The 72089-nt window shown below is 39.1% G+C and overlaps 1 protein-coding gene across 1 annotated transcript; it reads left to right on the top strand.

The window, feature by feature from the left end:
- Positions 1 to 27527: 27527 nt before the first annotated feature.
- On the top strand, positions 27528 to 29078 carry LOC128661746 (uncharacterized). The gene is made up of 3 exons (XM_053715966.1): positions 27528 to 28647; positions 28951 to 29025; positions 29070 to 29078. Exons 1-3 carry the CDS (start codon positions 27541 to 27543, stop codon positions 29076 to 29078), a joined length of 1191 nt encoding a protein of 396 aa, XP_053571941.1. The 5' UTR covers positions 27528 to 27540.
- The last annotated feature ends 43011 nt before the right edge of the window (positions 29079 to 72089 follow it).

Below are 72089 nucleotides of genomic sequence, written 5' to 3'. Positions count from 1 at the left end.
AATTGAGTTTAGAACAACTCTTTTGAATAAAACAGAGTCTGAGATTGAGGAGATTCAGAATATTTTAATTAAACATGAATCTAATACTGATTATACTAAACATATAAAAGAAGTACAAGAAAAATCAGATACATTCCAAAAGAAAATCATACACACCAAAATCAAAAAACTAGCTAGAGATGAGAAGGATTATCTGGAAGGTAAAGTATATGATTTTCAAAAGGGAACTTTAGAAAGTGAACACAATAGTGGCCCATTGGAAACTGATACACCCCAAGAAAAACCATGGGTAAAAGTTAATTATAAGAAACCCAGGGATAAAAAGAAAAATTTGAGTTTCAGAAACTCAAATAATACCCAATTCAATTCTAACCATAGAGAATATGTTCAACCCTCTACCTCCAACTGGGAAAGAGAGGATTTCAACAACAGTCCACATACATATAGATATAACCAGTATCAAAATAACAATCATCAACACTACAGGGAGGAAGAGACAGTATACAACAACCGTGGTTTTCAAAACCAGCACCATGGGAATAATTCTAGGGTTCAATCAAATGAAACCAATTATAACAACAGTTATCCAAGAGATGAAAACAGACAGATTAACAAATCTCAGGTTTTTCAGTACGAACAAAAACAGATGTACACCCCGCCACACCTCAGACATACACCAATCAGATTAAAACAATTAGAAAGGGCCCAAGAGGGGGAAAAAATAGCTACCACTACACCAAGAAAAAGATCATACGCCAACGTGGCAGCAGAGGGAGAGGCAAGACTTCCAAAAAAGAGAAACTTAAACGCATGAGTAAAAATATATATAATTTATCCAATCATGTTCTTTCCAACGAAGAAATTTGTGTTTTGAATAGGGGCTTATCGTTTTGTCCATCGAATCAACACAATTTATTTGACTTGTTTGTTGATTTGAACAAGTTTGTTCGCAAATTATCTTTGCAGCGTTATTTCTGTGAAAAGAAACTAAAAGATTCAGGCCATAGACCAATTTTAACTAATGACATGAGCGAACGTCCTTCCATGGACATTATATATTTTGATCCAGACACTCTTTATGCTGATTTATTTGAAGATTGTATACATTCAAATCTAACGCCCAAATCTAACTTTAACCCACCAAGTGCAGGTTTAAACATTGAACTATTTCAAAAACTAGTATTAGAAGATTTTGGGAAACTACCAAGAGCTAAATTCAAAGATTCCAATTTGAACATTTATGAAGTTAAGGCCCTATCTAGACTAGCTTCTAACAATAACATAATAATCAGAGAAGCGGATAAGGGTGGAGGAATTATCATACAGAATCGTGTAGACTACATAAGAGAAGCCGATAGGATCCTGTATGACAAACAGTATTATAAAATTCTTACTTTTAATCCCACGAACAAATTTCTGGCAAGTCTGGTCAAAATGGTTGACCGTGGCTGGTTAGAAGGTATTCTAACCAAAAAAGAAAGGGATTTTTTAATCCCTACTAATCCGAATTTGGCTTACTATTACCACCTCCCGAAGATCCACAAAAATTTGGTGGATCCTCCGGGGAGGCCCATCATTTCGGGCATTGGCAATCTCACATGTGGTCTATCCGAATATGTGGATCAATTCCTAAAAAAATCAGTAGTCACTCTAACTTCATATATTCAAGACACCCCAGATCTCATTTATAAGATATCCAAAATTAAGAAGGGAAATAGGAAACTTTTATGGCTTACCTGTGATGTCTCGGCTTTGTATTCAAATATAGCCCATGATTTGGGCATAAATGCCATTGAATACTACTTAAAACAAGACATGTATATGCCAGAGAAACAAAGGAAATTTCTTTTGGAATGTATCCTATTTGTCCTTAAGAACAATTATTTTGTATATCAAGAAAAATTCTTTTTGCAGATCAAGGGAACGGCCATGGGGACCAGATTCGCCCCGAGTTTTGCCAATTTGTTCATGGGCATGTTTGAAGACAGATATATATATTCCTCCGACTCGGTGGCGAATCTGGTCTTCTATGGCCGTTTCATTGATGACCTCCTGTTTATTTGGGAAGGTAGCACTATAGAAGCCCAAAATTTTGTTGAAAAATTAAACGATAACGATATGGGGCTGCAGTTTTCATCCAAAATGGATGAAACAAGTATAGACTTTTTGGATTTGATATTAGAATGGGACAATTTGGGCAACATCTCTACCAAAACGTTTTTCAAACCAGTGGATGCAAACAGCTATCTTAATTTTAAAAGCAACCACCACTTACCGTGGAAAAAGAATATACCATATAATCAGTTCTGCATGTTGCGCAGAAACTGCACTGATTTGAAAACTTTTGACATACAGGCTAACCTTTTAAAAGAAAGGTTTTTGGAAAAGAATTTTCCAAGTAGTCTAATTGAGACAAGCTTTTTTGAGGCCAGAAGGAAATGTAGAGAAGATTTTTTCTTTAAATACACAGGGGACAACAATGTGACCAATAAAAAAGATAAGTCCAAAAATCCCAGGGAGTCTAATAATACTGAGGTTAGATTTGTAACACAATTTAATAACAACCACAAAAAGATCAAAGGCATTTTAGATAAATATTGGTATATCCTAGAGAATGATCCATTTCTTACTAACATTTTGAGTAAACAACCAATATGTACTTACAGAAGAGCTCCCACCTTAAAAAATAAGCTGGCACCCAGCAAGGTAGTCATGAAAGTACATCAGCCCACAAACATAACAAATGGTTATACCCTTAAAAATAGGGACTCTACACTACTAGGAAAACCAGGTTTTTATAAATGCAATCGTGCACACTGTGGCCTATGTGCTTTTACAAATCCAAATAGAATGGAATTTAGTTCATTCATTACAAAAGAAAAATTTAACATTAATTCACATTTTACGTGTGACTCTTCCTTTGTTGTCTACCTCTTAGAATGTGTATGTGGGCTCCAATACGTGGGGAGGACCTCCAGGCCCCTAAAAAAGAGGTGGGGGGAACACAAAAGAAACATAGAAAATAACATTAAAAATCATAGTATTCCCAAACATGCTAGTCTTTGCCACTCTTCACCCACTGATTGTTTTTCTATATTCCCATTAGAACAGATTCTACCTAAGTGGGGCAGGAACAGGTTTTTACATTTGAGACAAAGGGAGACCTTTTGGATTTGGAAACTCAAAAGTCTGTCCCCTGGTGGTCTCAATGCCAATATCGATATGGCAGCTTTTAATTAGTTTTCTAATATTTTTTTAATATATTCTAACACATATTATGCTGATGGCATTTTTATGGTGATATCTATCACCATTGCCTTATGTGAAGATCAATATAGACACTTTTTTGGCGATAGATAGATATATCGTATTTTATGTTTGAGGCCATTATGGGTTGTGGTTTCAGCCACACTCATGAGATATGTGACGTTATAGGTGCATATTTGCATGTATAGCTAGATAATTTATTTGCAATAATGTTTTATTGGTAGGCTTTATTTTGCACTATTACCTCATGTGAAAATGAATACAAATACAACATGATTGGTGACGGATAGACATATCGTATTTCATGTGGGATGCCTTTTGGGCTATGGTTATAGTTTAACCCATGAGATATGAGATGTGTATAGGTGCATATGTGCATGTATAGCTAGATATTTCACTTGTATACAATTTATAAATATGCTTTATTAGTAGGATTTATATGCATTTTTTATTCATACAGTTTAACATTTTATTTGTGTGTACATCTTCGCATTTATTTATGTTCTGTATTAATATCCTTCAGTTTTGGTCTCTCATATGAGGCTAAAATATACAATAATATGTTGCTAATAATATATCAATATATCAGTTATATCCAGATTGATAGATATTCTAGTTTTACCTGCTGTATGTCTGTTTTTAATGTGCGCGATTGGTGTCATCACTAAGAGCTTTCCATTGATATAAATATATTTAATTTTATTATCTTATATTTACACAACTTATATAGACATAGACTTACTATATTCTTGTGTATTTCATATACCATTTATAAATTGGCTTTTTTTCCTGCATGATTTTGCATATGTGGTACTAGTGGCAGTTTTTTACTCTTGCTGCTCACATCATATAGAGGCTTGAACATTATCTCCTCTTACATTGGACAACTATAACCAATGGTAGCTCTTGTAGTGGTCACACCTCCACGCATGCGCTGTTCATTTTAGAAGACGCCGAAAACTCGGCAATAAAAGTTCGTGGTTTTAATCATTTTGTATATTGCACCTGAGGAAACGGTCAGGAAAGACCGAGAAACGTTGTGCTGCTATACTTTTAATAAAGTCTGTTTGTTTTTACTAGACTTTTGCCACGAATTATCATCCTTATTTTATCACATACTTTTATCAACATTTGGATTCATTTTGATACATTGTATCCACCAACACCAGTGGACGATCTGGCTCAGTGCTAGGCTTGTGGCTGGTCAATACATGCTGCTTGCCTGTCGCCGCTCCCACGCTCCAGAGCTGTTCTGACATCCATCAGTGTGAGTTAGCTGGGCGACTCCCAACAGTCCAGAAGGCATTTGTGACACTTCTCAAGTGTCATACAGCTTGTAAGTACGGTCTTACTTGTACATTTGGCGTGTTTGAATCATCTGATTGTGCACTATGGTGGCGCCTTCTTTTTTTATCTTTCACATCTGCAGATTATAACATCTTGGGACACCAACAAGGAATTTCGAAGAAGCAGCCTGCCATCTGTTCCAGACATTTGAATCTGGATTATGGACTAGACGAACTGTCCTATACCATATACCTACCATCTACCAGACTGGTCTGATTGGGACTTTTTTTGACTTTGCACACATTTTTTGCATTTTTTGCAGTTTTCACTTCTGTATATAGATATAGTGGTATTGTAATTTAGTATTGCACTATATGTTGTTATTTTCTCTTTTTACACAGAGATTTGGCGCACTGGTTTTTTCACATTTAAGTATTTCATCATCTATAGTGTTTTACAGTCTCAGCCCCTCTCACAGACTGCGCCTCTCTCACTCAGGGTCTGTTTCTCTAGAGCTCTCCTCTGTGGTGAGATTATCTCATGTAGACAAGTATTTCATCATCTATAGTGTTTTACTGTCTCAGCCCCTCTCACAGGCTCTGCCTCTCTCACTCAGGGTCTGTTTCTCTAGAGCTCTCCTCTGTAGTGAGATTATCTCATGTAGACGAGTATTTCATCATCTATAGTGTTTTACTGTCTCAGCCCCTCTCACAGGCTGTACCTCTCTCACTCAGGGTCTGTTTCTCTAGAGCTTTCTTCTGTGGTGAGATTATCTCATGTAGACAAGTATTTCATCAGCGTTCTATAGTGTTTTACTGTCTCAGTCCCTCTCACAGGCTCCGCCTCTCTCACTGAGGGTCTGTTTCTCTAGAGCTCTCCTCTGTGGTGAGATTATATCATGTAGACAAGTATTTCATCAGCGCTCTATAGTGTTTTACTGTCTCAGCCCCTCTCACAGGCTGTGCCTCTCTCACTCAGGGTCTGTTTCTCTAGAGCTCTCCTCTGTGGTGAGATTATCTCATGTAGACAAGTATTTCATCATCTATAGTGTTTTACTGTCTCAGCCCCTCTCACAGACTGTGTCTCTCTCACTCAGGGTCTGTTTCTCTAGAGCTCTCCTCTGTAGTGAGATTATCTCATGTAGACAAGTATTTCATCATCTATAGTGTTTTACTGTCTCAGTCCCTCTCACAGGCTCTGACTCTCTCACTCAGTGTCTGTTTCTCTAGAGCTCTCCTCTGTGGTGAGATTATCTCATGTAGACAAGTATTTCATCAGCGTTCTATAGTGTTTTACTGTCTCAGCCCCTCTCACAGGCTCTGCCTCTCTCACTCAGGGTCTGTTTCTCTAGAGCTCTCCTCTGTGGTGAGATTATCTCATGTAGACAAGTATTTCATCATCTATAGTGTTTTACTGTCTCAGCCCCTCTCACAGGCTCTGCCTCTCTCACTCAGGGTCTGTTTCTCTAGAGCTCTCCTCTGTAGTGAGATTATCTCATGTAGACAAGTATTTCATCATCTATAGTGTTTTACTGTCTCAGCCCCTCTCACAGGCTCCGCCTCTCTCACTGAGGGTCTGTTTCTCTAGAGCTCTCCTCTGTAGTGAGATTATCTCATGTAGACATTAGTATTTCATCATCTATAGTGTTTTACTGTCTCAGCCCCTCTCACAGGCTCTGCCTCTCTCACTCAGGGTCTGTTTCTCTAGAGCTCTCCTCTGTGGTGAGATTATCTCATGTAGACAAGTATTTCATCATCTATATTGTTTTACTGTCTCAGCCCCTCTCACAGGTGGCGCCCCCCTCACTCAGGGTCTGTTTCTCTAGAGCTCTCCTCAGTAGTGAGATTATCTCATGTAGACAAGTATTTCATCATCTATAGTGTTTTACTGTCTCAGCCCCTCTCACAGGCTCTGCCTCCCTTACTCAGGGTCTGTTTCTCTAGAGCGCTCCTCTGTGGTGAGATTATCTCATGTAGACAAGTATTTCATCATCTATAGTGTTTTACTGTCTCAGCCCCTCTCACAGGCTCTGCCTTTCTCACTCAGGGTCTGTTTCTCTAGAGCTCTCCTCTGTGGTGAGATTATCTCATGTAGACAAGTATTTCATCATCTATAGTGTTTTACTGTCTCAGCCCCTCTCACAGACTGCGCCTCTCTCACTCAGGGTCTGTTTCTCTAGAGCGCTCCTCTGTGGTGAGATTATCTCATGTAGACAAGTATTTCATCATCTATAGTGTTTTACTGTCTCAGCCCCTCTCACAGGCTCTGCCTTTCTCACTCAGGGTCTGTTTCTCTAGAGCTCTCCTCTGTGGTGAGATTATCTCATGTAGACAAGTATTTCATCATCTATAGTGTTTTACTGTCTCAGCCCCTCTCACAGGCTCTGCCTCCCTCACTCAGGGTCTGTTTCTCTAGAGCGCTCCTCTGTGGTGAGATTATCTCATGTAGACAAGTATTTCATCATCTATAGTTTTTTACTGTCTCAGCCCCTCTCACAGGCTGAGCCTCTCTCACTCAGGGTCTGTTTCTCTAGAGTTCTCCTCAGTAGTGAGATTATCTCATGTAGACAAGTATTTCAATAGCGTTCTATAGTGTTTTACTGTCTCAGCCCCTCTCACAGGCTCTGCCTCTCTCTCACTCAGGGTCTGTTTCTCTAGAGCTCTCCTCTGTGGTGAGATTATCTCATGTAGACAAGTATTTCATCATCTATAGTGTTTTACTGTCTCAGCCCCTCTCACAGGCTGCGCCTCTCTCACTCAGGGTCTGTTTCTCTAGAGCTCTCCTCTGTGGTGAGATTATCAAATGTAGACAAGTATTTCATCATCTATAGTGTTTTACTGTCTCAGCCCCTCTCACAGGCTCTGCCTCTCTCACTCAGGGTCTGTTTCTCTAGAGCTCTCCTCTGTAGTGAGATTATCTCATGTAGACAAGTATTTCATCATCTATAGTGTTTTACTGTCTCAGCCCCTCTCACAGGCCGTGCATCTCTCACTCAGGGTCTGTTTCTCTAGAGCTCTCCTCTGTGGTGAGATTATCTCATGTAGACAAGTATTTCATCAGCGTTCTATAGTGTTTTACTGTCTCAGCCCCTCTCACAGGCTCTGCCTCTCTCACTCAGGGTCTGTTTCTCTAGAGCTCTCCTCTGTGGTGAGATTATCTCATGTAGACAAGTATTTCATCATCTATAGTGTTTTACTGTCTAAGCCCCTCTCACAGGCTGCGCCTCTCTCACTCAGGGTCTGTTTCTCTAGAGCTCTCCTCTGTGGTGAGATTATCTCATGTAGACAAGTATTTCATCATCTATAGTGTTTTACTGTCTCAGCCCCTCTCACAGGCTCTGCCTCCCTCACTCAGGGTCTGTTTCTCTAGAGCGCTCCTCTGTGGTGAGATTATCTCATGTAGACAAGTATTTCATCATCTATAGTGTTTTACTGTCTCAGCCCCTCTCACAGGCTGAGCCTCTCTCACTCAGGGTCTGTTTCTCTAGAGTTCTCCTCAGTAGTGAGATTATCTCATGTAGACAAGTATTTCATCAGCGTTCTATAGTGTTTTACTGTCTCAGCCCCTCTCACAGGCTCTGCCTCTCTCTCACTCATGGTCTGTTTCTCTAGAGCTCTCCTCTGTGGTGAGATTATCTCATGTAGACAAGTATTTAATCAGCGTTCTATAGTGTTTTACTGTCTCAGCCCCTCTCACAGGCTCTGCCTCTCTCACTCAGGGTCTGTTTCTCTAGAGCTCTCCTCTGTGGTGAGATTATCTCATGTAGACAAGTATTTCATCATCTATAGTGTTTTACTGTCTCAGCCCCTCTCACAGGCTCTGCCTCTCTCACTCAGGGTCTGTTTCTCTAGAGCTCTCCTCTGTAGTGAGATTATCTCATGTAGACAAGTATTTCATCATCTATAGTGTTTTACTGTCTCAGCCCCTCTCACAGGCTCTGCCTCTCTCACTCAGGGTCTGTTTCTCTAGAGCTCTCCTCTGTGGTGAGATTATCTCATGTAGACAAGTATTTCATCATCTATAGTGTTTTACTGTCTCAGCCCCTCTCACAGGCTCTGCCTCTCTCACTCAGGGTCTGTTTCTCTAGAGCTCTCCTCTGTAGTGAGATTATCTCATGTAGACAAGTATTTCATCATCTATAGTGTTTTACTGTCTCAGCCCCTCTCACAGGCTCCGCCTCTCTCACTGAGGGTCTGTTTCTCTAGAGCTCTCCTCTGTGGTGAGATTATCTCATGTAGACAAGTATTTCATCATCTATATTGTTTTACTGTCTCAGCCCCTCTCACAGGTGGCGCCCCCCTCACTCAGGGTCTGTTTCTCTAGAGCTCTCCTCAGTAGTGAGATTATCTCATGTAGACAAGTATTTCATCATCTATAGTGTTTTACTGTCTCAGCCCCTCTCACAGGCTCTGCCTCCCTTACTCAGGGTCTGTTTCTCTAGAGCGCTCCTCTGTGGTGAGATTATCTCATGTAGACAAGTATTTCATCATCTATAGTGTTTTACTGTCTCAGCCCCTCTCACAGGCTCTGCCTTTCTCACTCAGGGTCTGTTTCTCTAGAGCTCTCCTCTGTGGTGAGATTATCTCATGTAGACAAGTATTTCATCATCTATAGTGTTTTACTGTCTCAGCCCCTCTCACAGACTGCGCCTCTCTCACTCAGGGTCTGTTTCTCTAGAGCGCTCCTCTGTGGTGAGATTATCTCATGTAGACAAGTATTTCATCATCTATAGTGTTTTACTGTCTCAGCCCCTCTCACAGGCTCTGCCTTTCTCACTCAGGGTCTGTTTCTCTAGAGCTCTCCTCTGTGGTGAGATTATCTCATGTAGACAAGTATTTCATCATCTATAGTGTTTTACTGTCTCAGCCCCTCTCACAGGCTCTGCCTCCCTCACTCAGGGTCTGTTTCTCTAGAGCGCTCCTCTGTGGTGAGATTATCTCATGTAGACAAGTATTTCATCATCTATAGTGTTTTACTGTCTCAGCCCCTCTCACAGGCTCTGCCTCCCTTACTCAGGGTCTGTTTCTCTAGAGCGCTCCTCTGTGGTGAGATTATCTCATGTAGACAAGTATTTCATCATCTATAGTGTTTTACTGTCTCAGCCCCTCTCACAGGCTCTGCCTTTCTCACTCAGGGTCTGTTTCTCTAGAGCTCTCCTCTGTGGTGAGATTATCTCATGTAGACAAGTATTTCATCATCTATAGTGTTTTACTGTCTCAGCCCCTCTCACAGACTGCGCCTCTCTCACTCAGGGTCTGTTTCTCTAGAGCGCTCCTCTGTGGTGAGATTATCTCATGTAGACAAGTATTTCATCAGCATCTATAGTGTTTTACTGTCTCAGCCCCTCTCACAGGCTCTGCCTTTCTCACTCAGGGTCTGTTTCTCTAGAGCTCTCCTCTGTGGTGAGATTATCTCATGTAGACAAGTATTTCATCATCTATAGTGTTTTACTGTCTCAGCCCCTCTCACAGGCTCTGCCTCCCTCACTCAGGGTCTGTTTCTCTAGAGCGCTCCTCTGTGGTGAGATTATCTCATGTAGACAAGTATTTCATCATCTATAGTGTTTTACTGTCTCAGCCCCTCTCACAGGCTGAGCCTCTCTCACTCAGGGTCTGTTTCTCTAGAGTTCTCCTCAGTAGTGAGATTATCTCATGTAGACAAGTATTTCATCAGCGTTCTATAGTGTTTTACTGTCTCAGCCCCTCTCACAGGCTCTGCCTCTCTCTCACTCAGGGTCTGTTTCTCTAGAGCTCTCCTCTGTGGTGAGATTATCTCATGTAGACAAGTATTTCATCATCTATAGTGTTTTACTGTCTCAGCCCCTCTCACAGGCTGCGCCTCTCTCACTCAGGGTCTGTTTCTCTAGAGCTCTCCTCTGTGGTGAGATTATCAAATGTAGACAAGTATTTCATCATCTATAGTGTTTTACTGTCTCAGCCCCTCTCACAGGCTCTGCCTCTCTCACTCAGGGTCTGTTTCTCTAGAGCTCTCCTCTGTAGTGAGATTATCTCATGTAGACAAGTATTTCATCATCTATAGTGTTTTACTGTCTCAGCCCCTCTCACAGGCCGTGCATCTCTCACTCAGGGTCTGTTTCTCTAGAGCTCTCCTCTGTGGTGAGATTATCTCATGTAGACAAGTATTTCATCAGCGTTCTATAGTGTTTTACTGTCTCAGCCCCTCTCACAGGCTCTGCCTCTCTCACTCAGGGTCTGTTTCTCTAGAGCTCTCCTCTGTGGTGAGATTATCTCATGTAGACAAGTATTTCATCATCTATAGTGTTTTACTGTCTAAGCCCCTCTCACAGGCTGCGCCTCTCTCACTCAGGGTCTGTTTCTCTAGAGCTCTCCTCTGTGGTGAGATTATCTCATGTAGACAAGTATTTCATCATCTATAGTGTTTTACTGTCTCAGCCCCTCTCACAGGCTCTGCCTCTCTCACTCAGGGTCTGTTTCTCTAGAGCTCTCCTCTGTAGTGAGATTATCTCATGTAGACATTAGTATTTCATCATCTATAGTGTTTTACTGTCTCAGTCCCTCTCACAGACTGAGCCTCTCTCACTCAGGGTCTGTTTCTCTAGAGCTCTCCTCTGTAGTGAGATTATCTCATGTAGATGAGTATTTCATCAGCGTTCTATAGTGTTTTACTGTCTCAGCCCCTCTCACAGGGCTCTGCCTCTCTCACTCAGGGTCTGTTTCTCTAGAGCTCTCCTCTGTGGTGAGATTATCTCATGTAGACAAGTATTTCATCAGCATCTATAGTGTTTTACTGTCTCAGCCCCTCTCACAGGCTCTGCCTCTCTCACTCAGGGTCTGTTTCTCTAGAGCTCTCCTCTGTGGTGAGATTATCTCATGTAGACAAGTATTTCATCATCTATAGTGTTTTACTGTCTCAGCCCCTCTCACAGACTGCGCCTCTCTCACTCAGGGTCTGTTTCTCTAGAACTCTCCTCTGTAGTGAGATTATCTCATGTAGACAAGTATTTCATCATCTATAGTGTTTTACTGTCTCAGCCCCACTCACAGGCTCTGCCTCTCTCACTCAGGGTCTGTTTCTCTAGAGCGCTCCTCTGTGGTGAGATTATCTCATGTAGACAAGTATTTCATCATCATCTATAGTGTTTTACTGTCTCAGCCCCTCTCACAGGCTCTGCCTCTCTCACTCAGGGTCTGTTTCTCTAGAGCTCTCCTCTGTGGTGAGATTATCTCATGTAGACAAGTATTTCATCATCTATAGTGTTTTACTGTCTCAGCCCCTCTCACAGGCTCTGCCTCTCTCACTCAGGGTCTGTTTCTCTAGAGCTCTCCTCTGTGGTGAGATTATCTCATGTAGACAAGTATTTCATCATCTATAGTGTTTTACTGTCTCAGCCCCTCTCACAGGGGGCGCCTCCCTCACTCAGGGTCTTTTTCTCTACAGCTCTCCTCTGTGGTGAGATTATCTCATGTAGACAAGTATTTAATCAGCGTTCTATAGTGTTTTACTGTCTCAGCCCCTCTCACAGGCTCTGCCTCTCTCACTCAGGGTCTGTTTCTCTAGAGCTCTCCTCAGTAGTGAGATTATCTCATGTAGACATTAGTATTTCATCATCTATAGTGTTTAACTGTCTCAGCCCCTCTCACAGGCTCCGCCTCTCTCACTGAGGGTCTGTTTCTCTAGAGCTCTCCTCTGTGGTGAGATTATCTCATGTAGACAAGTATTTCATCATCTATAGTGTTTTACTGTCTCAGCCCCTCTCACAGGCTGTGCCTCTCTCACTCAGGGTCTGTTTCTCTAGAGCTCTCCTCTGTGGTGAGATTATCTCATGTAGACAAGTATTTCATCATCTATAGTGTTTTACTGTCTCAGCCCCTCTCACAGGCCGTGCATCTCTCACTCAGGGTCTGTTTCTCTAGAGCTCTCCTCTGTGGTGAGATTATCTCATGTAGACAAGTATTTCATCATCTATAGTGTTTTACTGTCTCAGCCCCTCTCACAGGCTCTGCCTCTCTCACTCAGGGTCTGTTTCTCTAGAGCTCTCCTCTGTGGTGAGATTATCTCATGTAGACAAGTATTTCATCATCTATAGTGTTTTACTGTCTCAGCCCCTCTCACAGGCTCTGCCTCTCTCACTCAGGGTCTGTTTCTCTAGAGCTCTCCTCTGTGGTGAGATTATCTCATGTAGACAAGTATTTCATCATCTATAGTGTTTTACTGTCTGAGCCCCTCTCACAGGCTCTGCCTCTCTCACTCAGGGTCTGTTTCTCTAGAGCTCTCCTCTGTAGTGAGATTATCTCATGTAGACAAGTAGTTCATCATCTATAGTGTTTTACTGTCTCAGAACCTCTCACAGGCTCTGCCTCTCTCACTCAGGGTCTGTTTCTCTAGAGCTCTCCTCTGTAGTGAGATTATCTCATGTAGACAAGTATTTCATCATCTATAGTGTTTTACTGTCTCAGTCCCTCTCACAGACTGCGCCTCTCTCACTCAGGGTCTGTTTCTCTAGAGCTCTCCTCTGTGGTGAGAATATCTCATGTAGACAAGTATTTCATCATCTATAGTGTTTTACTGTCTCAGCCCCTCTCACAGACTGCACATCTCTCACTCAGGGTCTGTTTCTCTAGAGCTCTCCTGTGTGATTGGCTCTGCACAGGCAGGAGGCGGGGTTGCACTCAAGCCCATAGGAGCACTTGTGTGCAATGGTAAATGCGGACAGCGAATTGCTGCCCCCCAGAGGGGAAGCTGGGCGGACAGGGGCGAATATGTATGTCCCAGTCCGCCAGTGTTTGATAAATTGAGTCAAAAGCGTTCTTGCAAAATATTGGGGCACTGGGCAAAGTCACTTTTTGAATGGATCGAATGGATTAACATTTGAATTTTCTTAAAAAAACAAAAAAAAAACATGCACGACACAATGTTCTTCTGATCAATTAGCTATTAGAGATGTGCATGGACAAAAAAATGATTTCATATTAATTAGTCATCATGACAAAAATGTTACCTTATTTGATAAGGGAGTTCTGAATTTGTTTGTTAATTAAAATGAATTTGTCAGTTATTTCATAGCAGCAGAGGAGCAACTGTTCAGAAGTTTAAATTTAAATAAATGTAGTAGCTAGTGCTATTGCTACAAACCATCAGCAGCAGCTCAAATATATATAAATATATATATATATATATATATATATATATATATATATATATATTTATATATATTTGAATACAATAAATGGAAACATTTGCTGTTTTTTTTACATTTGTCTGCCAAACTGCACCATTGATATTCATCCCCAGTATATTTAAGACATTAATTAGTAGATATGTACATTTGTTTAACAATGAATGACGAATATGGCCGCCACCAGTGGCAATTTATTTCTTCTTGTGAGGTTATGATCTCAAACTGAAGATTAGTAGGTTCAGGAGTAACTTCAGAAGCTTATCTTCACAGAAAGGACAGTTGAAGACCTTCATGAAATAAAATTCCTTTAGAGGTGGTAAGAAAAACACTGTGGGGGACAAGCATAAGGCTATCCTACATATTAATGAATGACTAGTAAAAGTATAAGGCTATCCTACATATTAATGAATGACTAGTAAAAGTATAAGGCTATCCTACACATTAATGAATGCCTAGTAAAAGTATAAGGCTATCCTATGCACTAATTAATGCCTGATAAAAGTATAAGGCTATCCTACACATTAATGAATACCTAGTAAAAGTATAAGGCTATCCTACACACTAATTAATGCCTAGTAAAAGTATAAGGCTATCCTACACACTAATTAATGCCTAGTAAAAGTATAAGGCTATCCTACACACTAATTCATGCCTAGTAAAAGTATAAGGCAATCCTACACACTAATTAATGCCTAGTACAAGTATAATGCTATCTTATGCACTAATTAATGCCTAATAAAAGTATAAGGCTATCCTACACACTAATTAATGCCTAGTAAAAGTATAAGGCTATCATGCATTAATTAAAGCCTGGTAAAAGTATAAGGCTATCCTACACATTATTGAATGCATAGTAAAAGTATAAGGCTATCCTATGCACTAAATAATGCCTGGTAAAAGTATAAGGCTATCCTACACACAAATTAATGCTTGGTAAAAGTATAAGGCTATCCTACACATTAATGAATGCCTAGTTAAAGTATAAGGCTATCCTACACATTAATGAATGCCTGGTAAAAGTGTAAGGCTATCCTACACATTAATGAATGACTAGTAAAAGTATAAGGCTATCCTACACATTAATGAATGCCTGGTAAAAGTATAAGGCTATCCTACACATTAATGAATGACTAGTAAAAGTATACGGCTATTCTACACTTTAATTAATGCCTGTTAAAAGTATAAGGCTATCCTACACACTAATGAATGCCTAGTAAACATATAAGGCTATCCTATGCACTAATTAATGTCTGGTGAAAGTGTAAGTCTACCCATCATACTAATTAATGCCTGGTAAAAGTATAAGGCTATCCTACACATTAATGAATGCCTAGTAAAAGTATAAGGCTATCCTATGCACTAATTAATGTCTGGTAAAAGTATAAGGCTATCCTACACACTAATTAATGTCTGGTAAAAGTATTAGCCTATCCTAAACATTAATGAATGCCTAGTAAAAGGATAAGGCTATCCTACACACTAATTAAAGCCTAATAAAAGTATAAGGCTATCCTACACATTACTTAAAGGGACACTCAAGTCAAAATTAAACTTTCATTATTCAGATAGAGCATGTAATTTTAACCCCTTAACGACCGAGGACGTGCAGGGTACGTCCTCAGAAAAAAGGCAGTTAATGCCTGAGGACGTACCCTGCACGTCCTCGGTGTGGAAAGCAGCTGGAAGCGATCCTGCTCGCTTCCAGCTGCTTTCCGGTTATTGCAGTGATGCCTCGATATGGAGGCATCCTGCAATAACCTTAAATGGCCATCCGGTGCAGAGAGAGCCACTCTGTGGCCCTCTCTGCACCGGACATCGGTGGCCGGTAACGTTGGTGGGTGGGAGCTGACTTGGGAGGCGGGTGGGCGGCCATCGATGGGCCGGGTAATGTAGAGGGGGGCGGGATCGGGGGCGATGGGAACCGCTACACTACAGAAAAGTTTCAGTGTAAAGCTTTTTATTAAAAAAAAAAAACAACAGTCAAAGGTATCTAGGAGGGGGTGGGGGTTTGTTCTTTGGTGGGTAGGGGAGCTACACTACAGAAAATGGGGAAAAAATGAAAAAGCAACTGTTTTTTTTTATAAACTGGGTACTGGCAGACAGCTGCCAGTACCCAAGATGGCGGCCATTAAGGCAGAGGGGGAGGGTTAGACAGCTGTTTGGTGGGGGATCAGCCAGGTTGGGGGCTAAGGGGGGCTCCTACACAGCAGCATATGTAAATATGCTTTAAAAAAAAAAAAAAAAAAGCCTAAATATATATTTTATTTTAGTACTGGCAGAGTTGCTGCCAGTACTTAAGATGGCGGGGACAATTGTGGGGTGGGGGAGGGAAGGGAGCTGTTTGGGAGGGATCAGGGGGTCTGATGTGTCAGGTGGGAGGCTGATCTCTACACTAAAGCTAAAATTAACCCTGCAAGCTCCCTACAAACTTCCTAATTAACCCCTTCACTGCTAGCTATAATACACGTGTGATGCGCAGCGGCATTTAGCGGCCTTCTAAGTACCAAAAAGCAACGCCAAAGCCATATATGTCTGCTATTTCTGAACAAAGGGGATCCCAGAGAAGCATTTAGAACAATTTGTGCCATAATTGCACAAGCTGTTTGTAAATGATTTCAGTGAGAAACCTAAAATTGTGAAAAATGTAACTTTTTTTTTAATTTGATCGCAATTGGCGGTGAAATGGTGGCATGAAATATACCAAAATGGGCCTAGATCATTACTTGGGGTTGTCTACTACACTACACTAAAGCTAAAATTACCCCAAAAAGCTCCCTACATGCTCCCTAATTAACCCCTTTACTGCTGGGCATAATACACGTGTGGTGCACAGTGGCATTTAGCATCCTTCTAATTACCAAAAAGCAACACCAAAGCCATATATGTCTGCTATTTCTGAACAAAGGGGATCCCAAAGAAAAATTTACAATCATTTATGCCATAATTGCACAAGCTGTTTGTAAATAATTTCAGTGAGAAACCAAAAGTTTGTGAAAAAATTTGTGAAAAAGTGAACGATTTTTTGTATTTGATCGCATTTGGCGGTGAAATGGTGGCATGAAATATACCAAAATTGGCCTAGATCAATACTTTGGGATGTTTACTAAAAAAAAATATATACATGTCAATAGATATTCAGGGATTCCTGAAAGATATTAGTGTTCTAATGTAACTAGCGCTAATCTTGAAAAAAAAATGGTTTGGAAATAGCAAAGTGCTACTTGTATTTATGGCCCTATAACTTACAAAAAAAGCAAAGCACATGTAAACATTGGGTATTTCTAAACTCAGGACAAAATTTAGAAACTATTTAGCATGGGTGTTTTTTGGTGGTTGCAGATGTATAACAGATTTTGGGGGTCAAAGTTAGAAAAAGTGTGTTTTTTTCCATTTTTTTCTCATATTTTATAAATTTTTTTAAAGTAAATTATAAGATATGATGAAAATAATGGTATCTTTGGAAAGTCCATTTAATGGCGAGAAAAACGGTATATAATATATGTGGGTACAGTAAATGAGTAAGAGGAAAATTACAGCTAAACACAAACACCGCAAAAATGTAAAAATAGCCTTGGTCCCAAATGGACAGAAAATGGAAAAGTGCTGTGGTCATTAAGGGGTTAAACAAAAAGTGCACAGTCTTTTTATATTTAAACATTTTGAGTCACCAGCTCTTACGAGCATGTGCAAGAATTCACAGAGAATTTGTGATTGGCTGATGGCTGTCACATGGTACTTGTATGCATTTGTGATTGGCTGATGGCTGTCACATGGTACAGGGGGAGTGTAAATAGACATATCTTTTAAAATTGTCAGAAAAAAAATCTACTATTCATTTGAAGTTCAGACTAAGTGCTATTGCATTGTCTTGTTATCTTGCATTTGTTGATTATGCATATCTGCTGTGTTGACTGGTCCTTTAATGCCTGGTAAAAGTATAAGGCTATCCTACAAACTAATTAATTCCTGGTAAAAGTATAAGGCTATCCTACACACTAATTAATGCCTGGTAAAAGTATAATGCTATCCTACACACTAATTAATGCCTGGTAAAAGTATAAGGCTATCTTATGCACTAATTAATGCCTGGTAAAAGTATAAGGCTATCTTACACATTAATTAATGTCTGGTAAAAGTATAAGGCTATTCTACACATTAATTAATGTCTGGTAAAAGTATAAGTCTATCCTACACACTAATTAATGCCTGGTAAAAGTATAAGGCTATCCTACACACTAATTAATGCCTGATAAAAGTATAAGGCTATCCTAAGCACTAATTAATGTCTTGTAAAAGTATAAGGCTATCTTACAAACTAAATTATTGTCTGCTAAAAGTATAAGGCTAATCTACACATTAATTAATGCCTGGTAAAAGTATAAGGCTATCCTACACACTAATTAATGCCTGGTAAAAGTATAAGGCTATCTTATGCACTAATTAATGCCTGGTAAAAGTATAAGGCTATCTTACACATTAATTAATGTCTGGTAAAAGTATAAGGCTATTCTAAACATTAATTAATGTCTGGTAAAAGTATAAGGCTATCCTACACACTAATTAATGCCTGGTAAAAGTATAAGGCTATCCTACACACTAATTAATGCCTGGTAAAAGTATAAGGCTATCCTATGCACTAAATAATGCCTAGTAAAAGTATAAGGCTATTCTACGCACTAATTAATACCTAGTAAAAGTATAAGGCTATCCTACACATTAATTAATGGCTGTTAAAATTATAAGGCTATCCTATGCACTAATTAATGCCTGGTAAAAGTATAAGGCTATCTTACACACTAATTAATGTCTGGTAAAAGTATAAGGCTATCCTACACACTAATTAATGCCTGGTAAAAGTATAAGGCTATCCTACACACTAATTAATGCTTGGTAAAAGTATAAGGCTATCCTACACATTAATTAATGCCTGTTAAAATTATAAGGCTATCCTACACATTTCTTAATGCCTGGTAAAAGTATAAGGCTATCCTACGCACTAATTAATGCCTGGTAAAAGTATAAGGCTATCATGCATTAATTAATGCCTGGTAAAAGTATAAGGCTATACTACGCACTTATTAATGCCTGATAAAAGTATAAGGCTATCCTATGCACTTATTAATGCCTGATAAAAGTATAAGGCTTTCTTACGCACTAAATAATGTCTGGGAAAAGTATAAAGCTATCTTACACACTAATTAATGAATAGTAAAAGTATAAAGCTATCCTACGCACTAATTAATGCCTTGTAAAAGTATAAGGCTATCCTATGCACTAATTAATGCCTTGTAAAAGTATAAGACTCTCCTATGCACTAATTAATGCCTGGTAAAAGTATAAGGCTACCATGCATTAATTAACGCCTAGTAAAAGTATAAGGCTATCCTACACACTAATTAATGCCTGACAAAAGTATAAGGCTATCATGCAATAATTAATGCCTGGTAAAAGTATGTATCCTATGCAGTAATTAATGCCTAGTAAAAGTATAAGACTATCCTAAGCACTAATTAATGGGTACATGGGAGTACTGGTGATGTTGCTACAAAGGTTTTTAGTGACATCATAGAGGGGGCGGGATCACACACAGGCAGGTAAGGGAGATGCATGGGAGCGTGGCTGTTCAAACCCCTTGATCTTGGCTTCCTTACTAGTCACAGACCTTCAATACCCCTGCCACTCACAAACAGCAATTTGCATGACGACCTACACAGAAGAGGTTAATGCCTGGCCTAAGCATAACGCTATCTTACATATAATTTAATGTCCTGGATAAAAACAAGACTATCCTACATACTAATTAGTGCCTGGGATAAGCATAAAACTATCCTACATATAATTTAATGTCCTGGATAAAAACAAGACTATCCTACATATTAATTAATGCCTGGGATAAGCATAAGACTATCCTACATACTAATTAATGCCTGGGATAAGCATAAGACTATCCTACATACTAATTAATGCCTGGGATAAGCATAAGGCTATCCTACATACTTATTAATGCCTGGGATAAGCATAAGACTTTCCTACATACTAATTAATACATGGGATAAGCATAAGGCTATCCTACATACTAATTAATGCCTGGGATAAGCATAAGACTATCCTACATACTAATTAATGCCTGGGATAAGCATAAAGCTATCCTACATACTTATTAATGCCTGGGATAAGCATAAGGCTATCATACATACTAATTAATACCTGGTATAAGCATAAGGCTATCCTACATACTTATTAATTCCCGGGGTAAGCATAAGGCTATCATAGATACTAATTAATGCCTGGGATAAGCATAACGCTATCATACATACTAATTAATGCCTGGGATAAGCATAAGACTATCTCACATACTGTGATATACCTTTAAGGTATATCCCTGCTTTTAACCTGACACTATAAGAAGGGACCAATTACGTCATTTCCTTGCCTGATTATTGAAGTTAAGACTCAGTATCACAGCTGATGCCTGCTTCGTTTCTCTCAGGTCTCTAGAGATTAAGTTTTACCTTCTCTAAGTCTTTTCACAGATTTGAACTCTGGATTTCTATGGACACATTTCTCTAAAGCAAATACAAACTGAAACTACTCGTCTCACCTGAGAATCTGAATACTCTGCAATTATATCGGATATTCCTCATTTCACAGAACCCACAGCTGTCTTCAGACGCCGACACCGAAAACCGGAAGTGAGTCACACACTCTAACTTTCCTTCGGCACTCAGAACTCCGCTCCCCAAACAGTACAGGTAACTTTCTGCCTATGTAAAGTTAAGGATTTCTAACTCTGCTGAATTTTCTGAACTCCGCAACTCTACACTGTCACTCCGTTCAGAGTAAGCTCAAGAACCACATCACATGTCTGACAGTGGTATTTACTCAGACACTGCTAGCTAAGAGATCTGTGAACAACATTCCTTACACAAAGCGCCATACGCTCAGTGTCTGTCTTGCAAGCATTCCACATAACCTGTGGGGGTGATTGGAGTTTGTCTGTGTGTAAATATTTTAGAGTGTGTGTGAAGGTTAGTTCTGAAAGGAGATTGACTTTATTTCTGAAGCCTCTTTTTTCCATAATCTTTATTGCAAAGCATATTGGCTTATAACATATGAAATTGACTCACATTCAAAGTCTGCCTAAAAGTGAATTACTCTGTGAATCCTATAAGATCATTGACATTCACTTACTTCAACTACTGTGTAATAACTGCTCACTGTGTCTCACTCCTATACATAGCAGTAATTAAGGGGTCTGAACACAAAAGAGCAACATTTTCTCATATTTTCCAGAAACATTAGGGAGACTGCGTTACATAATAATCAGGCCAAAATTAAGATTCCTGTTTTGATTCCTATCTTAAAACATGGATCCAACTGAGATTAAAAACGAATTCTCTAATGTTTATCAGAAACTGGACTATCTTGCCCATGCATTACAAGAGGTGCAAACAGAAAACACTACCATTAAAAATCTCTTAAAGGAATGTGTTACTACCAAACAACATGAAATACCTGAACCCCAGGTACAAGCACCATTACCTTTTGCAGGTAAAAGGTCGGAATTTCGTGATTTTAAAAACGCCTGTAATCTATTATTCTCTCTCAGGCCACGTACCTATCACTCAGATAGAATCAAGGTGTGCACAACAATTTCTTATTTAGTGGGAGAACCACGGACGTGGGCAAATTGTTTCTTTGAAAATAACAACCCAATACTGGACTCTCTTTCAGAATTTTTCGCAGCAATGTCAAGTCTATATGAGGACACCAATAGCCAAATTCAAGCAGAAACAAAGTTACGCTCACTGAAGCAAGGGAAGAGGACGGTAGAAGAGTACACTACTGATTTCCAAATGTGGGCCACAGATTCCTTGTGGAATGAGATCAGCTTAAGGAATCAGTACCGCCTCGGACTCTCTGAGACACTAAAAGATGAACTGTCCAGATTGGAAATACCTGAATCCCTCTGTGGACTTATCAAACTAAGCACTACATTAGACAGGCGCCTTAGAGAACGAAAGGCAGAAAGAGGTACTTATGAAACCACTACTAGACGTCCTTACATCCCAACTACTTCTCAAGAAAAAAGTTCAACCTACTCCATACCAATGGAGATTGGAGCAATTAAAGGTCCTCTAAGTCAAGAAGAAAAAACACGAAGAAGACTATCTAACTTATGTCTTTATTGTGGCCATAACGAGCATTCTGTGGCCACATGCCCATTACTGGCAAAACAAAAGAAGGGTAAGATTTACCAATCTATCTCTTTATGTAATAATACTAAGATAACTCAACTTACACTTCCTCTCTCCTTGCAGTGGGATCAACTACATATCCAGAGTGATGCACTTATAGATTCCGGAGCTTCAGGCTTATATATTGATGTTTTGTTTGTACAACAAAATAAAATTCCCACATGTGTGTAAAAAGCAACCAGTTTTTGTAAAGTTAATAGATGGATCTATGATCCAACAGGGTCCCATCACACATCACACTATACCTCTACTTACAACCACAGTAGGGGGACACACTGAATATCTGACATATGATATCATACCAATTGAAAAACACAGTCTAATTCTGGGCTATACTTGGCTAACCACACATAATCCTAACATTAACTGGATAGAAAATACTCTACAGTTAGCTTCTGATTATTGCCTTAAAACTTGCTACCCACACTATACAATTGGCAACATCGCAAATGGGGTACCATTCGCATATTCGGATCTGCTTGATGTCTTTAACCTTAAGGAAGCTGAGTCACTACCACCACATCGACAGTTTGATTGCCCCATTGACATAATACCGGGTTCTCAAATCCCATATGGCAAAATCTATCCACTATCCCAAAAAGAGCTCACTCATTTACGAACCTATCTTGATGACAACCTTAAAAAAGGATTCATTTCCCATTCAACATCACCAGCAGCAGCTGGAATATTTTTCGTCAAAAATAAAGATCAGACACTAAGACCCATAATAGACTATAGAGCACTTAATGCAATTACCATAAAAAACAGGTATCCCTTACCACTGATTCCCGAATTACTAGAAAGATTGACAGATGCTACTATCTACAGCAAATTAGATTTGAAGGGTGCGTATAATTTAATTCGAATAAAAAAGGGTGACGAATGGAAAACAGCTTTCCGAACTCGTTACGGATTATTCCAGTATAACGTAATGCCATTTGGATTGAGCAACGCACCCGCTACATTTCAACATTTCATTAATGAAATTTTCCGGGATCTAACAGATATATGTGTCATCATTTATCTGGATGACATCCTAATATACTCAAAAAATCTTAAGGAACATGAGAAACATGTTAGATGGGTTCTAACTCGTCTAAGGGAACACAGGTTATTTGCAAAGTTGGAAAAGTGTAGTTTTCATGTCCAACAAATAAAATTTCTTGGCTATATTATCTCTCCAAACAAGATTCAGATGGACCCTGAAAAAATAAGAATAATCCAGGAATGGTCAAGACCAAGAACTGTTCGGGCCCTCCAGAGGTTTCTGGGTTTCTCGAATTTTTATAGAAAGTTCATCATGAACTTTTCTACACTAGTAAGACCACTGACTCAACTTACTAGGAAGGATAAAAAATTCACTTGGTCTAATGATGCACAAGAAGCTTTCGTTAATCTAAAGGTCTCATTCACTACAGCTCCGATTCTCACGTTGCCAGACTATCACTTGCAATTCATATTGGAGGTTGATGCCTCCAATACAGGAATTGGCGCAGTTCTGTCACAACGTAACAAAGAAACTCAAGATTTACATCCAATAGCATACTTTTCAAGAACATTACTCCCTGCTGAAACAAACTACAGCATTGGAGATAAAGAACTCTTAGCAATCAAAAGTTCGTTGGAACACTGGCGACATCTCCTTGAAGGTGCTAAAGAACCATTCCTCATACTTACAGATCACAAGAATCTCGAGTACTTAAAACGAAGTAAGACTTTATCAGCACGTCAAGTCAGGTGGTCTCTGTTCTTGGATAGGTTTGATTTCCAAATCACCTACAGACCAGGACACGCTAACACAAAAGCTGATGCTCTCTCCAGAATGAATGACATTACAAACACTACAGAAAGTTTAAACCCTATCATACCACAAGAAAAATTCATAGGGACTCTTACCAATTTGGAGATGGACATTTTAGAAGAACAAAAAAAAGAACATGACCCCCCAGTCAATTGTGTAACTGACTCCACATCAGGGTTATTATTCTATAACGACAGAATGTACATACCCAAAGCTTTGAGAAACTTTATTATGAAACACCACCATGACAACGCATTGTCTGGTCATAAAGGGGTGCAGAAAACTGCTGACTTAATCAAACGTCATTTCTGGTGGCCAAATATGCTACAAACAATAGAGCATTATGTCAACACCTGTGACATCTGCTCTAGGAACAAAAAACCCCATAATAAACCAATTGGTTATTTAACATCACTGCCGATCCCAGATATGCCTTGGTCCACCATTTCGATGGATTTCATAGTAGACTTACCAAATTCACGCCACTATACTACGATACTTGTAGTGGTCGACCATTTGACTAAACTGGGGCATTTCATACCTCTCAAAAGCCTCCCCACAGCTATGCTCACAGCAAAAGTATTTCTAGATAATATAGTCAAACTACATGGGTTACCTACTACTATTATCACAGACAGAGGTACGCAGTTCACCTCTGCTTTTTGGAGGTCTCTATGTAAACGACTGCGTATAGATAATCGATATTCAACCGCATATCATCCACAAAGTAATGGGTTAACAGAACGGTTGAACCAAACCCTGGAACAGTTCCTTCGCTGTTACCTTACACATCTCCAGGATGATTGGCTTGATTATCTACCATTAGCGGAGTTCTCCTATAATAACTCCATTTCTTCCTCTACGAAAATGTCCCCATTCTTTGCTACATACGGCTACCATCCAACTACACTCACCTTGACTCATACTACTGTTAACTGTCCCAGTGCCTCAGACTATGCATCCAGTTTACAAGACAGACTTCAGCTACTTAAAACACATCTGGAGGAAGCAAAACGCAGCCAGAAACATTACTATGATTTGCACCGCACACCAAGTCCGAATTATAAAATCGGAGACTTGGTTATGTTATCGACTAAATATTTGAAGTTACAAGTTCCCTGTAAAAAACTAGCCAATCAGTTCGTAGGACCCTTTCCGATTGAGACTATCATAAATTCAAACGCAGTTCGTTTGACCCTACCAAGAAATTTTGGCATACATCCAACTTTTCACGTGTCCCTTTTGAAGCCATATGTGGCTGAAACTCGGAATGCTTCTTCCCAGCCGCCTCCTCCGGTAGTTCTGCATGATCATCTTGAGTATGAGGTGGAACGAATACTTGACTCAAGATATCATTGAGGCCGTTTGCAATACTTGATTAAATGGAAAGGTTATGGTCCTGAAAATAACTCTTGGGAATCTCGTCTTGATGTGCATGCACCTGCACTGGTGGCTTCTTTTCATCGTCGCCATCCAGCCAAGCCACACTTCCTCCCTTCGGCGGGTCACCCTTAACGGGGGGGATATGTGATATACCTTTAAGGTATATCCCTGCTTTTAACCTGACACTATAAGAAGGGACCAATTACGTCATTTCCTTGCCTGATTATTGAAGTTAAGACTCAGTATCACAGCTGATGCCTGCTTCGTTTCTCTCAGGTCTCTAGAGATTAAGTTTTACCTTCTCTAAGTCTTTTCACAGATTTGAACTCTGGATTTCTATGGACACATTTCTCTAAAGCAAATACAAACTGAAACTACTCGTCTCACCTGAGAATCTGAATACTCTGCAATTATATCGGATATTCCTCATTTCACAGAACCCACAGCTGTCTTCAGACGCCGACACCGAAAACCGGAAGTGAGTCACACACTCTAACTTTCCTTCGGCACTCAGAACTCCGCTCCCCAAACAGTACAGGTAACTTTCTGCCTATGTAAAGTTAAGGATTTCTAACTCTGCTGAATTTTCTGAACTCCGCAACTCTACACTGTCACTCCGTTCAGAGTAAGCTCAAGAACCACATCACATGTCTGACAGTGGTATTTACTCAGACACTGCTAGCTAAGAGATCTGTGAACAACATTCCTTACACAAAGCGCCATACGCTCAGTGTCTGTCTTGCAAGCATTCCACATAACCTGTGGGGGTGATTGGAGTTTGTCTGTGTGTAAATATTTTAGAGTGTGTGTGAAGGTTAGTTCTGAAAGGAGATTGACTTTATTTCTGAAGCCTCTTTTTTCCATAATCTTTATTGCAAAGCATATTGGCTTATAACATATGAAATTGACTCACATTCAAAGTCTGCCTAAAAGTGAATTACTCTGTGAATCCTATAAGATCATTGACATTCACTTACTTCAACTACTGTGTAATAACTGCTCACTGTGTCTCACTCCTATACATAGCAGTAATTAAGGGGTCTGAACACAAAAGAGCAACATTTTCTCATATTTTCCAGAAACATTAGGGAGACTGCGTTACACATACTAACTAATGCCTGGGATAAGCATAAGGCTATCATACATACTAATTAATGCCTGGGATAAGCATAAGGCTATCATACATACTAATTAATGCCTGGGATAAGCATAAGGCTATCCTACATACTAATTAATGTCTGGGATAAGCATAAGGCTATCCTACATACTAATTAATGCCTGGGATAAGCATAAGGCTATCATACATACTAATTAATGCCTGGGATAAGCATAAAGCTATCCTACATACTAATTAATGCCTGGGATAAGCATAAGGCTATCCTACATACTTATTAATGCCTGGGATAAGCATAAGGCTATCCTACATACTAACTAATGCCTGGGATAAGCATAAGGCTCTCCTACATACGAATGCATGCCTGGGATAAGTATAACGCTATACTACATACTAAAGGGACACTGAACCTAATTTTTTCTTTTGTGATTCAGATAGAGCATGACATTTTAAGCAACTTTCTAATTTACTCCTATTATCACATTTTCTTCATTCTCTTGGTATCTTTATTTGAAATGCAAGAATGTAAGTTTAGATGCCGGCCCATTTTTGGTGAACAACCTGGGTTATCTTTGCTGATTGGTGGATACATTCAGCCACCAATACAAAAGTGCTGTCCCGAGGTCTGAACCTAAACAAAAAGCTTAGATGCCTTCTTTTTCAAATAAAGATAGCAAGAGAACAAAGAAAAATTGATAATAGGAGTAAATTAGAAAGTTGCTTAAAATTGCAGGCTCTATCTGAATCACATCCAAAACAAGAAGGCAGCACCCGGGAAAAAATCCAGCAGACTCAACAGACTCTCATATGATAAAAAGGCAAAAGTTTTATAAGGCATCCTCAAATCTGAGTACAAAAAATGGTCAAACATGTTTCGTAGATATTACATTTTATACCTCCTCAATGGCCACTGCTAAACAAATGACACCTCTCTTAATTTATAGTATGGAAAACTCCTCCCCCTGCATCATAAAGACACAGGTACTTTTGTCTCATACACCTGGTTAACATACCATACACCTGAGTGACATATAAGGGGGGGGGATCATTAATTGAATACTATAATGGAAGGGAACCCCTGGGAGTTCGAAGTAACGGGAAGGGGACTTGACCGTTGGAGGAATTAGGCCTTGGGTGTGATTGGTTATTTACTGTAGGGGGCGGGCTTAGCACGCGCTGTTACGCATTTAAAGAAAGAGCGGGAGAATCTGTCATCAGAATTATTATCAAACCTTTCTAGAAAGTGCTGTGCTCAGTTAGTAATTCTGCGATGTCGCATTTTGATGCGATTTTTGACCAACTTAAGTTGGAAGCTGCAAAAATGGGCCCTACCTGGCTCGAAGAAAAATTACGTCCATTGCTTAGCCCGGTCGTCGAACCCAGAGTGGATATCGTGGAGGTGGCTCCGAAAACATTGAGGCGTTCGAGGCCTCCAGTTCGTTCTGATGCTGAAGGGGGTAATAGCGGTCGGAGAAAATCCAGCCCCAGTCCGGGGTTAAAGGCGTCTGTGAGGAAGAAGTCAAGTTCGAGCTCCGGAAGTCGGCAGACCGGAGCGGAGTTTGCTGATAATGTGACGCAGTCCGGGAGCACTTGTTCCATTACGGAACAATTCACTGAGCCTGTAATGAAGGGTGATTCTTTGCCTAAGGGTAAGACGGCCAATTTAGGCCAGAAGTTAGTAATTAGAGGGAAAAAGCAAGCTAGTAAAAGTGACGGCCTGCCGAGGCCTATTTCTCTGTGTGAGGGTAATGAACAAGCGAGTATATGTAGTTTAGGTAGCGCCTTAATGAAAAAGAAAGGTGAGGGTTTGATTGTATCAGGGCCGATTGAAATACCTCAGGCAGTTTCAGAACAGTTACATAATGTTTCTAAGTCGGCTCATTTTTTAAGACCTTGCAATAATACGGAAAATCAGGCTTATCGGGTGTTAGACGAGAGGGTTGAAAGGCCTGAAGCCAGCGATAGTCATCATGATACCGAGGTTGATAACGGTGTGGTAGAATTAGATTTATATTTAGATTCTTCTGAGGAGGATTTTATTCCTCCTTCTCCCAATGTAGTTAACACTATTAGCCAGTTTAATACGTCAGTCAGGGTCACGGGTGATCCAGTTTTAAAGGGCGAGTTAAGAAATTTGAGGGATAGGAATGTTGAAGTAATTAAAAATTTACCTGTCACTAATGATGTTTTTCTTTTAGATGGGAATGAAACTGGGTCACGGCCTGAGAATTCCCAGGGTCTTTTAATGGTGGGAAATGACGGCCTAAGTGGGGAGGCTTATGGCCTTCAGGAATCTTGGACGGAAAATATCAGGCTGGATATTGAGGACGGCGTTCCAGGGGTGGAACGTTTTAATGCAAAGGGAGAAGAAACAAGGGTGAGTACGGCCAAAAATTTTAATTTTGGTCTTCAGGGCATGATGGGTCAGAGTATTAATAATACATGTCATAGCTCGGTTAACTCTGTTCAACGTCCAAACAGGTCTGGGATTGGGAGAATACAAGGTAGAGGTAGGCAACGCAAGAGGTATGGGGATTTAAGGGGAGAAGGGTTTGAGGTCCCATCAGCTAAGAAGGGTAAGGGTGTTTCAGTGGATAATAGGTTGGGTATGTCTACAGCTAGTAGGGGCATTGGAATTTGGGCACCTTCTGGGGGTTTGTCACATGTTTCTTTTTTACAGACGGAAAAAGGGCAGCAATTAATGAATAACACGGATCCCAGGGCTACTGGTTTCCAGAATACAGAGAAGATTACGGCTGCATCTCAAAGGATTCAGTCTGCAGTGCCTCAGGACCCGAGTACAGGTAATGAGGGATCCGGTGTTGTGAATCTGAATGTGGGGGTTGATACAGTTGGTGTGCATGCTGATCCCTTATCTATAACTGTTGTAGCAGGTTTAAGGGACTTGTTAGCCAAATTAGAAGGAACAAAAGTCACGGGGGGAGTCGCCAATTCATGGGTTCCCACAGAATTGGTTAACCAAAATAGGGTATTAGGGATTGGTGGTGAGGGAATAAAGGATGTAGGGTCAGTACCTCAATCTCAAATGGTCGGTTTATCTCAGCAAAAGGGGACTAATGTTGATAACAAAACGGATGGGGGTCCTGAGCTGAAGATTGCTGACACGGCTTTGGCCAGGTCTTGTTTGTGTTCTATTGGGCCTTTGGGCATGCATTTGACGGTAGAGTTAAGAGAAAAGATTTACAAGAGAGATTTTATTGAATTATTTTCCCTCCTTCCTCTTGATCAGTCTTTTGAGATACCTGAAGATTCAAAAAAGGATTCGGCCAAGAAGGAAGAGGAGGAAAGGAAAAGACGTTACAGAAAATTACCAAAAACATTTACTAACTGGTTCCAGGCTTTTGTTATTTATGCTAGTGTATTTGCTGTTAAGTTCCCGGATCAAGGAGCGGCCCTCTTTTGTTATTTAGATGAAATTTCAGCTGCTCAGAGAACATATGGTGGTATGGCTTGGTGGTATTATGATGAACAATTTAGACAACGTTTGTCGGTTAAGCCTGAGATGAAATGGGATGATCGTGATATGGGTCTATGGTTAAAAGTGATGACTCCGTTAAGGTCTTCGCAGCCCTTTCGAGGGAGTGCCGGCGGATCTCTTCAAAACGGTTCGTCGGCAACAGCCAAAAAAGGTTTCTGTTTTGCTTTCAATGAAAAGTTCTGTAAATGGGGAGCATCATGTAAATTCAGACACGAATGTTCTGGGTGTGGTGGATCCCACCCTTCCAGTAAGTGTTTCAAAAAGAACAAATTGGGAGGAACACAGGAGCTCCCTGAAAAAGGGACTAACTCCGGTGAGGCTAAGCGGGATGGAGCTGTGGCTCGTACTTTACGCTAAACAGAAAGGTTGTGGTGATAAGGCCTTGTTGTTGCTACATGGTTTTGAGTTTGGTTTCAGAATTCCATCTTCGGGAGGCGTTGTTCATTACAGGGGTAACCTTAAGTCTGCTAGGGAATGGCCTGAGGTTGTTAGGAGTAAGCTTGAGAAGGAGGTTTCTTTGGGTCGAATGGCAGGTCCTTTTAAAATATCTCCTATCCCCCATTTGCGTATTTCTCCTTTAGGAGTGGTTCCTAAGAAAGAGCCTGGTAAATTTCGTTTAATTCACCACTTATCATTTCCAAAAGGTGGATCTGTTAACGATGATATTCCGGATGAATTATCGTCTGTGTCTTATACATCATTTGACATGGCGGTTAAGTTGGTCAGAGAGGCTGGGCAATTCGCTTTAATGGCTAAAATAGATATTGAGGCGGCTTTTCAGTTACTTCCAGTTCATCCTTCTTCACATTATTTGCTGGGTTGTTGTTTTGAGGGTTTTTTCTATATTGACTTATGTCTCCCGATGGGTTGTTCTATTTCTTGTTCTCTGTTTGAATGTTTTAGTTCATTTTTGGAATGGGTTGTTAAATTCAGGTCTGGATTTTCTTCAGTAGTTCATTATCTGGATGATTTTCTTTTTGTTGGTCCCCATGATTCGGACGTTTGTTTGAAATTAAGGGATTGTTTTTATTCAATGGCATCTGATTTTGGGGTTCCTATTGCAATGGAAAAATCTGAGGGTCCAGTTACGGCCCTTAAATTTCTGGGTATTACAATAGATTCTGAAAGTATGGAATGTAGGCTGCCTCTGGAAAAGATTGTGGATTTGTCAGAAATGATTCAGCAATTTTTGGCGGTCCGTAAGGTGACTTTGAGAAAAATGCAATCCTTACTTGGAAAGTTGAATTTTGCTTGCAGAATCATTCCTATTGGTAGAGTTTTTTCTAGAAGAATGTCATTGGCTACGTCTGGTGTTAGTAAGCCTCATCATTTTGTAAGGATTAAAAAAGGTCACAAGGATGATTTGAAGGTTTGGTTGGAATTCCTTAAAAATTTTAATGGTGTTGCAATATTCATGGAAGCTAGGGTCTCTAATATTGATTTGGATTTGATAACTGATGCAGCTGGGGGTGTTGGTTTCGGGGCTTATTTTCAAGGGCATTGGTGCGCTGAAGTGTGGCCTCAAGAGTGGGTCAATTTAGGTTTAACCAAGAACCTAGTTTTCCTTGAGCTATTTCCTATTCTGGTGGCTCTGTTTGTGTGGGAAGTTGATTTGATGAATAAATCCATATTGTTTCATACAGATAATATGGGTGTTGTTTCTGCTATTAATTCTTTATCTGCATCATCATTACCAGTTTTGCGTTTATTAAGAGTGCTAGTCCTGAAATGTTTAAGTATGAATGTTTTCGTCAGGGCAAAACATATCCCTGGTAAGCTTAATTTGATAGCAGATTCTTTATCTCGTTCACAGTGGTCTCGCTTTCGAGAGTTGGCGCCTCAGGCGGACGTAGTTGGAGCGACGTTTCCCGTCCAACTTTGGAAGCTTGGGACGGAGGATTGGCTGAATTAATTAAGAAATCTTTGGCTCCAGGTACTTGGACGTCCTATGTATCAGTTTGGAAGGAATGGGAAATGTGGTTATGTCAATCTGAAATTAAAGAAGGGTATGATGATGTCACGGGTTGCTTATTGGAATGGATGTGGCATTGGGAAAATGTGGGTTTGTCACCATCTAATATGGAAAGAAGATTGGCGGCCCTTGCCTTTAGATTTCGCTTATTAGGTTTGTCTGATGTTACAAAGGTTTTTTTTGGGTCCGTCAGGTTCTTAAAGGCTTGAAGAAAAAGACAAAGGTTAGAGATAAGAGAAGACCTATTACATTTTCTTTACTTCAAAAAGTTTGGGTGGTATTAGCAGAGATTTGTGCATCAAGATTTGAATTAATATTATTTAGAACGGCCTTTGTATTGGCCTTTTTTGGGGCATTTAGAGTTTCGGAATTGGTAAGCCCTAGCAAAAAAGTGTCAGGTGGTTTACAAAAAGAAGATGTATTATGGAATGATAACAGAGTAGAAATATTACTGAGAAATAGTAAAACGGACATATATGGGAAAGGCAAGAACATAGTGCTATTCCCTAGCGGTGGTGAAATATGTCCATGTCAGGTAATGATGCTTTATGGGTCCATACGGCCTTTGCAGGATGGCCCCTTGTTGGTTCATTCAGACGGTTCCTTTTTATCACAATATCAATTTAGAGCCATTTTAAGAGGTTCAATTGTTTTATTGGGTCTTAATCCTTTAGAGTTTGGATCTCATTCTTTCCGGATTGGAGCGGCTACTGAAGCCGCTATGTTAGGTCTCAGAGAGGATATAGTTAAAAAGATTGGTAGATGGGGTTCAAGTCGTTATAAATCTTATGTTAGGCCTGATTTAAGGATATAAAAAAAAAAAAAAAAAAAAAAAACCTTGAATAGAATGTATGTTTTGGAATGTTGAGTTGTAATCATCCTGAACACTCCTTTTTTCTCTTATTTTAGGTGTAAAGATCGTATGGGTGATGGGGCATTCGTTTATATACTGGGCCAATGCTGAGGCCAGTAAGAAAATGGGCGGCCTTCAGCTTGGGTGTCCTGTGGATCAATGGGAGGTCAAATGGTTTGGGATTAGGGGGATGTGCTGGGAACTCTTTTTTCCGTTGTTTCTAGATTTTGGCAGAATGTTTCCTCGTCCTCAGGTTTTGATAGTGCATTTGGGGGGAAATGATTTAGGTATGATTCCTCAAAAGGAACTAGTTAGAAGAATCAAAAGAGATCTGGGCAACATAAAGGAACTTCATCCTGAAATCAAAATAATTTGGTCACAGATTACTCCTAGGTTGGTTTGGAGATCAGCGAGGGATTATGATAGGCTAGAAAAGAGTCGTAAAAAAAATTAACAAAATAATTAGCTCTTTTGTTAAGAGGTTGGGGGGAGGCGTAGTTTTCCACCCAGATTTTGAAGTAGATGGGGCTGAGGAATTTTATTTGAAAGATGGTGTTCATTTTAACCAATTTGGGCTGCAGCTATTTATTTTCGATATAAAAGAAGCTTTGGGAAAAATATTGGGTTTGGCGGGACTGGGCTGTTCGGTCAGTCCAGTCGGTGGCGGGGGTGCTAGTTCCCAGACAAATATGGTACGCAATATGGCCAAGTGATTTGGAGGATTTTAAGTAGTTGCCTCTCCATGGGGTGAGTGGACAACTGGTTTTATAGGGGCAAGGGGTTCCCTATTAAAGTTTAGGTGTACTTGGACGGACTCAACAGGGATATAGCTGAGTCCAGTTGTTGAATAACGGCCATCTTGTTTTTGTGGGTTTGGGAACTAGCACCGCTGTGGTTTATGTTTTATTTGTCAGTAATGTTATTTATGAACATCAGGTATGTTCTGTGGAAAAATGTTTGAAAAATGTTTGAAAATATTTATTACCCAATATTTAAATTGTGTTGTTAATAAAACGGCTGCGGCCAAATTTTATACCAAAGTAGTGTGTAACTCTTTTATTTATGTTATTATTTTAACTTATAATGGTTATAAGTTTAAGGCCGGGGATTGACGACTTTAAAGGTCAGGGAACCCCTGGGAGTTCGAAGTAACGGGAAGGGGACTTGACCGTTGGAGGAATTAGGCCTTGGGTGTGATTGGTTATTTACTGTAGGGGGCGGGCTTAGCACGCGCTGTTACGCATTTAAAGAAAGAGCGGGAGAATCTGTCATCAGAATTATTATCAAACCTTTCTAGAAAGTGCTCCCTCCCTCCCTCCCTAATCTTTGTTTTCCTTCCTTGTTCGTGTTTGTCGCAGCAAGGCGGGGGTGCTAGTTCCCAGACAAATATGGTACGCAATATGGCCAAGTGATTTGGAGGATTTTAAGTAGTTGCCTCTCCATGGGGTGAGTGGACAACTGGTTTTATAGGGGCAAGGGGTTCCCTATTAAAGTTTAGGTGTACTTGGACGGACTCAACAGGGATATAGCTGAGTCCAGTTGTTGAATAACGGCCATCTTGTTTTTGTGGGTTTGGGAACTAGCACCGCTGTGGTTTATGTTTTATTTGTCAGTAATGTTATTTATGAACATCAGGTATGTTCTGTGGAAAAATGTTTGAAAAATGTTTGAAAATATTTATTACCCAATATTTAAATTGTGTTGTTAATAAAACGGCTGCGGCCAAATTTTATACCAAAGTTGTGTGTAACTCTTTTATTTATGTTATTATTTTAACTTATAATGGTTATAAGTTTAAGGCCGGGGATTGACGACTTTAAAGGTCATGAATACATCTTCTTATTCCATATATTAAATACATAGATACAAAAACATAAATAGCTATCAGAAAATAAGCGATATATTCCTAAATGGGTTAATACTTAATAAATATGAATACTAATATATTACCCTAAAAAAATGCTGTTAGCAAATAATGACTATGTAAGAAAATAGGAATATTGTGATTAACATCCCACTCTTAATTCTATTATTAGGTACATAGTTGCAAGAACATGTAAAATTTCAATAAATTTAATATTATAAGGAACAATAAATTTCAAATGCAAAATCTTACTAAAAAGTAATTAAAGTTGTTATTATCACACCCAATAATTACTAAAAAAGGAAGAATCACGAAATAAAAAAATTGGGTTCAGTGTCCCTTAACTAATGTCTGGGATAAGCATAAGGCTATCCTACATACTAACTAATGCCTGGGATAAGCATAAGGCTATCCTACATACTAATGACTGCCTGGGATAAACATAAGGCTATCCTACATACTAATTAATGCCTGGGATAAGCCTAAGACTATCTTACATACTAACTAATGCCTGGGATAAACATAAGGCTATCCTATATACTAACTAATGCCTGGGATAAGCATAAGACTATCTTACATACTAATTAATGCCTGGGATAAGCATAAGACTATGCTACATACTAATTAATGCCTGGGATAAACATAAGACTATCCTACATACTAATTAATGCATGGGATAAGCATAAGACTATCCTACATACTAACTAATGTCTGGGATAAGCATAAGACTATCCTACATACTAATTAATGCCTGGGATAAACATAAGGCTATCCTACATACTAATTAATGCCTGGGATAAGCATAAGGCTATCCTACACACTAATTAATGCCTGTGATAAGCATAAGTCTATCCCACATATTAATTAATGCCTGGGATAAACATAAGGCTATCCTACATACTAACTAATACATGGGATAAACATAAGGCTATCCTACATACTAACTGATGCCTGGGATAAGCATAAGGCTATCCTACATACTAACTAATGCCTGGGATAAGCATAAGGCTATCCTACATACTAATTAATGCCTGGGATAAGCATAAGGCTATCCTACATACTAACTAATGCCTGGGATAAGCATAAGGCTATCCTACATACTAATTAATGCCTGGGATAAGCATAAGGCTATCCTACATACTAACTAATGCCTGGGATAAGCATAAGGCTATCCTACATACTAATTACTGCCTGGGACAAGCATAAGGCTATCCTACATACTAACTAATGCCTGGGATAAGCATAAGGCTATCCTACATACTAATTAATGCCTGGGATAAGCATAAGGCTATCCTACATACTAATTAATGCCTGGGATAAGCATAAGGCTATCCTACATACTAATTAATGCCTGGGATAAGCATAAGGCTATCCTACATACTAACTAATGCCTGGGATAAGCATAAGGCTATCCTACATACTAATTAATGCCTGGGATAAGCATAAGGCTATCCTACATACTAACTAATGCCTGGGATAAGCATAAGACTATCCTACATACTAATTCAAGTCTTGGATAATGATAAATCCTACATACTAATTAATGATTGGGATAAGCACAAGGCTGTCCTGTGTACTAATTAATGGCTGTGGTAAGCACAAGGCTATCCTACATATTAATCAATGGTTGTGATAAGCATAAGGCTATCCTACATCCTAATTAATGCCTGGGATAAGCTTAAAGGGACATAATACACTAGATTTGTTTTTGCATAAATGTTTTGTAGATGATCTATTTATATAGCCCATACAGTTTGTTTGTAAAAAAAATGTATAGTTTTGCTTATTTTTAAATAACATTGCGCTGATTTTCAGACTCCTAACCAAGCCCCAAAGTTTTAGGAGAATACTGATGTATACCTACTCTAGCTTGCTCCTGTTTGTGTAAATGGTCTTTTCATATGCAGGGGGAGGTGGGAGTGTTTGCTATTTCCCACTTGCAGTGGGTGTTCCATCTAACCTTTTTAACAGAGCTAAACTGGGAGCTTCTAAGTAAGTTTTTAAAAGTTTTTTTTTGTTGTTTTTTTTTCCAAAAAGCTTTATTAGGATATATTCAGATGCTACATATCTTTCAATGTTTTCCATAGTACATTCAGGGAGAAAAACACAACAACACAACAGTTCAAGTCGCACATGGGAGACAGTCCCTCTAGAGTTATCAGAGACGTAGTGATTTACACCCATCCAATATTACAGATAAAGTCCTAGAAAGTCATAATGCATTCTCAGTGCACTTTTATAATTAAAGTCCTGATAGTTCAAAGGTGCGCTATGCCTGTTACTCTTCTGCTATTACTGGCTCAGGTGTAGGTTATTAGGATCCAGGGGAAAAGTGAACAAAAGGCACACCAATTGTATTTTAAAACACATTTAAAAGATCACAGAGTACTAGCAAACCTATTGCCTGACATTGTATAGCTCTCACCAACAAATTAGCTCTAAGAGAATGTCCTACGTTGTTCTTTGTCTATGTGTTACCCACCGTTCTAGCATTATCTCATGTGTATCTACAGTGCCTTGTTGTGTGTGGTGATATCTTTCTAGATGTATCAGTGTGTCTACTTGTTTTTGCCATTCCACAAAGGTGGGTGTTATTCTGGATTTCCAATATTTTAGGATCAGTAGTTTGGCCCCATTCAGCATGATCATCAGCAATGCCTTTTCCGCCGTGCAAGCCAGCTTAGGCAGTGATAGGTATAACAATGTTTTTGGGCTGTTTTGGACAGATTTTCCCAGAACTAGCTCTATATGGCTAAGTACTTCGACCCAGTAGTTGTCCAGTCTGAGACAATCCCACCAGATGTGTGTTGGTGTGCCCGCTGCCCCACAATCTTTCCAGCATTTACCCGAGGCCTGCTTGTAGATCCGCAACCTGCTAGGGGTGAGATACCACCTCGCTAGACACTTGTAACTAGATTCTTGCACTCTCATGGAGACCAAGGCTGTTTTAGTCATTTGGAAGGCTATCTGCCAGTCCTCGTGTGCTATCTCAATATGCCATTCTTTTCCCCACGCCTTTGTGTAAGAGGGGAGTGCTTGTGTGTTGGCTATAAGGAGAAGTTTGTATAGCAAGGAGGTTGCGTGGGCTGTTGGTACGTTTTTTATGCATAGAGTCTCAAATGTAGTAAGTGCTCTGGTTAGGGAATGTCTATGTATATGCGTCGTGAGATAGTGATTTAGTTGTGTATGCGAGTACCAGTTCATTGCTATGTGGGGCATCTCTTCTACAATGTCTGGGAGAGTTTTGAGTTTGTGTCCATTAGTCAGTGACATGATGGTACAGTCCTTGAAGGGTGTGTCAAATGTTGTCCTATTTTCCGAGCGGTTCCATGGAAGTGCTGCATTTTGGTATATGGGTGTCAGTGGTGAAAGCTTGGTAGATATGTGCGTTGTAGTATTTGTTATCTTATCCCACACCGCGCAAAAGTCCGATAGCAAAGGGTACCTTGTCATCGCTGCGTGTCTGTTGTTCTCTAAGGTCCAAGCTCCTAGGCCTGCGTTCTTTGTGTCTAGTATGTCACAGTCCATACTAGACACATACTAGTGTCGTTAGAGCACCAGTCCAGTAGTCTGTTTAATGTGATCGCCTGTTTGTAAATTTGAATATTTGGGACCCCCAGGCCACCTTTGTCCCTGGGCAAGTATAATGTTTTCTTAGCTACTCTGGGTCTGACCCCTCCCCAAATATACTGTTCAATTAAGTTTTGCCATTTTTGTAGATAATTCCCTGGGAGTGGGATTGGTGTGGTTTGAAGCAAATAAAGCAGTCTGGGGATCACATTCATTTTCACGACGTTAATCCGCCCAACCCAGGAAATTAACTTGTTTTTCCAGCTGGACAGATCTGTTACCAGCGCCGTCTCTAGTCTTTTGTAATTTGCTTGGAAAACAATCTGAGGGTCCGGGGATACGTATATTCCTAGGTACCTCATCTTGTCCTTTTGTAGCCTCAATGGGCAGCTGCGTAGTGCTGTGTCTAATTCCTCTATGTCATGTGTGATGTTCAAGATTTCTGACTTTGTTACATTAAGGTGGAAATTAGAGAGTTGCCCGTATTCATTAAAGGTGTCTAGAGCTCTGGGAAGGGATGTCTCTATGTTGGTCAGTGTCAGCAGGACATCGTCCGCATATAAGGCCAACTTGTGTGTACATGATCTGGTCTGTATATCAGAGATCTGCATGTCTTCTCTGATCTTTTGTGCCAGCGCCTCTATTGATATAACAAAAAGGAGCGGCGAGACAGGGCACCCCTGTCTGGTTCCGTTTCTGATGGAGAATCCATCAGATAACAAGCCATTCACCTTCACTCTTGCAGTGGGGTTTTTGTATAGCGCAAATATTTGTCTTATGAAGGTCTCGCTAAATTTCATTTTGATCAGGACCGCTCTCAGAAAAGGCCAGTGCACCTGGTCGAACGCCTTTTCGGCGTCTGTCGAGACCAGTATTAGGGACGTACGTTGTTGTTGGGCATGTGTTACCAGTTGTAGCACCTTTAGCGTGTTGTCCCGTGCTTCCCTACCTGGTACAAACCCTACTTGGTCCAGGTGTATTAAGGCAGGGAGGAATTTATTAATTCTGTTAGCTAACACTTTAGCATAAATTTTTATGTCCACATTAAGGAGCGATATCGGGCGAAAGTTCTCTGGCCTATCTGGGGTTTTCCCCTGCTTGGGGAGGACAGTTATGTTAGCCTCCAGCATCTGGTCTGTAAACCCTCCTTCCTGTAGCAAAGAATTAAAAAGGGATGTTAGGGGGTGGAGTAAGTGGTGTGCATATGATTTGTAGCATTTTACTCCCAGCCCATCTGGACCTGGACTTTTTCCATTTGGCATGCTTTTAATAGCTGCCTTAACTTCTTCAGTTGTAATCGGCCTATCTAGGTATTCAGTCTCTTCTCGAGAGAGAGGGTGGGTAGGTGAATGTCTTCTAGGTATTTGTCTATGTCAGTTTGGGGGCTGTTGTTGTCAATGTTATAAAGTGTTTCATAGTATCGTCGGAATGTCTCTGCGTCTGTCAGTGTATAAATATGCGTGCTTAGTTGTTTACGCTTTAATGCTTTAGCAAGTGAGGGGCCTATTTTGTCACTCATTTCGAAGTATTTTTGCTGCAAAATTGATGCCTTTCTTTGATAATCTTTAATGAGGTGGTTGTTCAGCTCAGTCTTAACCGCATTTAGGGATTTTAATATTGTAGTGGAGGAAGTGTTCTTTTTTAATTCTGATTCCCAATATCTAATCTGAGACAATGAGGAATTTATGAACTGCCTATTTTGTTTGGTCTCCCTTGCCTTGAGTTTTATGAACTCTCCCCTTGCCACACATTTATGTGCTTCCCAGGTTGTAGAGGTGGGTAGGGCATCCAGTGGGTTCTCTCGGAAATAATGCTTCAAAGTTGTGTCAATTGCCAGCTTGTGTAGGGGTTTTTCTAGCGCATGTTCATCTAGTCTCCACATGTAGGGCCATGTGGGTATATCTGGCCAGTCCAATGTGCATTGGACTGGGTCGTGATCTGACCATGTAATTGGTAGTATGCTAGAACCGCTTATCAAGGAAAGGCCCAGCTGATCTGTGATGAGGTAGTCTATCCTAGTGTAAACACGGTGTGGGTGCGAATAAAAGGTATAGTCGCGGGTTTCTGGGTATATGGACCTCCACACATCGTGTAACCTTAATGAACGAAGCTGTGCATTGATAGCTTTGATTACCTTCTGCGGTATGCTTGTCGTTCCTGCCGAGGTGTCGTTAGTGGGATCTAGTGGGAGATTGAAATCTCCCAGCTACAAATAGTATGCCTCTGGTATGCTCCAGTAGTGACTGTGTAAGCTGTTTAAACACTATGTGTTGCCCTTGGTTTGGCAAATATACGTTAGCTATTGTGATGTACGAGTTATATAGAGTTCCCACCACCAACAGATATGAGCCATTGGGGTCCCTTAACACCTGAGTAGGCGGGAAGGGGATCGGGCTTTTAATGAAAATACCCACCCCGCCCTTCTTTGAGGTGCCTGATGCTAAGTAGTAAGTTCTGTATTTGTGGATGATGTACCTGGGTTCTCTCCCTTTTTTAAAATGTGTTTCTTGCATGCATATAATGTCCCCTCCAGTTTTGTGTAATTGCGTAAACGCGATAGACCTCTTTTCCGGGCTGTTGAGCCCCTTTGCATTTATGGTTATTAGTTTGAGGGAGCGTGGCTGCATATTCCCTATATATAGATGGGCTTTCTAAAGTGTGTGTGAAGTATGCGTCTTATGTGCTGTCTCTGTATGTTTTAGCCAGCGGGCCGAGGTTTAGGCGCTTCTCATCTGCACTATGATCCCAACTCCTCCTATATGGTTAATAAATGGCTGATCTCCAAACCTCTAAGTTTCTATGTGTTGACAAGAAAGAAAAAGAAGTAAACTGCAATCAACTGTTGTATGGAAAGAACTCAAACGCTCAAGTGGGTGTCAAATATGTGAAAACAGTGCTCTCAGTAGAGTTATGATAACAATACACAACAATAACAATCAAACAGGTATTTAGGGTAATATCCCCGCCATCAAACCCAGCATTAGAAATGCAATCTTATAAATTACATTATACGACCTGAAGCCATGTCTCATGGGCTGGAATCCAGCCTGGACTGTAAGGATATGCTGTCCATTGTCTGATGCGACACCTCCAGATCATCAGCAACAATCACCAAGGAGGGATGTTTAAAACTGTCTCGGTTAACCGAGGCCGCGGCAGAGGGCTTTGTCCTGTTCCTAAAGGGGAGCCGTAATGTAGAACCCTCCGTTGGCTGATCTCCAGTCCGGATGTGTATCTGCAGTGCCTCACAGAAGTGTTGAAGATCATCTTGATTCTTGTAGACTGCCGTAGTGTTGCCACTGGTTGCAATGATGCTAACCGGAAAGCCCCAGCGGTAGGGGATTTTCTTCTCTCAAAGTACTGTAGTTATATGGTTCAGCTCTCTCCTTTTCTGAAGCGTTGTGGGGCTTAGGTCTGTAAATATTTGTATGTGATTACCAGCATGTTTTAGGTCTTGTTTGTGTCTTGAATGCCTTAAGATGTCTTCCTTGTCTTTAAAGTGCAACAATTTCAGGATCACATCTCTGGGAGGTGCTTTTGGCGCTGGTTTGGCCCTTAAAGCCCTATGTGCCCTCTCTATTGCTATATCAGGTGCATTTTCATCACCCCTTACTGTGCGAAACAGTGCCTGAAGGCAGCCCTCCAGGGCTCCTGGCTGTATGGATTCTGGAATCCCACGCACTCTTAAATTGTTACGCCTGCCTCTATTGTCCAAATCTTCTACTTTCTCAAGTAGGTTGTATATGGTTTCTTCCTGGTCATAAACTAGATATATGGTTAATATCGCCGTGGGTAGTGTTGTGATTTTCCTCTAGGTTAGTTACCCTTTGTGAAACTTTTGTCAGGTCTCTTTTGAGATCTCCATACCATCCCTTCAGTTCAGAAAGCATCTCTTTGAGGTCCTCTTTAGTGCATAAGGGCTTGAGGTCTTCTCTTGTAATTTGTGGATTATTTGTAGTGGTAGAGTTTTCAGTCTACGGATTGGATTGCGTGTCTTCAGTGGGTGTATTGCTAATTGGGACACGTTGCGTTTGAGCAGGATTTGCTTCAGGGTGTTTCAGAAATTGCTGCATGGTTCTAGGATGTGAGTTGCAGTCTGGTTTATTAGATTTCCGCCCTGGCATAATTGTATAGTGTAGTGGGGATGACTGGGCAGTCGATTACACTTTTTTTAGTTGTGAATGGCAATGTTAATGCCTGCTGCAGGCTTGTGAGTGAAGTAGGGCTCCTGATGAGCAGCCTTATATGTTTGAGAGTTATTGTTCACATAGGGGTTGTGCCTGTGTAAGTATAGGGCTTTGTGGTGCCCTGCTGCTTTAATGGGATTATATACTGCCTTCTTCCTCTTTCTTTCTCCCCCTCCTGTGCTTGCTGGTCTGATGAGGTGCTTGCCACTTGATTAAGGAGTGGGAGAACTGTGTTCTACAATCAGTTGTCTATGCAGTAGGCAGGACTTAACTGTGCCAGGTAAATAGTAATGGCTATTATGTGCTTTAAGTCCCCCTTATCTCGCCCTGTGGATATGGGCTTATTTAATTCTGGCCCCTGCTGCTGCAAAGCTTATGGCTGAGGTGCTGTCTGCCTGTGTCACTCTGAGCGCTACTTATCTTTATGGTTGCACTGATTTTTCTTCCCGGTCTGTCTGCCGGATCCCCGTTGTTATCTGTTGGCCGTGACTAAGTTGTATTGCGGTGCATGCTGATGGTGCCTGCGTTCCGTTGAGGCCCCCACTGTAGTCCGGCCCTCTCTGGGCCCTGTGGCGCACTTGGTGTTGTGTGCGGATGCGGCGGGTGGTAAAGATGTTTGGGGCCGCTGCTTTATCTGCCCTGATTTAGGAGGTGGTCGCTGGTTCGTGGGGCATAACTTAAGGCTCAGGTCAGTGACAGCTGCTGGGTTTGACGAACTAGGGCCTAGGAGCTGTTCCCTTATGCGGCCATTTCTCTGAACGGCCAAGCTCCGCCCAGTTTTTAAACAGTTTTATACTGTTTTTTTAGATCAGTATCTGTGCATATTATTCTTTAGAGTAGTGTCTATTACATGCAGTTATATGAAAATTGGTGTATACTGTCCCTTTAAGGCTATCCTAGTTACGTATTAATGCCTGCTGTAATAGGCATACAGCTATCCTCCATACTAAAATGGAAAGAAGCACAAGGCTATCCCATGTACTAACTAGTGCCTGGGATAATCATAAGGGTATCCTATGTACTAATAAATGCCTGGAATAAGCATAAGGCTATCCTACATACGAATGAATGCTTTGGATAAGTATAAGGCTATCCTACATGCTAATTAATGCCTGCGATAAGTATAAGGCTATCCTGCACACTAATTAATGTCTGGAATAAGCACAAGGCTATCCTATGTACTAACTACAGACTAAATAATGACTGAGATAAACATAAGGCTATCCTGCACACTAATTAATATCTGGGATAAGCACAAGGCTATCCTACATACTAATTAATGTCTGGGATAAGCAAAAGGCTATATTGCAAACCAATTAATGTCTGGGAGAAGCACAAGGCGATCCTACATACTAATTAATGCCTGGGACAAGTATAAGGCTATCCTACATACTAATTAATGTCAGATAAGCACAAGGCTATCCTTCATATTAATGACTAGGATAAGCATAAGGCTATCCTGCACACTAATTAATGTCTGGGATAAGCACAAGGCTATCCTACATACTAATTAATGTTTGGGATAAATATAAGGCTATCCTGCACACAAATAATGCCTGAGATAAATATAAGGCTATCCTACATACAAATTAATGCCTGGGATAAACACAAGGCTATCATACATACTAATTAATGTCTGGGCTAAGCACAAGGCTTCCCTACATACTAATTTAAGCCTGGGATAAATATAAGGCTATTCTGCACACTAATTAATGCTTGTGATAAACACAAGGCTATCCTACGTACTAATTAATGCCTGGGATAAGTTTAAGGCTATCCTACATACTAATTAATGCCTAGGATAAGCATAAGGCTATCCTACATACTAATTACTGCCTGGGATAAGCATAAGGCTATCCTACATACTAATCAATGCCTGGGATAAGCACAAGGCTATCCCACATACTAATTAATGCCTAGGATAAGCATAAGACTATCCTACATGCTAATTACTGCCTGGGATAAGCATAAGGCTATCCTACATACTAATTAATGTCTAGGATAAGCATAAGGCTATTCTGCACACTAATTAATGCCTGCAATAAACACATGGCTATCCTGCACATAAATTAAAGCCTGCGATAAACACAAGGCTATCCTACATACTAATGAATGCCTGGGATAAGTATAAGGCTATCATACATACTAATTAATGCCTGGGATAAGTATAAAGTTATCCTAAATACAAATTAATGTCTGGGATAAGCACAAGGCTATCCTACATACTAATTAATGCCTAGGATAAGCATAAGGCTATCCTGCACACTAATTAATGTCTGGGATAAGCACAAGGCTATCCTGCATACTAAGTAATGTCTAGGATAAATATAAGGCTATCCTGCACACAAATTAATGCCTGAGATAAATACAAGGCTATCCTACATAATAATTAATGCCTGGGATAAACGCAAGGCTATCATACATAGTAATTAATGTCTGGGCTAAGCACAAGGCTTTCCTACATACTAATTAATGCCTGCAATAAATATAAGGCTATCCTGCTGTCAGGGTTTTTTCCCTGCCTTGTATGCCATGTGCTGCTGGCAGCCATTTTACTTACCTCTCTTGCTGACTGGTGTACATCATCCGTGTGAGACAGGATGCAGTCTCAGAATTGTGATGTCATCACTTATTATTTAAAGGGCCTCTGTTCAGTATGCTTTGCCCTTGCGTTGTCTCAGACCTGTTTGTGAGAGCTCCTGTGTATTACCTGGCTGTCTGTCGTCCCTCCTGGTTCCTGATCCCTGGCTTGTTCCTGATTCTGTTGTTCTCCTTGCTCCTGACTCGGCTCGTCTGACTATTCGCTTTGGCTCCTGACTTGGCTCGTCTGACTACCTGGTTTTGATTCCTGGCTTGTTATTTGACTTGTGGACTTTTTATTATTTTTTACTATTAATAAAGGTGTGATTATTTTTACACTTCTCGTCTCAGTCTGATTCCTGGCACCCTGACATTACACAAGGGCCATGAATCCTGATGGTTCTAATAATCCACCTTTACCTGCCATAATTAACAGGATGGATGAACAGGATCACCGCTTGGATCAATTTGCACTAGCCCTGCAAACCCTGCTGACTCGCACTGCACATTTGGACCAAAGTGTCCCGCAAGTTATGACTGCTCCTGTTTCCGCTGCTGCACCTAGTCCTACCAGGAGCATGTCCAGTTCTGCACCTCTAACTCAGCTATATGGAGGTGATCCTAATCAGTGCAGAGGGTTTTTGAACCAGGTGGGCATTTACTATGAGATGTTACCTCAGGCGTTTCCCTCTGACAGAGCTAAAGTGGGATTTCTCATCTCGTTACTCTCTGACACAGCTCTTGCCTGGGCTAATCCCTTGTGGGAGACTAATAAACCTGTGATTTCAAATTACCCTGAATTTGTGGCCTCCTTTCGAAGGGTATTTGATGTTCCGGCTCGCTCTTCCTCTGCTGCTAAATGACTCATGTCCATTCAGCAAGGTACAAGATCTGTTGCTCAGTATGCCATTAAGTTCCGTACGCTTGCCGCAGAGGTAGGTTGGAACAATGAAGCTTTTGTTGCCACCTTCTTTCATGGGCTCTCTGATGCGATTAAAGACGAAGTTGCTGCCAGAGATTTACCAGAAGATCTCGAGGCATTGGTGTCTTTTTTGATCCTAATTGACATCAGACTAAGTGAGAGGCCCTCTTTCAAGGAGCGCTTGCGGAAGCCTCCTGTTCCGTTGTCTCCTACGTGTTGGTTCCCACGCATGCCTCCCTCTCCTCCCATGCCTCCTGGTCCAGAGTTGCCAGGTACTGCTGAGCTGATGCAGTTGGGATTCACGCGTCTCTCCGTGGCGGAGAGGGCCTTTAGGAGGAGGGAGGGGCTCTGCCTCTATTGTGGGTTACAGGGCCATCATTTGAAGTCTTGTCCTACACGCCAGGAAACGCTCACACCTAAGGTCCTGTCGGGGCAGACCTTGGGTGGTTTATCCTCGTCCCCGGAACCGCTAAAGGAGAAACCTTTGGTCACGGTTGTCCTTTCCTGGGTGGACTCCTCCATAGTCACCCAGGCTCTTGTTGACTCCAGTGCTGCGGGCTATTTCATTGACAGTGCTTTTGTATCAAAGCACTCCATTCCTGTTTTGCCTCGTTCCTTTCCGCTTGCTATTGAGGCCATTGATGGCAGGCCCCTTCAGCCCGCACTCATTACTCATGAAACTGCTCCGTTATTCATGGCTGTTGGGGCTCTCCATTTTGAAAACCTCCAGTTCCAGGTGATAAACTCTCCGCATTTTCCAGTTGTTCTGGGTTATCCCTGGCTCCAAAAGCACAATCCCAGTCTCGACTGGCGCAGGTTCAAAATTTTGTCGTGGTCTCTGCAATGTATTTCCACTTGTCTTCGGAAACCAGTTAAAGTCTTGTGCACTTCTTCGGTATCTCAATTGCCAGAGGAGTACTGAGAGTTCCTAGACGTTTTTGACAAGGTGCGTGCCGGTACGTTGCCTCCTCACCGGTCTTACGATTGTGCCATAGACCTGCAACCCGGAGCCATTCCTCCTCGGAGCCAAGTTTACCCTCTGTCTGTTGCGGAGAATTGTGCTATGGAGGAGTATGTTGCTGATGCTCTGTCGCAGGGGATCATCCGCAAATCCTGATCTCCTGCAGGGGCTGGCTTCTTCTTTGTGAAGAAAAAGGGTGGCGTGGATTATAGGGGTCTTAATCGTCTTACCATTAAGAATGCTTTCCCTATTCCACTCATTACGGAACTCTTTGACCACCTCAAGGGAGCTACGGTCTTTACTAAACTTGATTTGAGAGGAGCGTACAATCTCGTTAGGATCAAGGAGGGTCACGAATGTAAAACAGCATTTTATACCAGGAGCGGGCATTATGAGAATCTTGTAATGCCCTTTGGCCTATGTAATGCTCCTGCTGTTTTCCAGGAATTTATTAATGATGTCCTACGAGATATGTTGCAACAGTGTGTTGTGGTGTACTTAGACGACATCCTCATACACTCACCCACACTTGAGGCTCATCGTTCTGATGTTACATGGGTTCTTCAGAGACTACATTAGAACGGCCTGTTTTGTAAACTCGAGAAATGTGAGTTCCATCAGACTCAAGAAACCTTAATAGGTTATGTTATCTCTATTGCAGGGTTCTCCATGGATCCTGACAAGTTATCTGCAGTTCTGCAGTGGCCTCGCCCAGTTGGTCTTCGGTCTATTCAATGTTTTTTGGGGTTTGCCAAATACTATAGAAAGTTTATTAAAAACTTTTCTTCCTTGGTCAAACCTATCACAGACATAACCCGTAAAGAGAATGATCCACTCCATTGGTCACCTACTGCCATTAAGGCCTTTGATAGCCTTAAGACTGCCTTTGCTGCCGCTCCAGTTTTGGCTCATCCTAACCCTGTCCTGCCTTTCATTCTTGAGGTCGATGCGTCTGTGACTGGAGTAGGTGCCCTCTTGTCTCCACGTCCTATGCCTGATGGTACCTTGCATCCATGTGGTTTCTTCTCTAAGAAATTGTCTCCAGCGGAGTGCAATTATGAAATTGGCGACAGGGAATTACTGGCCATAATTTTGGCACTTAAAGAATGGAGGCATCTTCTCGAGGGTACTAGCGTGCCAGTGCTCATTCTTACTGACCACAAGAATTTAATTTATCTATCTAAAGCAAAACGTTTGTTGCCCCGACAGGCCAGATGGGCACTATTTTTGTCTCGGTTTAATTATGTGGTCTCCTACCTGCCTGCTAGTAAGAATGTTAGGGCTGATGCCCTCTCTTGACAATCTTCGCCTCTGTCCAAGGAGGAGTCTGTACCTACTCCAGTTATACCTCCTTACCATATTTTGACTACCATATGTACTAATTTAACTTCTCCCTTGGGGGAGGAGATCCTGGCTGCACAAACCAATGCACCTCCTGAGAAACCTAGTGGTAAATGTTTTGTTCCTGAGAATCTTCTAACTAAACTTTTGCACACTTACCACTATCCTAAAGCCGCAGGTCACCCAGGCAAGAACCAAATAATTTGGTCTGTCACTCGACAATTCTGGTGGCCAGGTCTTCGTTCTGATGTTGCTGCGTATGTTGCCTCCTGCTCAGTTTGTGCACAGAATAAGACTCCTCAACGTCTTCCTGTGTGTCTTCTTCAACCTATTGCTAATGTTGAGTGTCCTTGGACACATCTTTTCATGGACTTCATTGTCAAGCTCCCTGTTTCCAATGGCAATACTGTTATCCTTATGGTGGTTGACTGTTTTTCTAAAATGTCACATTGCATTCCCTTGAAGAAGTTGCCTGCCGATCAGGAGCTTGCTTCAATTTTTGCCCGGGAGGTCTTCCGTTTACATGGGTTACCTAAGGAGATAATGTAGGACCGGGGTAGCCAGTTTGTCTCCAGATTTTGGCGTTCCTTTTGTGCTCAAATGGGGATCCAGCTTTCCTTCTCTTCGGCATATCACCCTCAATCCAATGGGACTGCTGAACAGTCTAATCAAGCTCTGGAACAGTTCCTTCATTGCTATGTCTCAGATCACCACAATAATTGGTCTGAACTGTTACCTTGGGCAGAGTTTGCTCGTAATAGTGCTATTAATGCTTCCTCCAAGTTGTCCCCATTCATGGCGAATTATGGGTTTCAACCTTCCTTGTTGCTCGATTCATTCATGTCTCAGGGTATTCCGGCTTTGGAGGAGCATCTCCGGCAACTCTGTTCCCCGTGGGTGCAGATTCATTATTGCCTCCATCGTTCTATGCAGCTCCAAAAGTTCCAGGCAGATCGTAGGCGTCTGCGCGTGCCTTCTTACCAGGTTGGTGAGAGAGTTTGGCTGTCCTCCCACAACTTGAACCTTCATGTGCCTTCCAATAAACTGGCTCCCCGTTATGTTGGTGATTTTTGAATACTCCGATGGGTCAATCCTGTGGCCTACGTTCTTGACCTTCCTCCTGCAATGCACATCTCCAATGTTTTTCATGTCTCCCTCTTGAAACCATTGGTTTGTAAATGGTTTACCACTGTGTTGCCTCATCCCCGTCCTATCTTTGTTGACAACAATGAGGAGTATTAGGTCAGCAGCATTATTGACTCTCATATGTCCAGGGGCCGTGTACAGTATTTGGTTCACTGGAGGGGCTACGGTCTGGAGGAGCGTTCATGGGTTCCCTCCTCTGATATTCATGCTCCCACCCTCCTCCATGCCTTCCATGCCCATTTCCCCAATAAGCCTTTTGTCCTTCCGCGGGGGAGGGGTCATTGAGAGGAGGGTACTGTCAGGGTTTTTTCCCTGCCTTGTTGGCCATGTGCTGCTGGCAGCCATTTTACTTACCTCTCTTGCTGACTCTGGTGCATACTGTGTGATGTTGCTAATTTCCTGCACTTCCTTGTATTGCCAGACTGGTGTACATCATCCATGTGAGACAGGATGCAGTCTCAGAATTGTGATGTCATCACTTATTATTTAAAGGGCCTCTGTACAGTATGCTTTGCCCTTGCATTGTCTCAGACCTGTTTGTGAGAGCTCCTGTGTATTACCTGGCTATCTGTCGTCCCTGGTTCCTGATCCCTGGCTTGTTCCTGACTCTGCTGTTCTCCTTGCTCCTGACTCGGCTCGTCTGACTATTCGCTTTGGCTACTGACTCGGCTTGTCTGACTACCAGCTCTGGTTTTGATTCCTGGCTTGTTATTTGACTTGTGGACTTTTTATTATTTTTTGCTATTAATAAAGGTGTGATTATTTTTGCACTTCTCGTCTCAGTCTGATTCCTGGCACCCTGACACCTGCAAACTAATTAATGCCTGAGATAAACACAAGGCTATCCTACATACTAATTAATGCCTTGGATAAGTATAAGGCTATCCTACATACTAATTAATGTCTAGGATAAGCACAAGGCTATCACATACTTATTAATGCCTAGGATAAGCATAAGGCTACCCTGCACACTAATTAATGTCTGGGATAAGCACAAGGCTATCCTGCATACTAATTAATGCCTGGGGCAAACACAAGGCAATCCTACATACTAATTAATGACAGGGATAAGTATAAGGCTATCATACATATTAATTAATGTCTGGGATAAGCACAAGGCTTTCCTACATACTAATTAATGCCTGGGATACATATAAGGCTATCCTGCACACTAATTAATGCCTGAGATAAACACAGGGCTATCCTACATACTAATCAATGTCTGGGATAAGCACAAGGCTATCCTACATACTAATTAATGCCTAGGATAAGCATAAGGCTATCCTGCATATTAATTAATGTCTGGGATAAGCACAAGGCTACCCTACATACTAATTAATGTCTGTAATTAATATAAGGCTATCCTGCACACTAATTAATGTCTGAGATAAATGCACAGGTATCCTACATACAAATTAATGCCTGGGATAAACACAAGGCTATCCTACATAATAATTAATGCCTGGGATAAGTATAAGGCTATCATACATGCTAATTATTGTCTGGGCTAAACACAAGGCTATCCTACATACATATTAATGCCTGGGATAAGCCCTAAAGTTATACTACATACTAATTAATGTCTGGGATAAGCATAAGGCTATCCTGCACACTAATTAATGTCTGAGATAAACACAAGGCTATCCTACGTGCTAATTGATGCCTGGGATAAGCCATAAAGTTATACTACATACTAATTAATGCCTGGGTTAAGCATAAGGCTATCCTGCACATTAATTAATGCCTGAGATAAATACAAGGCTATCCTACATACTAATTAATGCCTGGGATTAGCCCTAAAGTTATACTACATACTAATTAATGTCTGGGATAAGCATAAGGTTATCCTGCACACTAATTAATGCCTGAGATAAACACAAGGCTATCCTACATACTAATTAATACCTGGGATAAGCCCTAAAGTTATACTACATACTAATTAATGCCTGGGATAAGCATAAGGCTATCCTGCACACTAATAATAGGTTTTATAAACCTATTATTATAATGTTAAATGGATATTCAGTAATAAAAAGGCAGCTCATGTTCGGGGAAAACGATTAATATTTGTTTTGTAAAAAAATGTGGTTCAGCCTGTGCAAGTCTAGATTATATGGCATATAACTCACCTGTATGTGATATTACATGGTATATAAAACTGTCACCTGTATGTGGGATTGCAACATATATAACTGTCACCTGTATGTGAGATTACATGGTATATAACTGTCACCTATATGTTAGATTACATGGTATATAACTGTCACCTGTATGCGGGATTACATGGTATATAACTGTCACCTGTATGTGAGATTACATGGTATATAACTGTCACCTGTATGTGAGATTACATGGTATATATCTGTCACCTGTATGTAAGATTACATGGTATATAACTGTCACCTGTATGTGAGATTACATGGTATATAACTGTCACCTGTATGTGAGATTACATGGCATATAACTGTCACCTGTATGTGAGATTACATGGTATATAACTATCACCTGTATGTGAGATTACATGGTCTATACCTGCCACCTGTATGTGAGATTACATGGTATATAACTGTCACCTGTATGTGAGATTACATGGTATATAACTGTCACCTGTATGTGAGATTACATGGTATATAACTGTCACCTGTATGTGAGATTACATGGTATATAAAACTGTCACCTGTATGTGAGATTACATGGTATATAACTGTCACCTGTATGTGAGATTACATGGTATATAACTGTCACCTGTATGTGAGATTACATGGTATATAACTGTCACCTGTATGCGGGATTACATGGTATATAACTGTCACCTGTATGTGAGATTACATGGTATATAACTGTAACCTGTATGTGTGATTACATGGTATATAACTGTCACCTGTATGTGAGATTACATGGTATATAACTGTCACCTGTATGTGAGATTACATGGTATATAACTGTCACCTGTATGCGGGATTACATGGTATATAACTGTCACCTGTATGTGAGATTACAGGGTATATAACTGTAACCTGTATGTGTGATTACATGGTATATAACTGTCACCTGTATGTGTGATTACATGGTATATAACTCACCTGTATGTGATATTACATGGTATATAAAACTGAGATAAACACAAGGCTATCCTACATATTAATCAATGCCTGGGATAAGCAACATGCTATATCCTATACCTAGACTTTTAGGAAATTTTGGGCAGACTTTTTGGGCCTATGTTTCTGTTGACTTTATAAAACCTATGGTTCAATGTTTCTGTTTTTGTATGACAAAAGCTTTTAAGTTTTACTAACTGATACTTAAGCTAACAGGAAATGTACATTTGTGTACAATTAACCCTTGACAGATTGCACAAGAGATGATAATGCAAGCCCTATTTTGCTTTAAGTCAACTCAGTCAAAATTTGCTGCTTGTGCAATTAACTCATATACAGTATAATAATCATTAAACAGTAGATGACACAGTACCAATTATATTTAAAATACTTATAAAATACTTAATTACATTTAACATATAATTAAGACAAATTGTAATTAAACAAACGTTAAATTAGAAAACAAATTTAGACAGCATCTGACTTAAGACTTTAATGTCATTAAAATACAAAACTATAAAACATTTAAAAGACCCTCTTGTAAATGTAGAAAATATTACATGGTATATAAAACTGTCACCTGTATGTGGGATTGCAACATATATAACTGTCACCTGTATGTGAGATTACATGGTATATAACTGTCACCTATATGTTAGATTACATGGTATATAACTGTCACCTGTATGCGGGATTACATGGTATATAACTGTCACCTGTATGTGAGATTACATGGTATATAACTGTCACATGTATGTGAGATTACATGGTATATATCTGTCACCGGTATGTGAGATTACATGGTATATAACTGTCACCTGTATGTGAGATTACATGGTATATAACTGTCACCTGTATGTGAGATTACATGGCATATAACTGTCACCTGTATGTGAGATTACATGGTATATAACTATCACCTGTATGTGAGATTACATGGTATATAACTGTCACCTGTATGTGAGATTACATGGTATATAACTGTAATCTGTATGTGGGATTACATGGTATATAACTGTCACCTGTATGTGAGATTACATGGTATATAACTGTCACCTGTATGTGAGATTACATGGTATATAAAACTGTCACCTGTATGTGAGATTACATGGTATATAGCTGTCACCTGTATGTGAGATTACATGGTATATAACTGTCACCTGTATGTGAGATTACATGGTATATAACTGTCACCTGTATGCGGGATTACATGGTATATAACTGTCACCTGTATGTGAGATTACATGGTATATAACTGTAACCTGTATGTGTGATTACATGGTATATAACTGTCACCTGTATGTGAGATTACATGGTATATAACTGTCACCTGTATGTGAGATTACATGGTATATAACTGTCACCTGTATGCGGGATTACATGGTATATAACTGTCACCTGTATGTGAGATTACATGGTATATAACTGTAACCTGTATGTGTGATTACATGGTATATAACTCACCTGTATGTGATATTACATGGTATATAACTGTAACCTGTATGTGTGATTACAGGGTATATAACTCACCTGTATGTGATATTACATGGTATATAAAACTGAGATAAACACAAGGCTATCCTACATATTAATCAATGCCTGGGATAAGCAACATGCTATATCCTATACCTAGACTTTTAGGAAATTTTGGGCAGCCTTTTGGGCCTATGTTTCTGTTGACTTTATAAAACCTATGGTTCAATGTTTCTGTTTTTGTATGACAAAAGCTTTTAAGTTTTACTAACTGATACTTAAGCTAACAGGAAATGTACATTTGTGTACAATTAACCCTTGACAGATTGCACAAGAGATGATAATGCAAGCCCTATTTTGCTTTAAGTCAACTCAGTCAAAATTTGCTGCTTGTGCAATTAACTCATATACAGTATAATAATCATTAAACAGTAGATGACACAGTACCAATTATATTTAAAATACTTATAAAATACTTAATTACATTTAACATATAATTAAGACAAATTGTAATTAAACAAACGTTAAATTAGAAAACAAATTTAGACAGCATCTGACTTAAGACTTTAATGTCATTAAAATACAAAACTATAAAACATTTAAAAGACCCTCTTGTAAATGTAGAAAAAATATTAACCCAGTGCTCCTTTCGCTGGTCTGCTCCGGCAGCCTGTGGGTTAATTAATAAAGCAGAGAAACTTTATTTATATTTGTGGGCTGCTTTCCCGTACACGGGATACCAATAACACACAGTGTAGCATAATAAGCTGTATTACCTCCAAGTATTCTTATAAATATATATCAAACTGTATTTATACGTCTTTTCCGTGCTTCGCTATATCTGCGGTAATGAGGTGAAAATCCAGTGACAGGATTCTACATCATCAAAATTATATTAGTATTAAGTAGTCAATCAAATAATTCAAAACGTTAGCCAGCTAGACAGCGACATTCATTTATTTTTATTCGTACCTTCAAATGATCATAAAAAAATGAAGTCAATTCCATTGGGTTATTTTCATAAAGCTGCCCATGATTTCAACCCCCCCTTCACCTTCCCCTAATCTTCCTCCTTCTCGACCATTAGCTCCTCATCTTGTCTGTGTGACAGTTACCTTTTTTATAATGAAATTATCAGAAATAATGTGAACTCTCTAAGAGAATGCTGAGACGTTGCAAATGAAATGCTGCATGGATATGAATTTTGATAGTTAGTCAATACCTCCGCCTGTTTCAATTAAAAAAGTGCAGAATAAATTGGGGACCGATGGGCAGACTTTCAGAGCCCATAAAAAACCAAGAGCAAGCGGAGAACGCAGCTACCTGATCTTTATTTCCTCTGATTACCCTTCGTGCTCACTTATATTCATCATAATGTTCTTATCAAGGATACAGTTTACAAAGAGCAGAAATCTACCCAAAGCCTCATAATTGCCTAGTTAATTACAGATATAAATTAAAACTAGAGGGAGAAAATAAAAAATCTCACGTGTATATTTGTCATTGTGGGTAATTGAAAAGTTCTCCGTAAAGGAATTCTACATTGATATATTGTTCTGCAGCAGCCAGCAAAAGGTTAATTGACAACGTTTGTGCACTTGGAAGACTTTCAAGCGATTTGTTTATTGTGAAATTATTTATTTTTGCAAATTCTGAGCAGTTCATTTGATAGTTGTTGATAAATGAATGTGTTTGTATAGCAGAGAAGGTGATGCAGATAAAATATTTTATTTTATGTTTTTAGCAATACAAAAAGTCACAATCAAATGCTTTGGATTCATATTTTTCTAGTAAAGTAAATAAAAAAGTTCATTAATAATAATAATAATATTTCTGAATATGCTATAATTCTTTAGTTCAGGCCCTAGGAGTCACTGCGCTAACCGCCTATTAGAGGAGCAGGTCGCTAAAGGGAAATATAAAGCTACCGCTGAACCTTTTTTACCTGTAGATTTGTTTCATTTACATAAAATTAATATAAATGTTAAATGAATATTCAGTAATAAAAAGGCAGCTCATGTTCGGGGAAAACGATTAATATTTGTTTTGTAAAAAATGTGGTTCAGCCTGTGCAAGTCTAGATTATATGGCATATAACTCACCTGTATGTGATATTACATGGTATATAAAACTGTCACCTGTATGTGAGATTACATGGTATATAAAACTGTCACCTGTATGTGATATTACATGGTATATAAAACTGTCACCTGTATGTGATATTACATGGTATATAAAACTGTCACCTGTATGTGAGATTACATGGTATATAAAACTGTCACCTGTATGTGATATTACATGGTATATAAAACTGTCACCTGTATGTGAGATTACATGGTATATAAAACTGTCACCTGTATGTGAGATTACATGGTACATAAAACTGTCACCTGTATGTGAGATTACATGGTATATAAAACTGTCACCTGTATGTGAGATTACATGGTATATAAAACTGTCACCTGTATGTGAGATTACATGGTATATAAAACTGTCACCTGTATGTGGGATTACATGGTATATAACTGTCACCTGTATGTAATATTACATGGTATATAACTGTCACCTGTATGTGAGATTACATGGTATATAACTGTCACCTGTATGTGAGATTACATGGTATATAACTGTCACCTGTATGCGAGATTACATGGTATATAAAACTGTCACCTGTATGTGAGATTACATGGTATATAAAACTGTCTCCTGTATGTGATATTACATGGTATATAAAACTGTCACCTGTATGTGAGATTACATGGTATATAACTGTCACCTGTATGTGTAATTACAGAGTATATAAAACTGTCACCTGTATGTGATATTACATGGTATATAAAACTATCACCTGTATGTGGGATTGCAACATATATAACTGTCACCTTTATCTGAGATTACATGGTATATAACTGTCACCTGTATGTGATTACATGGTATATAAAACTGTCACCTGTATGTGATATTACATGGTATATAACAGTCACCTATATGTGAGATTACAGGGTATATAACTGGAACCTGTATGTGAGATTACATGGTATATAACTGTCACCTGTATGTGGGATTACAGGGTATATAACTGTCACCTGTATATGAGATTACATGGTATATAACTGTCACCTGTATGTGTGATTACATGGTATATAACTGTCACCTGTATGTGAGATTACATGGTATATAACTGTCACCTGTATGTGAGATTACATGGTATATAACTGTCACCTGTATGTGTGATTACATGGTATAAAACTGTCACCTGTATGTGGGATTACAGGGTATATAACTGTCACCTGTATGTGAGATTACATGGTATATAACTGTCACCTGTATGTGAGATTACATGGTATATAACTGTCACCTGTATGTGAGATTACATGGTATATAACTGTCACCCGTATGTGAGATTACATGGTATAGAACTCTCACCTGTATTTGAGATTACATGGTATATAACTGTCACCTGTATGTGTGATTACAGGGTATATAACTTACCTGTATGTGATAATACATGGTATTTAAAACTGTCACCTGTAAGTGGGATTGCAACATATATAACTGTCACCTGTATGTGAGATTACATGGTATATAACTGTCACCTGTATGTGAGATTACATGGTATATAACTGTCACCTGTATGTGAGATTACATGGTATATAACTGTCACCTGTATGTGTGATTACAGGGTATATAATTTACCTGTATGTGATAATACATGTTATTTAAAACTGTCACCTGTATGTGAGATTACATGGTATATAACTGTCACCTGTATGTGAGATTACATGGTATATAACTGTCACCTGTATGTGAGATTACATGGTATATAACTGTCACCTGTATGTGTGATTACAGGGTATATAACTTACCTGTATGTGATAATACATGGTATTTAAAACTGTCACCTGTATGTGGGATTGCAACATATATAACTGTCATCTGTATGTGAGATTACATGGTATATAACTGTCACCTGTATGTGAGATTACATGGTATATAACTGTCACCTTTATGTGTGATTACAGGGTATATAACTTACCTGTATGTGATAATACATGGTATTTAAAACTGTCACCTGTATGTGGGATTGCAACATATATAACTGTCACCTGAATGTGAGATTACATGGTATATAACTGTCACCTGTATGTGTAATTACAGGGTATATAACTGTCACCTGTATGTGATATTACATGGTATATAAAACAGTCACCTGTACGTGGGATTGCAACATATATAACTGTCACCTGAATGTGAGATTAAATGGTATATAACTGTCACCTGTATGTGATTACATGGTATATAAAACTGTCACCTGTATGTGAGATTACATGGTATATAACTGTAACCTGTATGTGAGATTACATGGTATATAACTGTCACCTGTATTTGTGATCATATGGTATATAACTGTCACCTGTATGTGAGATTACATGGTATATAACTGTCACCTGTATGTGTGATTACATGGTATATAACTGTCATCTGTATGTGAGATTACATGGTATATAACTGTCACCTGTATGTGTGATTATATGGTATATAACTGTCACCTGTATGTGAGATTACATGGTATATAACTGTAACCTGTATGTGAGATTACATGGTGTATAACTGTCACCTGAATGTGAGATTACATGGTATATAACTGTCACCTGTATGTGAGATTACATGGTATATAACTGTCATCTGTATGTGAGATTACATGGTATATAACTGTCACCTGTATGTGAGATTACATGGTATATAACTGTCACCTGTATGTGTGATTACATGGTATATAACTGTCACCTGTATGTGAGATTACGAGGTATATAACTGTCACCTGTATGTGAGATTACGTGGTATATAACTGTCACCTGTATGAGGGATTAGAGGAAATATAACTGTCACCTGTATGTGAGATTACATGGTATATAACTGTCACCTGTATGTGAGATTACATGGTATATAACTGTCACCTGTATGTGAGATTACATGGTATATAACTGTCACCTGTATGTGAGATTACATGGTATATAACTGTCACCTGTATGTGTGATTACAGGGTATATAACTTACCTGTATGTGATAATACATGGTATTTAAAACTGTCACCTGTATGTGGGATTGCAACATATATAACTGTCACCTGTATGTGAAATTACATGGTATATAACTGTCACCTGTATGTGAGATTACATGGTATATAACTGTCACCTGTATGTGTAATTACAGGGTATACAACTGTCACCTGTATGTGAGATTACATGGTATATAACTGTCACCTGAATGTGAGATTACATGGTATATAACTGTCACCTGTATGTGTGATTACATGGTATATAACTGTCACCTGTATGTGAGATTACACGGTATATAACTGTCATCTGTATGTGAGATTACATGGTATATAACTGTAACCTGTATGTGAGATTACATGGTATATAACTGTCACCTGTATGTGTGATCATATGGTATATAACTGTCACCTGTATGTGAGATTACATGCTATATAACTGTCACCTGTATGTGTGATTACATGGTATATAACTGTCATCTGTATGTGAGATTACATGGTATATAACTGTCACCTGTATGTGTGATTATATGGTATATAACTGTCACCTGTATTTGAGATTACATGGTATATAACTGTAACCTGTATGTGAGATTACATGGTGTATAACTGTCACCTGAATGTGAGATTACATGGTATATAACTGTCACCTGTATGTGAGATTACATGGTATATAACTGTAATCGGTATGTGAGATTACATGGTATATAACTGTCGCCTGTATGTGAGATTACATGGTATATAACTGTCACCTGTATGTGAGATTACATGGTATATAACTGTCACCTGTATGTGAGATTACATGGTATATAACTGTCACCTGTATGTGTGATTACAGGGTATATAACTTACCTGTATGTGATAATACATGGTATTTAAAACTGTCACCTGTATGTGGGATTGCAACATATATAACTGTCATCTGTATGTGAGATTACATGGTATATAACTGTCACCTGTATGTGAGATTACATGGTATATAACTGTCACCTTTATGTGTGATTACAGGGTATATAACTTACCTGTATGTGATAATACATGGTATTTAAAACTGTCACCTGTATGTGGGATTGCAACATATATAACTGTCACCTGAATGTGAGATTACATGGTATATAACTGTCACCTGTATGTGTAATTACAGGGTATATAACTGTCACCTGTATGTGATATTACATGGTATATAAAACAGTCACCTGTACGTGGGATTGCAACATATATAACTGTCACCTGAATGTGAGATTACATGGTATATAACTGTAACCTGTATGTAATATTACATGGTATATAACTGTCACCTGTATGTGAGATTACATGGTATATAAAACTGTCACCTGTATGTGATATTACATGGTATATAAAACTGTCACCTGTATGTGAGATTACATGGTATATAACTGTCACCTGTATGTGTAATTACAGGGTATATAAAACTGTCACCTGTATGTGATATTACATGGTATATAAAACTATCACCTGTATGTGGGATTGCAACATATATAACTGTCACCTGTATCTGAGATTACATGGTATATAACTGTCAGCTGTATGTGATTACATGGTATATAACTGTAACCTGTATGTGAGATTACATGGTATATAACTGTCACCTGTATGTGTGATCATATGGTATATAACTGTCACCTGTATGTGAGATTACATGGTATATAACTGTCACCTGTATGTGTGATTACATGGTATATAACTGTCATCTGTATTTGAGATTACATGGTATATAACTGTCACCTGTATGTGTGATTATATGGTATATAACTGTCACCTGTATGTGAGATTACATGGTATATAACTGTAACCTGTATGTGAGATTACATGGTGTATAACTGTCACCTGAATGTGAGATTACATGGTATATAACTGTCACCTGTATGTGAGATTACATGGTATATAACTGTCATCTGTATGTGAGATTACATGGTATATAACTGTCACCTGTATGTGAGATTACATGGTATATAACTGTCACCTGTATGTGTGATTACATGGTATATAACTGTCACCTGTATGTGAGATTACGAGGTATATAACTGTCACCTGTATGTGAGATTATGTGGTATATAACTGTCACCTGTATGAGGGATTAGAGGAAATATAACTGTCACCTGTATGTGAGATTACATGGTATTTAAAACTGTCACCTGTATGTGGGATTGCAACATATATAACTGTCACCTGTATGTGAAATTACATGGTATATAACTATCACCTGTATGTGAGATTACATGGTATATAACTGTCACCTGTATGTGTAATTACAGGGTATATAACTGTCACCTGTATGTGAGATTACATGGTATATAACTGTCACCTGAATGTGAGATTACATGGTATATAACTGTCACCTGCATGTGTGATTACATGGTATATAACTGTCACCTGTATGTGTGATTACATGGTATATAACTGTCACCTGTATGTGAGATTACATGGTATATAACTGTCATCTGTATGTGAGATTACATGATATATAACTGTAACCTGTATGTGAGATTACATGGTATATAACTGTCACCTGTATGTGTGATCATATGGTATATAACTGTCACCTGTATGTGAGATTACATGCTATATAACTGTCACCTGTATGTGTGATTACATGGTATATAACTGTCATCTGTATGTGAGATTACATGGTATATAACTGTCAACTGTATGTGTGATTACATGGTATATAACTGTCATCTGTATGTGAGATTACATGGTATATAACTGTCACCTGTATGTGTGATTACATGGTATATAACTGTCATCTGTATGTGTGATTACAGGGTATATAACTGTAACCTGCATGTGAGATTACATGCTATATAACTGTCACCTGTATGTGTGATTACATGGTATATAACTGTCATCTGTATGTGAGATTACATGGTATATAACTGTCACCTGTATGTGTGATTACATGGTATATAACTGTAACCAGTATGTGAGAGTACATGGTATATAACTGTCACCTGTATTTGAGATTACATGGTATATAACTGTCATCTGTATGTGAGATTACATGGTATATAACTGTCATCTGTATGTGAGATTACATGGTATATAACTGTAACCTGTATGTAATATTACATGGTATATAACTGTCACCTGTATTTGAGATTACATGGTATATAACTGTAACCTGTATGTGAGATTACATGGTGTATAACTGTCACCTGAATGTGAGATTACATGGTATATAACTGTCACCTGTATGTGAGATTACATGGTATATAACTGTCATCTGTATGTGAGATTACATGGTATATAACTGTCACCTGTATGTGAGATTACATGGTATATAACTGTCACCTGTATGTGTGATTACATGGTATATAACTGTCACCTGTATGTGTGATTACATGGTATATAACTGTCACCTGTATGTGTGATCATATGGTATATAACTGTCATCTGTATGTGAGATTACATGGTATATAACTGTCACCTGTATGTGTGATTACAGGGTATATAACTGTCACCTGTATGTGTGATTACATGGTATATAAAACTGTCACCTGTATGTGTGATTACAGGGTATATAACTGTCACCTGTATGTGTGATTACAGGGTATATAACTGTCACCTGTATGTGAGATTACATGGTATAAAACTGTAACCTGTATGTGTGATCATATGGTATATAACTGTCATCTGTATGTGAGATTACATGGTATATAACTGTCACCTGTATGTGAGATTACATGGTATATAACTGTCATCTGTATGTGAGATTACATGGTATATAACTGTCACCTGTATGTGTGATTACAAGGTATATAACTGTCATCTGTATGTGAGATTACATGGTATATAACTGTCACCTGTATGTGAGATTACATGGTATATAACTGTCATCTGTATGTCAGATTACATGGTATATAACTGTCACCTGTATGTGAGATTACATGGTATATAACTGTCACCTGTATGTGTGATTACATGGTATATAACTGTCATCTGTTTGTGAGATTACATGGTATATAACTGTCATCTGTATGTGAGATTACATGGTATATAACTGTCACCTTAATGTGTGATTACATGGTATATAACTGTCACCTGTATGTGTGAATACATGGTATATAACTGTCATCTGTATGTGAGATTACACAGTATATAACTGTCACCTGTATGTGTGATTACATGGTATATAACTGTCATCTGTATGTGAGATTACATGGTATATAACTGTCACCTTAATGTGTGATTACATGGTATATAACTGTCACCTGTATGTGTGAATACATGGTATATAACTGTCATCTGTATGTGAGATTACATGGTATATAACTGTCACCTTAATGTGTGATTACATGGTATATAACTGTCACCTGTATGTGTGATTACATGGTATATAACTGTCACCTGTATGAGGGATTACATGGTATATAACTGTCACCTGTATGTGGGATTACATGGTATATAACTGTCACCTGTATGTGGGATTACATGGTATATAACTGTCACCTGTATGTGAGATTAAATGGTATATAACTGTCACCTGTATGTGAGATTACATGGTATATAACTGTCACCTGTATGTGTGATTACAGGGTATATAACTGTCACCTGTATGTGTGATTACATGGTATATAACTGTCACCTGTATGTGAGATTACATGGTATATAACTGTCACCTGTATGTGAGATTACGTGGTATATAACTGTCAACTGTATGTGAGATTACCTGGTATATAACTGTCACCTGTATGAGGGATTAGAGGAAATATAACTGTCACCTGTATGTGAGATTATATGGTATATAACTGTCACCTGTATGTGTGATTACATGGTATATAACTGTCACCTGTATGTGTGATTACAGGGTATATAACTGTCACCTGTATGTGTGATTACATGGTATATAACTGTCACCTGTATGTGAGATTACATGGTATATAACTGTCACCTGTATGTGTGATTACATGGTATATAACTGTCACCTGTATGTGAGATTACATGGTATATAACTGTCACCTGTATGTGAGATTACATGGTATATAACTGTCACCTGTATGTGAGATTACGTGATATATAACTGTCACCTGTATGTGGGATTACATGGTATATAACTGTCACCTGTATTTGAGATTACATGGTATATTACTGTCACCTGTATGTGAGATTACATGGTATGTATCACTGTTACCTGTATGTGAGATCATATGGTATATAACTGTCACCTGTATGTGAGATCATATGGTATATAACTGTCACCTGTACGTGAGATTACATGGTATATAACTGTCACCTGTATGTAAGATTACATGGTATATAACTGTCACCTGTATGTGAGATTACATGGTATATAACTGTTACCTGTATGTGAGATTACATGGTATATAACTGGCATCTGTATGTGAGATTACATGGTATATAACTGTCATCTGTATGTGAGATTACATGGTATATAACTGTCACCTGTTTGTGAGATTACATGGTATATAACTGTCATCTGTATGTGAGATTACATGGTATATAACTGTCACCTGTATGTGAGATTACCTGGTATATAACTGTCACCTGTATGTGAGATTACATGGTATATAACTGTCACCTGTATGTAAGATTACATGGTATATAACTGTCACCTGTATGTGAGATTACATGGTATATAACTGTCACCTGTATGTAAGATTACATGGTATATAACTGTCACCTGTATGTGAGATTACATGGTATATAACTGTCACCTGTATGCGAGATTACATGGTATATAACTGTCACCTGTATGTAAGATTACATGGTATATAACTGTCAACTGTATGTAAGATTACATGGTATATAACTGTCACCTGTATGTGAGATTACATGGTATATAACTGTCACCTGTATGTAAGATTACATGGTATATAACTGTCACCTGTATGTGAGATTACATGGTATATAACTGTCACCTGTATGTAAGATTACATGGTATATAACTGTCACCTGTATGTGAGATTACATGGTATATAACTGTCACCTGTATGTAAGATTACATGGTATATAACTGTCACCTGTATGTGAGATTACATGGTATATAACTGTCACCTGTATGTAAGATTACATGGTATATAACTGTCACCTGTATGTGAGATTACATGGTATATAACTGTCACCTGTATGCGAGATTACATGGTATATAACTGTCACCTGTATGTAAGATTACATGGTATATAACTGTCACCTGTATGTGAGATTACATGGTATATAACTGTCACCTGTATGTGAGAATACATGGTATATAACTTTAACCTGTATGTGAGATTACATGGTATATAACTGTAACCTGTATGTGAGATTACATGGTATATAACTGTCATCTGTATGTGAGATTACATGGTATATAACTGTCACCTGTATGTGATATTACATGGTATATAACTGTCACCTGTATGTGGGATTACAGGGTACATAACTGTCACCTGTATGTCAGATTACATGGTATATAACTGTCACCTGTATGTGTGATTACAAGGTATATAACTGTCATCTGTATGTGAGATTACATGGTATATAACTGTCACCTGTATGTGAGATTACATGGTATATAACTGTCATCTGTATGTCAGATTACATGGTATATAACTGTCACCTGTATGTGAGATTACATGGTATATAACTGTCACCTGTATGTGTGATTACATGGTATATAACTGTCATCTGTATGTGAGATTACATGGTATATAACTGTCATCTGTATGTGAGATTACATGGTATATAACTGTCACCTTAATGTGTGATTACATGGTATATAACTGTCACCTGTATGTGTGATTACATGGTATATAACTGTCACCTGTATGAGGGATTACATGGTATATAACTGTCACCTTAATGTGTGATTACATGGTATATAACTGTCACCTGTATGTGTGATTACATGGTATATAACTGTCACCTGTATGAGGGATTACATGGTATATAACTGTCACCTCTATGTGGGATTACATGGTATATAACTGTCACCTGTATGAGGGATTACATGGTATATAACTGTCACCTGTATGTGGGATTACATGGTATATAACTGTCACCTGTATGTGGGATTACATGGTATATAACTGTCACCTGTATGTGAGATTAAATGGTATATAACTGTCACCTGTATGTGAGATTACATGGTATATAACTGTCACCTGTATGTGTGATTACAGGGTATATAACTGTCACCTGTATGTGTGATTACAAGGTATATAACTGTCATCTGTATGTGAGATTACATGGTATATAACTGTCACCTGTATGTGAGATTACATGGTATATAACTGTCATCTGTATGTCAGATTACATGGTATATAACTGTCACCTGTATGTGAGATTACATGGTATATAACTGTCACCTGTATGTGTGATTACATGGTATATAACTGTCATCTGTATGTGAGATTACATGGTATATAACTGTCATCTGTATGTGAGATTACATGGTATATAACTGTCACCTTAATGTGTGATTACATGGTATATAACTGTCACCTGTATGTGTGATTACATGGTATATAACTGTCACCTGTATGAGGGATTACATGGTATATAACTGTCACCTCTATGTGGGATTACATGGTATATAACTGTCACCTGTATGAGGGATTACATGGTATATAACTGTCACCTGTATGTGGGATTACATGGTATATAACTGTCACCTGTATGTGGGATTACATGGTATATAACTGTCACCTGTATGTGAGATTAAATGGTATATAACTGTCACCTGTATGTGAGATTACATGGTATATAACTGTCACCTGTATGTGTGATTACAGGGTATATAACTGTCACCTGTATGTGTGATTACATGGTATATAACTGTCACCTGTATGTGAGATTACATGGTATATAACTGTCACCTGTATGTGAGATTACGTGGTATATAACTGTCAACTGTATGTGAGATTACCTGGTATATAACTGTCACCTGTATGAGGGATTAGAAGAAATATAACTGTCACCTGTATGTGAGATTATATGGTATATAACTGTCACCTGTATGTGTGATTACATGGTATATAACTGTCACCTGTATGTGTGATTACAGGGTATATAACTGTCACCTGTATGTGTGATTACATGGTATATAACTGTCACCTGTATGTGAGATTACATGGTATATAACTGTCACCTGTATGTGTGATTACATGGTATATAACTGTCACCTGTATATGAGATTACATGGTATATAACTGTCACCTGTATGTGAGATTACATGGTATATAACTGTCACCTGTATGTGAGATTACATGGTATATAACTGTCACCTGTATGTGAGATTACGTGATATATAACTGTCACCTGTATGAGGGATTACATGGTATATAACTGTCACCTGTATGTGAGATTACATGGTATATTACTGTCACCTGTATGTGAGATTACATGGTATATATAACTGTTACCTGTATGTGAGATCATATGGTATATAACTGTCACCTGTATGTGAGATCATATGGTATATAACTGTCACCTGTACGTGAGATTACATGGTATATAACTGTCACCTGTATGTAAGTTTACATGGTATATAACTGTCACTTGTATGTGAGATTACATGGTATATAACTGTTACCTGTATGTGAGATTACATGGTATATAACTGTCATCTGTATGTGAGATTACATGGTATATAACTGTCATCTGTATGTGAGATTACATGGTATATAACTGTCACCTGTTTGTGAGATTACATGTTATATAACTGTCATCTGTATGTGAGATTACATGGTATATAACTGTCACCTGTATGTGAGATTACCTGGTATATAACTGTCACCTGTATGTGAGATTACATGGTATATAACTGTCACCTGTATGTGAGAATACATGGTATATAACTTTAACCTGTATGTGAGATTACATGGTATATAACTGTAACCTGTATGTGAGATTACATGGTATATAACTGTCACCTGTATGTGAGATTACATGGTATATAACTGTAATCTGTATGTGGGATTACATGGTATATAACTGTAACCTGTATGTGAGATTACATGGTATATAACTGTCATCTGTATGTGAGATTACATGGTATATAACTGTCACCTGTATGTGATATTACATGGTATATAACTGTCACCTGTATGTGGGATTACAGGGTACATAACTGTCACCTGTATGTGAGATTACATGGTATATAACTGTCACCTGTATGTGAGATTACATGGTATATAACTGTCACCTGTATGTGAGATTACATGGCATATAACTGTCACCTGTATGTGAGATTACATGGTATATAACTGTCACCTGTATGTGAGATTACATGGTATATAACTGTAACCTGTATGTGAGATTACATGGTATATAACTGTCACCTGTATGTGAGATTACATGGTATATAACTGTCACCTGTATGTGTGATTACATGGTACATAAAACTGTCACCTGTATGTGTGATTACATGGTATATAACTGTCATCTGTGGTATATAACTGTCATCTGTGAGGTGAGAGTAAAAGGAGCACATATGATTTGGATCACAGCTGACCTTATTTTAATGTACCAGTTGTGGGATTCTTTGTGGTCAAAGTCCAAGCATACTGGCTCTATGAACAGTCACTGTGTATATAGACAATGGCGAAATATATGCACTAAACAAACAAAATTGGCCAAGGCCCAATATTTCTGTGAAAATCTGCACAATAATATATCTAACCCTAGAAAGTTTTGGAAACTCATAAATAACTTACAAACTCCTCCAATCCACTCCCAACCCTCCACTGTCAAAGTGGACAACCAAACCCTGCAACTTCCATTAGAAGTATCAAATGCCTTTAACAATTATTTTGTCGGATGCTCCACTACCCTGATTGACAAACTAATAAATGACATGCATCCTGAAACTACAAATGTGGATCTGGCCCCGCTAAATCTGCAAAGACCCAATAAAGTTCAATTTTAGACCTGTACCCATCAATGTCGTTAAGAAAAACCTTAATAATCTAAAAATGAAAAACCAGTCTGGACCTGATAAAATCCCAGCAATGCTGTTGAAGCTCAGTGCTCCGCCAATTGCTAAACCTGTCACAACCCTAATTAACGAATCCTTGGTGTCTGGTTACATATCCAAACTTTGGAAGACTGCAAGAGTAGTGCCTATCCATAAAAGTGGTGAGTTAACCTTGGTTACTAACTATCGCCCAATATCAGTATTGTCAAAAATCGTAGAAAAATGCGTCCATACGCAACTATGTGAGTATTACCAACAATCTAACTATCTGACCCTTGTTCAATCAGATTTTCGCCCAAATCACTCCACTACAACTGCCCTCCTAAAAGTTTGCAAGGACATCCAAACTGGTATGGAACAAGGAGACCTAACTGGAGCAATTTTCCTTGATTTTACAAAGGCCTTTGACACAGTAGACCACAACAACCTACTGCACAAACTAAAAAACTCAGGTATTGTTGATCATCCGCTAACCTGGTTTTGATCATATGTATTAGATCGATCATAGTATGTCTCCATTTCTGACAGCGACTCCCTCCCTCTCCCAGTCACGTGTGGTGTTCCCCAAGGTTCCATATTCGGCCCCCTACTATTCACATTATTCATAAAAGTTCTGCCAAATGTCTGCAAATCTTCAACTGTACACATGTACGCAGGCGACACAGTAATCTATTCAAACAAATCCGATCTGCCGCAGCTTGAGGCAGTGCTCCAAGAACAGTTCACAGAGGTAGAAAAGTGGATCTCAAAAAACAAACTCTTCCTAAACACTGACAAAACTGTCACAATGATCTTTGGAATGGGACCTAAATTACACAAACTACAAAATTCCCATCTACACATTAAAACAAAATCAAATTGCACACTGACCGCAGTCAACTCTTTCAAATACTTGGGTATGTTGTTAGACCCCAATCTATCTTTTGGCCTCCACATAGAAATAATTGCATCTAAACTCTATCCAAAACTAGGTGCCCTGTACAGAAACAAATCTTGCCTCAGCCCTACAGTAAAGGAAAAGATTGTACAGCAAATGCTGATGCCAATCATGGATTATGGGGATGTAGTATATGCACCTGCAACGCAAACTCACCTTAATAAACTAAATACATTGTATAACTCATTCTGCCGTTTTGTGCTACAATGTAACTACAGGACCCACCATTGTGACATGCTAAAAGAACTAAACTGGTTGTCGCTAGAATCCAGACGTACCCTCCATCTTTCCTGCCTTGTGTTTAAGAGCCTTTCTGGGAAGCTCACACCCTACCTGAGCAGAATACTCTCCCCGGCTGTTCCCACCACCGATAACCTCTGATCCAGTACCAGCACATTATTTAGTTTGCCTCCATTCAAAAAGAAAGCAGCTCGATCCTCCTTTTCTTACAGAGCACCACAGTTATGGAATGACCTCCCGCACACTTTAAAACCTTCCCCAAGCCTAAAATCCTTTAAGAGATCCCTCTCTGCATATCTCAAATCAGAATGCTCCTGTCATGGTTGATTATATATTTCCTACCTGTTCTATGTTTACATTTTGCATATATTATGTATTTAATATTGTTTTTGTATTTTATTGTACCCTATTGTATCAATGCAATGTTTTGTGGACCCAGGGCATACTTGAAAATGAGAGAAATCTCAATGTATCCTTCCTGGTAAAATATTTTATAAATAAATCTGTATGTGAGATTACATGGTATATAACTGTCACCTGTATGTGAGATTACATGGTATATAACTGTCACCTGTGCATGTGAGATTACATAGTATATAAATGTTACCTGTATGTGAGATTACATGGTATATAACTGTCACCTGTATGTGAGATTACATGGTATATAACTGTCACCTGTGCATGTGAGATTACATAGTATATAAATGTTACCTGTATGTGAGATTACATGGTATATAACTGTCATCTGTATATGAGATTACATAGTATATAACCGTCATCTGTATGTGAGATTACATAGTATATAACTGTCACCTGTATGTGGGATTGCAACATATATAACTGTGACCTGTATGTGTGATTACAGGGAATATAACTGTCACCTGTATGTGAGATTGCATGGTATATAACTGTCACCTGTATGTGAGATTACATGGTATATAACTGTCACCTCTGTATGTGAGATTACATAGTATATAACTGTTACCTGTATGTGAGATTACATGGTATATAACTGTCATCTGTATATGAGATTATATAGTATATAACTGTCATATGTATGTGAGATTACATAGTGTATAACTGTCATCTGTATTTGAGATACATAGTATATAACTGTCACCTGTATGTGAGATTACATTGCATATAACTGCCACCTGTATGTGAGATTACATGGTATATAACTGTCACCTGTATGTGAGATTACATAGTATATAACTGCCACCTGTATGTGAGATTACATGGTATATAACTTTCACTTGTATGTGATATTTTATGGTATATAAATGTCATCTGTATGTGAAATTACATGGTAAATAACTGTCATCTGTATGGGAGATTACACAATGTATAACTGTCATCTGTATGTGAGATTACAAGGTGTATGACTGTCATCTGTATGTGAGATTACAAGGTGTATAACTGTCATCTGTATGTGAGATTACATGGTATATAACTGTCACCTGTACGTAGGATTACATGGTATATAACTGTCACGTGTATGTGTGATTACAGGTATATTACTGTCACCTGTATGTGAGATTACATGGTATATAACTGTCACCTGTATGTGAGATTACATGGTATATAACTGTCACCTGTATGTGAGATTACATGGTATATAACTGTCACCTGTATGTGAGATTACATGGTATATAACTGTCACCTGTATGTGAGATTACATGGTATATAACTGTAACCTGTATGTGAGATTACATGGTATATTACTGTCACCTGTATGTGTGATTACATGGTATATAACTGTCACCTGTATGTGAGATTACATGGTATAAAACTGTCACCTGTATGTGAGATTACATGGTATAGAACTGTCACCTGTATTTGAGATTACATGGTATATAACTGTCACCTGTATGTGAGATTACATGGTATATAACTGTCACCTGTATATGTGATTACATGGTATATAACTGTAACCTGTATGTGAGATTACATGGTATATAGCCATTGTTTACAGGCATACACATATATGTATTAATATGTGTAATATATATGTAAATTACCTTCTACAACTGTATTTCTGACCTGTTATAAAATCACTTGTTCTGCACAAAAACAAAGAAGAAACTGCTAATGCTATGCTTAGATTCCCATAACCTGTAAAAAGGATTTGTATTTCTGTAGCTGGCCCTCCTATACTTATGTAGAGTCATAAAATGTGA

This window comes from Bombina bombina, chromosome 5 (assembly GCF_027579735.1).
Source record: "Bombina bombina isolate aBomBom1 chromosome 5, aBomBom1.pri, whole genome shotgun sequence".
In the NCBI taxonomy this organism is placed as follows: Eukaryota; Metazoa; Chordata; class Amphibia; order Anura; family Bombinatoridae; genus Bombina; species Bombina bombina.
Note: the sequence above shows the minus strand (reverse complement) of the source record. Positions and strands in the feature narration are given on the sequence as shown.

Coding starts and splice junctions, on each gene's coding strand:
- LOC128661746 (XM_053715966.1), top strand. CDS start 27,541: ATGTCGCATTTTGATGCGATTTTTGACCAACTTAAGTTGGAAGCTGCA. Junction 28,648..28,950: donor CAAAGGGAGAAGAAACAAGG/GTGAGTACGGCC, acceptor TCTTTTTTACAG/ACGGAAAAAGGGCAGCAATT.